The sequence below is a fragment of the Stegodyphus dumicola genome, chromosome 12 (genome assembly GCF_044657685.1).
Source record: "Stegodyphus dumicola isolate Sdum_Otavi_A_Nest chromosome 12, ASM4465768v1".
In the NCBI taxonomy this organism is placed as follows: Eukaryota; Metazoa; Arthropoda; class Arachnida; order Araneae; family Eresidae; genus Stegodyphus; species Stegodyphus dumicola.
Window position 1 is genome coordinate 67,530,051 of NC_140779.1, and position 72,089 is coordinate 67,602,139.

The window sequence follows — 72,089 nt, forward strand, 5'->3', positions numbered from 1 at the left end:
TATCGCCAAGAGAATTTCTGAAATTAGCAAAGACTAATTTGAGCTTCTTATTAGATTGAAAGCAAGTACAAAATTTACAATTCAGTTGGACGTAACAATTGATATTTCAAAAATATCAGTTATATCAGATATATTTCTGAGGAAAACTTCGATCAAAAGTTGTTATTTTGTCGTTATTTGGAAGAATATATAAGAGATGAATGCATATATAATGAAGTTAACGAATTTTTTAAAACTGAAGGTTTAGAATGGATAAAACATTACATTGGAGTGCGCACAGATAATGCAAAAGCGATGATGGTATGAAATCATTTGTTAAAATTGCTGGTAATTGTCATATAACTTTTGCACACTACCCTAATCTACCAAAGGCTCAGGTGCTGGGCACTTCAGCAGGCTCCTAGGCTGGGACAGTCACATCCTGTGCAGAATTCATTGTAAATAGGCATATCTTTCCTGGCATAGTATATTGGAGATTTTGAATTGAGGAAGAATGAATTTTTCCTCAAGAGAATTCAGTGGTCGTTGTATCATGGCATAGGTAAAGATAAGCAATTCCGAATGATAGTCAATTCATGAGCCTTGCGTATATGCAAATCGTACAGTCAGAACGTCCATCAAAAGAGATAAGCGTAACAGTTACTGCTTCGACATCCGGCTCTCAAATGAGTGAGAAACAGGTAGCAGGGCAGGTCCATGGCTGGATGGGAGGAGCTACTGGTCATGTGATCCAATGGGTGTCCTGGGAAGAGAGTGCATTTTCTTGCTCGACAGGCATTGGTGGGGGCAAATTTTAAAGTTTAAGCTTGGTTGAAATCCTGAGTACATTTATTTGATATAATAATAAGAAAGTTATCAAGTTACAATACAATAATGACAAGTAAAGGGATCCTGGACTGAAATAAGTTGGCCTAATTGTAATGCGTTCTGAAATAAGTATTAAAATAAGATATTTTGTAACATACAAGTTGTTGGTGTAACGAATTAGTGATTCATATTCTGAAAGACAGATGAGTGCGACACATGAGTGTGTGCTTTTAAGGGTTGCATATGAACGGTGAAGATTTGCAAACGTAAAACAAATATAGAGATACAGAAAAGCAGTACTTAAAACAGTTGATAATATTAAATTAAGTGCCGGAGAACTGCTCCGGGTCTTTTTTTTGTTTGCTTCACTGGTATAATCATAATTTAATCTTGGGATCGAGCTGTTGTTGATCTTTTCGATGTTGTTGAAGAATTTCCGTGCTATTTTTGCTATGTGTATACTAATGCTTTCAGTATTTAACTCGTTCTGAATAGCCTCGTTCCTGAAGAACCAAGGACTATTGGATATAATCTTCAGCATAACATTTTGGCTTTGCTGAATTTTCAGCATGTGAGTTTTACACACATAACCCCAGACTGGGCAGGCATAGGTGATAATAGGTCGCAGCATGGATCTATATACATGAAGTTTGTTTTGGATAGATAAAACGGAGTTTCGGGCAATTAGGGGGTTGAGTAAAGCTTTAGTACCCCGAAACTTGTTCAAAACAAATGTTATGTGTGGGGCCCAAGTGAGTTTTTAGTCTATAATGACACCGAGGTACTTGGCTTGCTTGGCCCAGGGAATGTTGACGTCGTACATTTTGAGGGTGGTACTTAAGTCGAAAATCCTTTTCTTCGTGAAGTAAACAGCTTCCGACTTCTCAACATTTATCTTTATTTTCCACTTGATCATCCAGGACTCTAATGCATGGATGTGTTCTTGTAGTGTCTGTACGACTGCGGCCATAGACGCAGCTTGGTAGAGGATCGCAGTGTCGTCTGCATAGAGTGCTAGTGTATTGAGAGGGTTGTGAGGGATGTCGTTCGTATAAATTTAAAATAATGTGGGCGAAAGTAAACTTCCTTGCGGTAAGCCCGCAAGGGTTACTTTCCGTGTAGAGTGAGTGTTGTTATAACGAACGACAAAGTGTCTATCGTATAGTTAGGAATTAATGATGTTAGTGATGTAATCTGGGAAACCCAGAGTGATTAGCTTGTATGTGAGGCCCTGTAACCATACACAATCAAAGGCTTTCGAAATATCGAGAAAGAGAGCTCCAGTGATGTGTCTTTTTTGGAATCCTTGAGCAATCATTTCTGTGACCCTGTACAATTGATGAGTTGTAGAGTGTTTGCTCCGGAATCCGTACTGCTATGGAATAAGAATTTGATTTTCTTCGAGGAACTCTTGGATCCTATTTAGAATAACTGCTTCGGCAATTGTGCTTAAGGTCGACAGTAAACTGATCGGCCTGTAGGAGGTAGCCAGCGTTGGGTCTTTTCCGGGTTTCAAGATCGGTGCGATGATTGCACTTTTCCAATTGGTTGGAAAGTGATGTAGGCGGAGCACAGCGTTCAATAGTTTGGTGAATTTGCATAGCATTTTTGCTCCCATTTCCTTGATCATCTTATTACTGATCTTGTCAATACCAGGGCTTTTCCGGTTCTTTCTCTTCTCGATATAACTAATAACCTCTGATGGCATAATTAAGGGTGTGTTGTTTGTGTGTGTTTTTGTTTGGAATTGTGTGATGAGTGCCGTAACTGAGAGTTCTGTATGGGGTTTAGAAATGTTGTGAGTGCGAAATTGAGATGCATAGTGATCTGCAATACACTCAGCTTTCTCAAAATCGGTGTATGCGATCCCGTTGGGGCCATTAATGGGCGGAATGTTAGTGTTGCGTCTTTTAAATTTAGATACAGCACTCCACAGTGAGCTATCATCTGTGGATAATGCTTCTAAATGTCTGGCCCAGTCAAGTTGTGCATGTTTTTTCTATAGAGTCCTGACTTGTTGGTTTAATTGATTAAGTAGAATTTTGTCCGTGGGACATCTGAAACGCTGCCATTGCTTACGTATACGGTTTCTGTTTCGGATCATCTCCCGGATGGCACTGTTCTTGAATCTTCTGTCAGCTCTCATTGCTTTGCTGTTTTTGAGTAAGGCATCTTGAAGCTCATCTGTAAATTCTTCAGTGTAAGCGTCTAACGCATCCCTTGAGTGTATCGTGGTGGTGGGGTACTGAGTGTTGTTTAGAGCTTTGGCATAACCTGCCCAGTTTGTAAAAAGGGCTCTTTTGTGTGGTGTACTGTAGGAGTCGGTAGATATTTTCATCATCACCGGGTTGTGGTCTGAAGACAATTCTGTCAGACTTTCGACATAACTCGGGGAGTTGATGTTTTTTAAAATGAAAAAATCCATGATTGATGGTCTACCTATCCCATAGTGTGTTAGTTTATCTGGTACTGCCAGGTGAATATTGGCCGCTAGGGCAATGTCGTGTATGACTCGTCCGTGTTGATTGATATCCCAGCAGTTCCACTCGCGGTGGTGAGCGTTGAAGTCTCCACCTATGATGACTCGATTGTTAGTATTTAATAGTGTTTGCAAATCTGTCCTGACAGAATTTGTAGGTGAGTGTGTAGGAAAACAGGTGGAGATAATAGTGATTGGTCGTGACGTGTTTGGCGTGAGTGTAATAGCTAAGGCTTCGACCGCTAAAAGCTGTGGTAGTGGAGTGACATGATGAGGGATGGAGCGCTTAACTAAGATTAGTAGACCTCCTCGTGCATTTCCTCTGGGTGCAAATCTACCTTCAGTAGGCCTGTTCCATCGATGAGTAATATAATTGGAAGCTCTGAAATAATTTTGGGTGCCAAGCATGTGTTCTTGTAGGAGTAAAATATCGGGGGAAACTTCATGTAAAAACTCCTTAAGCTCGTAGGCTTTTTGGAGCAATCCATTTGCGTTCCACGTGATAAGAGTGAGAGGCATATTAGGGTTGTTCTGATACATGATTGTTGATCTCACTAACAATTTCGTAAAACATAAATAGCTTATCTACAGGACCAGACAAGGTTTTCAATTTAGGTAAATAATTTTTAAAGATATTATTCATCAATCTAATATTATTGATTCCAAGAATGCTGTTAAATTCGGCTATGTTTTTCATAAAATTAAGGAATTCAGAGCCTTGTGGCTTCTCCTGGTTATCCATAACATTTTCTTTTCTTTTACTATTAAGGTTATCACTATGTGTCATATTTAAATTTTTTAAAGCATTGCTTAGATCACTAAGCTTAATATTTCCAGTTGCCTTTGAGTGCATATTTTGTGCAGCAGTAGCCGATTCTGAGGGATTAAAATTAGTATTTCCATTAAACATATTGTTATGTTTTTTGGCCATATCAGCGTAGGACATGCCTTTTCTGAGAACGCTGTCCTTTTTTTGTTGGTTAGGTCTATTTCGTGGGAATTTCTCACACCCACGGTATGAGGCTACATGGTTTTTGAGGCAGTTGACGCACTTGGGCTCTTCCATCCTTCCTTTGGTCGGGCAATCCATGGTTTTGTGTTCCAGTGAGCACTTAACGCAACGTGGTGTAAAGTGGCAGTTTTCAGAAGAATGGTGCCACTTTTGGCAGTTATAGCACTGTGGCACCTGATTCTTTGAAATATATTTCTAGACTGAAACAGCACAGAGAAGGAGGTCGGTGACTTGGTATATCTCGTCCTCTTTTTCATTTTTGATGATTTGGACAAAGAATAAAGGCATGGGGGCTTTGGTTCTTCGTCTTGTAAGTTGTGTAACTTTACTTATTCCGAAGCCCTTGTCCGATAAGGCAGTGGCTATATCCTTCGGTTTTGTGGTTATAGACAGTCCTCTGAGAACCACTTTGATTGGGCGAGCGTAATTTGCGTTGATGACGTAGTGCTCAACTTTTTTTTCCAGGACAAGAGATGTCAGGAGTCTATGGTAGTCTGCAGTGCGTGGTAGGACTTTCAGGAGTTCACCATTAACCTTTCCCAAAAATTTGGCTTCAGTTTGCAGAGCTAATTCCTTTAGAAAAGCCTCGTGGGTCAGTTTTCCGGGATTCACCATAATGGGGGGAATAGCCTGTGATTGGCTATTGGTCGGCTGCTGCTGCACGGCCTGTCCGTCTGGGTTATTACCAGCATTTACATTTTCATCATTACCAGAATTTTCATTTAACACAGAGTACCGGTTTACAGTTTCTAAATTTAATGGTACTTTATCTAATTTTTGTTGCTTAGCAGTTTTTACAGGTAACTTAAAACCATCATTATCAATAATTATGTTACCATAACTAATTTTTCTCTTAGCTTTAATTTCCTCATTTTTCCTTTTAACACTAGAAATAGCAGGGGGGACAATGCCTGAAGAGCAAGATAAATTGCACTTACCTCTTATTTCTGCTGCTTGAGCCTGGAGCATGCGTAAATTCTTCGTCATGATATCCGTGGTCGTATCCGGGTCAGAAACCGCGCGTAGCCGTTGACATGCTTTAATTGCAGTCTTCACTTGGTCAATTTCCTTTTCCAAATCCATTAGCTTTTCCGTATAATAATCCAGGTTTTCGTTAATATTCCGATTGAGGTTGCTGGGGAAGTCCAACACAACTCTCTGTGGTGGCAGGTGTCTCAGGCGGGACGCTAACGTTCATCCGTACAGTAACTTCGGCAGTAGATCCCATCTCCGTCGAAGCGCTCATGATGCGCACCTTCACGTTCAAGGATCAAGGACCGAATCGGTAAAAGGTGCCTAATCTACCAGAGTGACGGGTTTCTGAGCGACGCTGCTTCAGAATGCTGTCAAAATAACTTTATTAAAAGCCTTATCCTTAACAGTTGTTTATTTTCAAATCTCTGAGTAGCTACTCCGAATACAAGACATAATTAATAACTCAGAGTAAATAAAATCTCAAGAGGGCGAAGTTTAAGATTATCGTTATTAAAAGACGAAATCATTATATTTTTAACTGAACAAAAATATCAAATAATTTATGGTCATCAAAAGCTATTTTTTCAGATATTAAAAGATTTCAGTTTGTTTATTCAAGGAAAGAATATTTATTTCGAGAGATAAAATTTTAAATTTTATCAAAAAGAATAACATTTGGAAGAACAGAGTAAAAAGAGTTCAAAGAGTTTTCAACTATAGTCAATTTTGTAATTGAAAAAAATAAATAAATAAAGTAACTGTAAAACTTTAATTGCAAAAATTATTTGAGGTCACTTCAAAATCTTTGAAACATAGGTTCGCAAATACTTTATACCGAATTTTTATTTTAAAATGTTACCTTGATTTCAAAAGGCAATTTTTGATTCACGTTAGTCAGATTAATCATCTACTACATGAAGTCCAAGAGAAATTTATTGACTTACTAAAGCTTAAAACTTGAGTTTCCGCAAAAACCCTTAACTAAATTCTGGATCTCAGCTATTGAAATTTTCTTCTACCATTGAGCAGCACTTACTTACAGGAAACGACTTTTTCAGCTCTAATGCTTGTTAAATCCAAATATCGTTCAACAATGAACCTTCAAATATTGCACCAAGGTTTCATCTGTTACACAACAAAAACAAAAACAAAAACAAAAAAAAAAAAAAAAAAAAAAAAACATCTATTTCAATGAAACGTGATTTTCATTTATTAATTTTTGTATATCTTAAACAAATTCTAATATACTACTTCCCGTGTGTATAATATTTTCTAAAGAACTAAATTATTTATGCAAAAATCTTGATTCTTATATCTTTTATGTTTCATATTGCGAGTCGCGAAAAAATCTACATGATAAAAACGGGGTCATGAATGAAAAATATTTAAGCAACGCTGCTCTAGATCAAACTTTTTCGAAATATAGGAGGACTCCTACAACACGGTACCAAATGTTCGTTGAAAATACCGCGTTATGGGAAATTACGTTATAAGAGACTCCAACTTAATACAAAAAATGGGATTAGGTTCCGAAAAGAGAAAAAACTGCCTTTTATGATGTAATATTTTCATCATTTTATAAATTTATATACATAAAAACATTTCATAAAAAATTTAATAAAATTCAACATCACATGAAAACTAAAAAGATTATGATTTCAAGTCAAAATCAAAAATAAATATAATGTTATGTTTACCAATTCGTTCCTCATCATCATTTATTACAGTTGTTCGAGAATGCAAACTGGCCTTATTTCAAGATCTGAGCTTGTTTCATCGACAAGTTCCACTGCACTTCCGGTAGGTTTAGGCTTTAAAAAATCTATCATTAGAGATTGTTTGCTCTTGCTTTGCAAATCTTTATAAATTTCTTGATAGAGAGATAAGCAATTTTGAAGTTTTCTTTTAAATATTTCCGCTTTCTCTAGACAGAGGATCTTTCTCTAGAATATAAGATTCCATCTATTTCGCCATGTCCAAACACTTTCTATGCCTTTCAGAGTGAAGTTTTTGGCATTTTCAATGAAAAGATCTTCAGAATTATTACCAATCGGTAATGTTTCTGATATAACTGTCACCAGATCTGCTTCATTTATTTCATTTTCTGTGACTAATTCTAGAATATCATCAACAGTTATTTCAGTGAATCCATCGCCTCCTATTTTGTGTAGATATGCAGGCTGAATTGCCTCAATAAAATTTTCCTGGCTGGCTGACCGTTTCCGATAATAAAAACGTTGCCAGGAAGTATTTAGAGACGACTGGTGCATTTCTTTTAGGGACGAGCCGATAATTTCTACAAATTGAAAATTGTTTCCAACCTTCACTGACTATAATATCGATAGAATCTATATTCGCCCAAAACTAATGCAAATAATTTACGGACATAGTAAGATTTAAAAGTCACTATATTGATCCAAGGGTTGAAACAACGGAGTGGCGTTGCATGATAAAAACGCAAACTGAACATTGGGATGATTTAAATCAATTGGATAAGAGGGCGCATTACTTAAGATTAGTAGGACTTGGAATGCTAAGTTCTTCTTTTTTAAATAGTTTTCTACATCCGGTAATTTTTTTAAAATAATTTTCTACATTTATCTTAAAGTCTTCGTGAAGGACTAAAATTATACGGAAGGGCTTAAAATGGGAATTTTCTCATATTTATGTTAGAAAATTTGCTCATATTTATGTGAGAATCATATTCATGCCATACATACGTAAATATACGTTACATTAAACATGAAGTAAAATATATAACGTAGCTAGTCCGTTGTATGGGGTTTCATTACAAGTCCAATTATCAGTTTTCAGCTATCTGATCCATTCAGCCATTGTGAGGGGACGAATACTGAGATGCCGTACTGTGATACAAAACTGAATTGGAAAGAGAACAGCTTTTAAGCTTCGCAGAATATTCAAAGATATTACAACGAGATGTACTGGTTTCATTTTCTTGTTAAGCCTTCTTTACTCTATCGAAACTTTTGTACGAAAATGCGAATTACAATTAAATTTTAAATGGCATGAATTAGGAGCAGTTCCTCACTGAGAGAGATATGTTTTAGAATTTTATTTCTCTTAGTACATGGAAAGACGAAACCGATAGATAAAAGGACAGTCATATTGAGCTTTTACAATTTATTATAAAATACAATCTCCAAAATAAATTCAAAATATTGTAATTCTGCTTCGAATTTTCTCATACTTGCTGTAAGTATCACTTACTGAGAAAAGTAATTTTTTTTTTTTTTTTTTTTTCCATTGACTTTTTGAAAGCAAGATGAAGTTTTCGGGGTTTTTTTACTAATATAAAATTTTCTGTGTGCTACTCGCCCATGATATCCTGCAGATCGCATTACTCTTCTTACAGTTTCTGGATTTACACATACTCCATATAATTCACGAAGTTCCGCAACAAGTTTACTTAGGAGCACTCAGTCTTGGATTCTTTATAATATTTCTTAGAATAAAACGTTTCATTCCGTGAGGTAACTTAGACGGTCTTCCAGGTCTTCTTTTGTTTTAAATACAATTCTGTATGTTATAACGCTTAATTACACCAAAAACTGTTGAATCACTTAAATTAAGTAAATAGGCAATTTTCTTTCTTTCTTTTGATGCAAATCAATAACTAATCTGCGGGCTTTTTGTGGGTTTCTAACGATGTTTCCTTTCGTAACAGAACTATTGCAAGAAAACATTAAAATAGCAAAAAGAAAATTTGAATTATAAAAGCAAACAATTTTTAGAGTTTTGCCGAACTTCTTTATCCAAACTAGTTCCATGAAGTTTCGTTTTTCATTTATTGTAAATATTTTTAATTAGGAATTATGAAAATGTCCGATTAATTTTTTAGTATCTCTTTCTTCCATTACATTCTAAAACGCTATTTTTTAAATTTACCATTTCGTTTTTCCAAATTTATTCAGTACAAAGCAATAGCTAAGAAAATATGTATTCAAAGGGAAAATACTCTTTATTAGTTTACTGCAAAGCTTTTCTCTTATTAGTTAAAAAAGTAAAAATATTGTTGTGCCCGATCATTTTTATGAGACACTGTATATTTGTTTGAGTACATCATTTCTTCCTTTTATTGTTCTTTTAAAGCTTGGATAAGTATTATTAACATTTCAGCACTCATTTCATGCTTTATTCTCAAATTTTTGGGGCAACAGTTCGCGAGAATTCATAAACATCCGGTAATAGCGCTGATTCTAGAAAAAACTTGGTTGAACTGTCATAACCAGTATTATGGTGTTTGTATTACGTTTGTGTTGTGCAATCTTTCGATAAAACACGTGATTATGATACTTTAATAAACGAAATCTCGAGAGATTAGGTCTTTTTAGCAAGTTGCTGTGAATTGACGTTTAAGCAAGAAATAAATTATCTTTTTTAACCATCAGGTAGGTAAAAATTGTTAATCATGTAACAAAGTTCTAAATTTGATTTCTGGAATCGGGAACATTTATTTAAAGGTTTGTTGTAACTTTAATAATGAAAGTGCATTTCTAGTTTCTCTTGTTTAGGTATTACGTCTTGTCAACCGCAATACGTGAATGAAATTAAAGTTGTAGCCTAAAGTTATTTTCCATTTATGTACGACTGTAGTGTATACCTGTTTCTTATATCCAATTTTTGGCAAGTCTGTTTCTCTTTTGAAAATATTTAATTTCAAAGTATTGAAATCTTATTTTCAAAGCATTAAAAGTGTTATCGTGGTACTTTTCGCTCCTTTAAACATAAAATTGTGTTCGACAGTTTATTTATACGAGTTCTGGGCAGGATAATCCTGATGTTAAAAGTTTTCTTTTTATTATTTTTTAAATATTTAACTAACTTTAAAGTATTTAATAAATACATTTATAATCTGTTATGTATTTAATAAACATATTTTTGTCAATTAAAATGCTGTGCTTTATCTTGTTCATGTATACAAAAGAAATAGACTACAGATTTATATTTTTGTTAATTTAACTGCCATTCAAGTGTATAACTTTACACATCAATACTGTCTTAATTCCTACAAATTATTTTCTAGTGTGGTTTTTGAAGTAAAATAAAAATGTCTCTGTATCCATCATTGGAAGACATGAAGGTTGACCAGTTAGCTAGAGTAAGTTTCTCTTTGATTGTATAAGATATCAATTTTATTAAATTATTAATAATTATATTCTGCAATATTATTAATTTCTTAATCATTTTTAAGCACTTATCCGAAATGTGAGACATTCTTGTGTACATAACTTGTGAAAAAATATTTTAAATTCATTGGTTGATTTAAGGTCATTTTCATTTAATTTGTATCAGTTGATTAAAATGGATGTTTATCATCATTAATAGAATCATTTGGGTAAAATCCTAGTATGCATTATGGCCTTGGCAGGATTTTGAAAATTGAACCAATTTTATAATATATCAATGATATTTATTAAAATGAAACTAATTATTAAATTACTCTTTCATTATCTAGAATGCCCATTGTCATTAATATCTTTCATAGTGCCTATATGGGCCTGCTACAATTCATCTGATGCAAGGACTTCAAATAAATACTAAATACTAATATGAGTCTCAGTTAATCATTTAATACTAAAAATAAATCTGAGTGATGATTTCTGACTGCCTAATAGTTTTTATTATGTCAAATATTTTCTTTTGTCATTTGAAATTTGTTTGAATATTTCTGATTAATAATTATAAATTATTAAAATTTTTTATTATTTATCGACTTAATACACAAATGAAGTTAAGAAACTTATTATTTTCTGAATCCTGAATAGTAATTAATCAAGAATTCTGTAACTTGAAGAAAATTTGAGAAACCAGTATTTTGGACAGGTTATCAAATAATGAAATGTTTGAATGAAGAAACATTTGTTTTCTATTTATTATCTATTGCTATGGAATATGGTTTTTAGTTACTATCTTTGGTGTTAATGGGAATTAATATCAAATTTTAGAGTAGTTTTATCAGGTTTTAAGCCTTTTTGCATCATAAATATGAAGTAATCTTGCACCAAAATTGATGTAAAAGTAATTTGTATTAATTTATTAATGATGTATCTCCTACCTTCTCCCTAACAAATTTGTTTAATTTAGTGGATTCACTTGTATAAATCTATTTTTTTAACTTCATTTTACTAAAGATATAAGCACAACTACTCAAGCACAACCTATTATACTGAACACCTACTCATCACTATTATAATTATTATGAGAATAAATATAGCATAAGCAGTTGTATATCAAAAGTTTTATATATTTATGTAATATTTATCAAAAGTTCGGTGTTATGTAAGTGTAATAAATGGTTCTTGTATTCAATTTTTTTTAAAAGAAAAACCATAATTTATTTCTTGCATATCAGAGTATTTAATTAACTCCCTCTACCACCACCTTAAAATATTTTATGTAAATATATTAAATAAAGTCTAATTATAATATTTTAAGATAAGGGGGTTTGATTTCATAATTATTGATATATATATATATATATATATGCATATGAATAAACATGTATGTAAGTGGAACATTTGCTTTCTGATCTCTCATATTGGAGGCTGTGTTAATTTTTTGTTTAGCTATCATTACAACTCAGAGGTACTGTTCTGTTCATAAGTAATAGCAAAAAGAAGGTTTTTATAACAAAAAAAAAAAAGTGTATCTGGATGGCAATTATATTTTGACATCTGATGAGTGCTATTCAAGAAAATTATGTTTAAATAATAACTTTTCTAAATTCACGTGTGCTCTGCACACATAAGGTTATTGCATTTACATTCGAAAATATGGCAGTTTTGCCTTATGTTGAAACAAGGGCTATATAATAAAAAAATACTGAAAGATTTCTTAAGAGATTTTGTTTGTAAGCATCAAAGTTGTGAGTTTATGTGAATATAATGACATATGGCATGCTTTAAAAGAGGTACTTGCATATTAAGGCATGAAACCTTTGCACAGTTTGGTAGTTTTCATGCCTTTTTTTTTTTTTTTTTTTTTTTAAGAAAGATTCCCAAACTATCGATATTTATCATAATTCGGTAAATATTATCAACATATAAAACGAAAACATCTTCAGTAACTTAAAATGTAGATTTGAAGTATTAAATATGAAGTACACAGCAATTCATTTTCTTTTAAAAAAAAAGGGGGAAAGTGCAGAATAACCCTTTGCTTGGCACGTTTTTAAGAATTGCACATACTTGGTATCCATTTACACATCAACCTATTTTCACTTAAAAAAAATCCCAGAATTGCACAAAAGTGGCGTTGTGTACTCCCTTGACCTTATCCATGTACACATCAACCTATTTTCACTTTAAAAGTCCAAGAAAATTGACAAAAATCCATTCTTCTTACTCTTGTAAAAAGCGCTAAACAAATAAGTTTGCGAATCTGCACTCTACCCCCCCCCCAAAAAAAATCTGAGAATTGTGGAAACTTGGCTTTGGGTAAGCCTCGGCAACAGTGGCTATGAGCTTGGTTGCTGGAAGAATGATTAACATTAGATAACTGTTAAGTTCAACCCTAGTTTTGATGGAGAACACACTGTGGGCATCCAAGGGTCTGCCACACCTCTTTCCCTACCACCAAGCATTCGAGAGGACTTTTGGCTCAGCATGTATTTTACGTGTTCTCCTTGCTGTACCAACACTATACATTTATAGATATCCATGCTTCCTCTGAAATTCAAACCTGGGGGCATCAGTACAGCTGTTGCCTCACAGACTATACATTTATAAGCAAGCGTGCTTTCTCCGAGATTCTAACTTGGGCTGATTGGTATGGCATTCAGCATCACTAACTGCTATACTTGCTGGATGGCTCTTACCTTTGACAACAGCATATTAAGTTCAGCTAAAATGCAGAATCGCCCATTTATTTATTTGATGTGTGTTTGCCGCTTTTTACAAGAGTAAGAAGAATTGGATTTTTTTCAACTTTCTTTGGCTTTTTAAGTGAAAATAGGTCGATGTGTACGTGGATAAAGTCAAGGGTGTGCACAATGCCATTTTTGTGCAATTCTGGGATTTTTTTTAAGTGAAAATAGGTCGATATATACATGGATACCGAGTATGTGCAATTCTAAAAACGTACCAAGCAGTGGGCGATTCTGCACTTTTTCCTTAAGTTCTTCAGTTTGTGAGTTTATGCAAATGTAGAAAGCTTTCTGCAGAATTTTTTGCCTGGTATTCTGTAACTAAGCAAGTTCATGCATTTTATGGGATGACTGCAACCCATAACCTAATTTGCCCAGTATATGTTTGATTGGGGGAAAGATCTGGGATGGTAAGCTACTGAGGACTATTATACTATGCAGACAGACCCTAAAAGTGGTTGCAGTGTGTGTAGACATGATTTATCATGCTAAAATATGATGTCTGGCAAGGCACAACAAACTGAAGTTGCAAGATGTTGCAACATATTATTGGGCTTACAGTGTGTTCTGAAAGATTACTAAAGATAGCTGCATGTCATAAGCATTTTCTTCCAGAATAGTGTAATATTAGTTATGATGTTTTTTAAGGAAAAAGAACATAGTACATTCAAAGAAACCGCTAAATAGCTATTTTTTCATTGTTGGTTTCAGCTACTTGGTAAATTAATAAAAAAATTATGTTTTCCTGATTTAAAACAGTTCGTTACTGTTGTTTCTATCAAAAGTTAAGAAAATCTGAAAGGAAGATACTGGGTGTAATAATTTTTTGCATCTTTTGTTATATGACATATTTTTAAACATTACTGAAATGAGAGAGATTAATTTTTAAAGATAACAGCCCTATGGTTTAGAAAAATTGTAATATTATCTTTTGTAAAAACAATATCCTTCTAATATCAATAAACAAATGCTGAATTAGTGATACTATCAAAAATTAGTTGATAAAAATAAACATATGTGGAAGAATGTCTATAAAAGTACAAAAATACATTGTGTTATTTTGTTAATTTTTAATATATTGGAAGTAAATTATTTAGAACTATATTTTCTAATATTTAAATATAAATGTAGCATTGTAATATATTTATTAAGATTGTTATAAGATATTTATTAGCAGTTGTAACAAGAAATAACTTACTAATGTAGCATTGTAATATACTTATTAAGTTTGTTATAAGACATTTATTAGCAGTTGTAACAAGAAATAACTTACTGTTATGTAGGCTCAACTGGCTCAAACTCCACAAGTGGCTACTCCTGCATATCCAGCTGCGAATGCATATCCAGCCACTAATGCGTATCCAGCCACTAATGCATATCCAGCCTCTTCAGGTTATCCAGCTAGTGCACCTCCATATCCTACAAGTCCCACGTCTCATCCTGTAACTGGTGACAAATATTCCAAGCTGTATCCTGAATTGGATGATTACATGGGACTCCAGTTATCTGAGGCAACACAAGAAATACCATCAATGGTTGTTGCTAATGTTCATCCCAGTGTAAGTGTTGTAAATTTTTTTGTACGTTGAGTTTCTATTGTGCCTTTATTTTAAATATTGTACAGACTGTAAAAGGAGAAAAGAGAGAAATACAGGTAATAATGTAGTGTGTTATCTGCTGGTTTTAGTTAGCTATTTATTATTATCATAAATGATGACTGGCCTTCTTATGCTGATAGGTCTGATTAGAATATTAAGAAGCTTGTCTGATTAGGATATGATCATCAAACCATCAAAAGAACTTTATCAATCCTGTTGATGATGTTAATACTTAAACATCTGAATTGGGCTGAAGGATTTTAAAGCTGAATATTCTGCACAGCAGTTGGAGTATTACATCGCAGATACTTCCGTATTATCTTGCAGAAGCACAATGGATATTAGTTAATAAAACCTGTGACTATTTTTTTGGCCATGTCGTGTAGTATTTATAATGTGTATGGTTAAACAACTCGTGAAAACTACCTTTTGTAAGTGCCACTTCTGCTTTTGTTTAATGAAATTGGAAGAAATTAAAATTTAATGGAATTCATTTTAATAGGTTACTAAATTAATTAATGGAATCATTTTCATATATATATTTTTGACTATTTGTATATATTTTCATATTAAAAGGTAGCATTTTAGTGGTGCCATCTAAGAAAGAACAACTAAAAGTGGTAGATTGCATGCTACATCATTATCAAAATATCTCCTTCCATTCACTAGCACATTGCTACATTAATTTTGTGTGTATGTGTTGTTTCCAATGGTGTACACACCATGCCTTTAATAATTAAATTCAGTTTTAATGTTAATACTGAATTATATATATGTAATATGATGACTTCGAGTAAACTGCAACAGATTGATGATGGTTCTCTGCATTATATATATCATGAGGAGACTTGATAAAAAGATGACACTTGAAGGAAAAACTTAATATGCAGTTATCTAATACGGAGACTCACCAAGAGAAGGTTTGGGTTTAAGTTGGAAAAGTTTCAGTTTTCAAAATTGTGAGTTTAGGTCCTAAATTAGTTACGTCATCAGCGCTATGCAAGCCATGCAAGATGAATTGATCTAGAAGTGATGCAGTCCAGAAAAGTTATTACAGTCAAAAGTCGTTAATTCGGACACCCATAATCCGGAATGATCTATAATCCGGACCTCAAAGCTACAAACTTTCTGCGCATGCGTCCCGCGATGCATGCGCGTAAGACCTTTACGGCTGCAAATATGCGTGTGCGCGTGCCCAAAATACGTTTATGCATGCGCGTTTAATGTATAACGGACGGTATAAGCTAAGCTAAAATTATCTAATTCAGTTAATGTTGCAGATTGCTTTGTTCCTTAATTATTTTTTGCAGACTGTTAGACCAATTTTATAAAAGTAAGCTTGAACTTTTGATTATGTCAAATAGAATTTCTGATATATATTTACTAATATGTAAAGGATCTACAAAGCGAAAGTATGTTTCGAAGTCCATTAAACAAAAAGTGGAAATGCTGCAAAAAAGGGATAAAGGCATATCATTTGTTTATCTAACCATTCCGAAATCTGTTTATCAATTTCAAGCTGCTCTGCGGCGGGGGGACGCCGCAGCGTGCAATGATTTGGAAATTGATCTGTCAGCACTATCCTTATCTTCAAGGCAGATGTTTTTATTTTATTTGGCTTATAATTCCTTACTAAACATAGTATTTCATCTCGATGTACTCCGTCTTTGATATGATTTAAATCAAATTCCTCGTCATTATAATTCGCTTCCGATAGCGAAGAAAGTGAAGTAAACAAATAAATATTAAGCTTTTTTTTTTTTTTTTGGTAAATTTTGATACCCTTTAGATCATAATTTTTCTTTATTTCATAAATTACGGTTTCATATTTTTAATTTTATAATTTCTGTATGCCATCTTACCAGATTTAAACTGATGATCTATAATCCGGAAAAATCGATAATCCGGAATCGACGAGTCCGGATTAACGACTTTTGACTGTACCATTTTTAGAATATGGAGAGGGGAATTACTGGGTTATCATTAGTTTAAATTCTAATTTTGATTTACATATTTTTCTTATCTTACATATATATACAGTTTAAAAAATGATGTCTGTATAAGAAAAATATTTTGTGATATTGTTATGTCATGACTTTTGAGCCCTGTACCCTGAATGGTACATTCAATAGTTTGAAATATATTCCGAGTAGTCATAAATAATCAAGCCTGAATCATCATTAAATGTAACATCTGGATGTAATTGAAATTATTGCAATTATTAATGCACATCTTTTTCTTTCTTTCAAATATGAGTTATTTAAAAATATTTTTGTATGAGAGAATATGTGTATCATACTTGATCAGAAAAGGTGTTTAGTAGTAGGACTTGCGCTTATAAGTGTATGCTTGAATCCTCAATAAGTCATGGTATTTTTAATATTTTTATTAACTTAAAAATTCCCTTGATAAGTTGGTGCAAAGGAAAGAGAAAGATGAGGCTATTGGATTACATATCTAATAGTTTTCCTGATTAATATTTAGATAAAGTTGGGCCAATGTTATTGCATTAAGGTGTACACTTTGCAGTTCTGTTGATCTGCAATAAGCAATATACACTCTTTTGCAAAAAAATCGAAGCACTATGAAGGAAGCGGTTGTTTTTGATGAAATTGAAAATGTGTATAGCTAATATACAGATAATAAAATGATTAAAAAATCAAGCTTGTACCTGTTCACGGCTCACAATCATCCATTGAGTGTTCAAATTAGTAGTTGGTTGAACCGCCCCTGGTGGCAATGCATGCTTGAATTTGTCAAGCCAAGGAGTGGTAGAGGTTCCTAATGTCATCCTGTGACTGCCTGACATTCATCAGTTGTCACTCTAACTATGCCACAGACATGCTCAATTGGTGAAAGGTCTGGTGACTTTGCTAGCCAAGGAAGAGTATCAACCGCACAGAGACAGTCCAGAGCGCCAGAGTCATACGCGAGCGGTATGTGGCCTGGCATCATCTTGTTGGAAAATGGCCCCAGGACGACGTGCCATGAAGGGTAGTGCAACCAACCGCAGGATGGTATCAACATATCGTTGAGCTGTTAAATATGTACAGAGGATGGCTAAAGATGACTTGCTGTCATAAGAAATAGTGTCCCATACCATCACACTAGGGGTTATTGGCTGTATGCCTTTGTAAAACAAAGGCTAATTGGGACCACTGGTCCTCTCCAGATATGAACAATGTGTGTCATCTACTTCAAGAGTGAAGTAGGACTCATCGCTGAACATTATATGATGCCAATCTGATGGCAGCCATGATGGTCAGCTGTGACACCACTCCAGACGACTCTGCCAATGTTGTGAGCTTAAAGGCCTCTGTGAGCGTAACCCCGCCTCAGACAAGCGCCATGAAATGGTGGACGGTACCATGGGAGGTATAGATATGGCTGTAGTATGTTGAATAGTCGACAATGATACCGTTGGGGCGGTTCGGGCCTGGCGAACAATCATCCTATCTTACCTCGCATTTGTGCTCCTTGGCCTTCCAGATCCTTCATTTTGTCGGCAATTTCCTTGTAGCAACCATTGCTGCCAATATCTTTGCACAGCAGTGTCTAAACTCTGCAGGTGGTGGCCTATTTCTCTGTATGACCACCCAGCTTCCCGCAACCCTACAATGCGAGCACGTTCGAAGTTGTTTAATTGTCTGTAATGTCTTCAATATCATTGTTTTGGCATCTTTAGTTGCTTCTTTACAGAATTACAATAGCAGCAATAAAAAAAGGTAAATTTTCCACCTCTGTTATTGGTTTTATACTTTGCAAATTGCACACTAGAAATGCATGTTATGATCGCAATTCCTGTTCATTTGCCTTATAATTTTTATCATTTGCATCTTCGATCAAGATGTTTTTGTGTAACAAATTTCGTCATGATCACAAAAGTCCTTCTTGGTGCTTCAATTTTTTTTTTTGCAAAAGAGTGTATTTAGGCTTGCTGTTGTTCATAATTAAGTTGTGCTTGCTAATGATTAAAACTATGTCCATCATTGTGATGGTTAGCAGAGGCTAACTATTGTGTTGATAGGTTGTGGTTCAGATCTGAGATAACATACAGACTTTTGTGACTGTACAGTCTTTCAAAACAAGTGACACTTGAAACTTCTCAATCTAAAGGTCTTCTTCAGAAGTCAATGGTGCAGGAACTTCTTTCATTTCCTTGATATCTGTAATCATTGCAGTAAAGTTAGATGAAGTAGAATAGTCGCTATCTTAACATATCCATGGTCATTCGTAGGGCTGTCCATAGTTGGGCATAGAAATTAAACAATAAGAGAAATAAGCTATTTAAAATAAATCTGGTAATTCAGTCCCATCTGCTACTTCTTCATTATACTCTACAGCACATCATTAGTCTCCAGCAATTTCTAAATTATATGCTATAAATCAAATTTAAAAGAAATGTTGTAGAAATAATAATTGTCCAAAATGTTGGTCCATAATAAAGAGCAAACTTGGTAGGACAAATTAAACATTAATTTTTATTTAGGTAAATATTTTGCAGCTGCAAACTGACTGGCACACTACTCGTCCTTTTTCAAAAACATTTAGTCTTTGGACATGCTGTAAAATTTTGCTTGTTTCAGCTTTAGTTTTCCATTTACATCACCAGCATTATGTAAGAGTCGTATTATATGGATTAGTATCAGAATGACACAGTACAGAAACACATTACTGTTTTTAGAATAGAGAACGGAAACACCCAAATTAGCATTAAGGGCCTTTTGCAAATTTAAATTATAATTTTCTTTATAGTTTAAATTAATTTATCTCGTCTCTAAGCATAGGCAACTTAAGTAACCTCCTAGGTTGCCAGTTAAGTTATCATAAATGACAATTAAATAAAGGTTTGTTTTGCTTAAATTATTAATATGTTTAATTTATGTAGGACTTCAATTATACTTTCACCTGGAGTCTAAAAAATGCTGGAGTGGGGCCTGAGTATCTTGAAATAGGTCCAGATTGTTAAGGTAATATATCAGAAGGGAAAATATACAAGTACAAATTGGGAGAGCCATTTTTGAATTATAATCAGGGAATTTCCTGTTTATTATCATTTTGAGAATTTCACAGTTTTTGGATCAAACTCTTTGTAATTTTGAAGAGCCTGTAGATTCATTAGATGTTTTCCAAAGCAGGAGACATGAAAAATATGCACTGCCCTCGCCAGGACTCAAACCTTGGACCTCTTGAATATTGAGTATGTTTCTAGTTATACTAAGAAGGCATGTGGAAAGAAGAGAGAAAATGCCTTAAGATTACCCATAAATATATTTTGTTTCAGTTGATTGATGTAGTTTTAAGTTTTACAGAAGTCTTGCAAACAACTTTTTTTTTTTTTTATAGTGACTGCTGATTAAAATCTTAATTTTTAGAACTTTAATGCCTATAAACTCTGTTATCAACTAGCATCTTTCTATTTTTAATCCCATGTAAATAGAAGGGGGAAAACCATTACCTAGAATAGTATGTGATAGAAACATTTTCCTTTAGCCATTTAACCTTAGAAAGTGAGTGGTAATCATAATGTATTGTGGATTCAAAGTTTACACTGAAGCTTTAAACAATAATAAATATTAAAATATTGCACATTAGTTTCTAAAATAATATTAAGTTTATAAAACAATATATTTAAAAAAGTGTGAATTGGATGCTGCCTACATTCCCTGCATTTGCAAGTCAGCTTTGCTGTGCTCAAAGTGCTAATTTGTTATTTATTATGTGTATCAAAAATCAGCTAACATCAATGATACCTTTCTTTAGAGTGCTGTGTCTGTTCCTGCTGTGAAACCAACAACAATGGTTGCTCCACTAAGTGGAAATTCTCTTGGACTTGCAAGAGCTCAAGTAAGCCATGGCCTTAGAGAAGTTATATTATGCAAAGATGGTAATGGACGTGTTGGACTCCGTGTTCAGCCTATCAATAAGGTTTGAAGAAAGTTTTTATTTAATAAAATTTTACTTTACTGTTAAGCTGCTTATTACAAAAAAAATCACGCTATTCATTCTTCTAGGCATTAGGTTTTTTTTTTATTCATTTATGCCTGCCTTATGTTTAGCTTATTTTTATCTAGAAATGGATGTAATTTTATTTTGATCTTTAAAATTAGCAAAAGAAATACAGTTATGTTTTTACAATTTCATTTAATAATCCTTAGAAACAAATTTTCTTTTTTAAATAACTTCTTTTTAATTTAATACTGTTCCAAATTGTATCTGAATTTAAATTCATAAAAACGAGTATTTCTGCTCAAGAAGAAAATTGTAGGATTCATTTTTTTTTTTTTTTTTTATAAAGATATCACATGTCAGATATTTTGAAGTATTTCTGACTTCAAGGAAATGTACATTTTTTACCCTCTCTGAAATAACAACTGAGCTGCACTAGCTCAGTTGTGTAGGTTTTTTCACCTTTTTTTTAAACAAAATTGATAAAGATCATTGTGTCCAACATTGTAGGGACAACTACTGTCCTAAATTCCCAGTTGATACTAGAGCTTGTGTATATTTCAGTGAAATAATAGCGATTATTCCCAGTTCGGTTAATTTATAGCAAAGTCACATTTTTTTTTTTTTGAATCCTAAAATCTAACAGTCCAGTTATTCAGCATACTTTTTCATACTATGGGGTATGAAAAAGTATGCTGAATTTATTTTAAAATACAGTAATTTGCTCTACAGTTTTAAATTTTTTGCTGAATTATAGAAAGTTTTTGCTTTGAGTATTTGCACTCAAATGTACAGGGAAAAATGATGAGTTTTTATTACTAATATCGATGAAATTCATCTTGTTATTATTTAGTTTTAAGTTGTAATCTTTTATTCTTTACATTAGGGTGTTTTCATTGTGTGTGTCCAGAAAAACACTCCTGCAGCTCTGGCAGGTCTGAGATTTGGTGATCAAATTCTGATGATTAATGATGTAACAGTCGCAGGATTTTCTATGGATGATGTGCATAAAATCATCAAGAAAGCTGATCCAAATAGGATAACAATGGTTGTTAGAGATAGGTATAATTAATGTGTAATTTAATCAAAGTTTATAATTTATTATGTAAATTCATGTGGATGATAATTGGATTTTTTTTATTTCTTATATATGCAATACACACGAGCATTCACATTATGACCTAGACTATTAGATATTTTCACACCGTGATTCATACAGTATAGTAAAATAAACATGAATACTTCAATCATCATATTACCTTTAACCCCTTCCCAGAAACTTGGGCCCAAGTGTTATGGGTCAACGCATGGTAAACAAGCCAGACTGGTGCTTGAGAAGTCATAATATGAGTCGAAACATAGATGCCTGCATTATAGTCAGTTTTGTGTGATACTGCTGGCGTGGAAGTAAACTTTAATCCTTAATATTATAAATATACAGTACAAAGTCTTTAATCTGGACGTCCATAATCTGGAATGATCTATAATCCAGACCTCGAAGCTACAAACTTTCTGCGCATGCGCATAATATGTTTACGCATGCGCATTTAGTGTATAACGGATGATATAAGCTAGGCTAAAATTATCTATTTCAGTTAATATTGCAGATTGCATTGTTCCTTAATCTTCTAACTGGATCCAGCTTATTATTTTTTGCAGACTGTTAGAGCAATTTTATAAAAAGTAAGCTTGAATTTTCAATTATGTCAAAAAGAATTTCTGATTCTGGAGCTGCCTTAGGATCTACAAACCGAAAGCATGTTTCGATGTCCATCAAACATAAAGTGGAATTGCTGCAAAAAATGGATAAAGGCATATCCTTTGTTTCTCTAAAGATTAAGAAATCTGTTTATCAGTTTCATGCTGCTCTTCGGGGGAACGTCGTGGCGTGCAATGAACTGGAAGTTGATCTGACAGCACTATCCTCATCTTCAGGACAGATGTTTTTATTTTATTTTTCTTATAATTCCTTACTAAAGGTAGTATTTCATCTCAATGTACTCCGTCTTTGATATGATTTAAATCAAATTCCTTGTCATTATAAATATCATGAATACACATCAAATAGTTTTCTGGTTGCAATTTTCTAATTTCGACTATGCGTAATGTATGCTTTACGCATGCACGTGCTGAAAGAAATGTTTAATAAAGTAAGCAAATAAATATTAAGCTCTTTTTTTTTTTTTTTTTTTTTTTTTTTTGTAAATTTTGATACCCTTTTGATCATAATTGCTCTTTATTTCATAAATTACGGTTTCATATTTTTAATTTTATAATTTCTGCGTGCCATTTTACCAGATTTAAATTGATGATCTATAATCTGAAAAAATCCCTAATCCGGAATTGCCGAAGTCCCTACGAGTCCAGATTGTAGACTTTGTACTGTATTATATTTTGTAATAAATAACTGTTTCAAAATTATATTTCATAAATAAACAACACTTCAAGTAAGTAAACTTTAATCCTTATTAGAAGAAAACTTTAATCCTTCTGCCTTCTGAACTGTATTATCAAATTTTAAGAGAATATATTGCATTTTCTAAATTTCAGGTTCCCTATTTAAAACTGTTTGATGGATATAATTAAAGCTACAGGGTATGGGTACTTAAATAATTCTGTCATTGCAAGACAATATTCAATCCAAAATTTAAAGCAAAATTAATAAATATTTTGGTATTATGATATTTAGCTTAAATTTATCTGTGAAATGTTGTAAATCTTAATAAAATTTATTTTGGTTTCTTACTTTCAACAGAATTTTTGATTTTATATGAAATTCAGTTTTAGAATAACTAATTCATTTTATTATACATTAATGATATATATATTTCTACTCTGCTATAATATTGTTCAGTATACCTTGAGGATATATATGTACCTCACTATATCCATTTAGGATATTATGCCAGTGGTGAAATTGTAATCAAATATGTGCATAATTTTATCCATACAAATGCTATGTAAATATTTGATTCTTTTTAGTAGCAAATCTGCTTTCCATATGATATAAGTGGCCTTATAACAGATGTTTATTTTTAGCCCCTTCCGTGCATTGCAACAAAAAAGCATTTATTTATTTCTGTGTGCTACAGGACAACACCTAAATGTGAATTAAAATTCTTTTTTTATTTAATTAAAAAGGTGCTTCCTTACTAAAGCAGCCACAATGCTTATTCATTAAAATTGGCAAACTTAAATACCCTATTTTGTACAGTCAAAAGTCGTTAATCCGGACTCTTCGGGACTTCGGCGATTCCGGATTATCGATTTTTCCGGATTATAGATTATCAGTTTAAATCTGGTAAGATGGCATGCAGAAATTACAAAATTAAAAATATGAAACCGTAATTTATGAAATAAAGAACAATTATGATCTAAAGGGTATCAAAATTTACAAAAAGAAAAAGCTTAATATTTATTTGTTTACTTTATTAAACATTTCTTTCAATGTAAGTTGTTTAAGTTGCTTCATTTCATGTGATAATATTTTCTCTTTAACTCTATTAAACAGACATAATTTCTTGTTTAGTTACAAAGTTCCGCTGTTCAAGTCCTGTAATTGCTGTGTCGAGAATACCGACTAATTTGTCAATCGAAATTTTTTCGTTTTCAAAAACCTCTGTTACTTTCTTCACTATCGGAAGTGAATTATAATGACGAGGAACTTGTTCTAAATCATATCAAAGACGGAGTACATCGAGATGATACACTACATTTAGTAAGGAATTATAAGCCAAATAAAATAAAAACATCTGCCTTGAAGATAAGGATAGTGCTGACAGATCAACTTCCAATTCATTGCATTCCGCGGCGTCCCCCCCCCCCCGCCGAGCAGCGTGAAATTGATAAACAGATTTCAGATTTTGAAATATACTTTCGCTTTAGATTCTTTACATATTAGCAAATATATATCGGAAATTCTATTTGATATAATCGAAAGTTCAAGCTTACTTTTATAAAATTGCTCTAAGAGCCTGCAAAAAATAATAAGCCAGATCCAATTCGAAGATTAAGGAACAACGCAATCTGCAACATTAACTGAATTAGATAATTTTAGCTTAGCTTATACCATCCATTATACATTAAATGCGCATGCGTAAGACGCATATTCGCAGTCGGAAAGGTCTTACGCTCAAACGCGTCGACGCTATGCATGCGCAGAAAGTTTGTAGCTTTGAGGTCCGGATTATAGATCATTCCAGATTATGGGTGTCCGAATTAACGACTTTTGGCTGTATGCAGATTTGTAACAAAGTTGTATATGCAGTGGCTACAGTAACAAAAAAGTACCTTGCAAAGAAATCGAGTATTTTACTAGTCTGTAGTCGAGATTAAATCATTAAGGTTGAGCTGTTATGAATATACTAGAAACATTTACTATGGATATCATTATTAATTTTTAAAAAAGAACATTTAAAAGAATTATATTCAATGAAAGTTTTATAAAATATTATTTTGAAAAAATCTTCATTTTTGCTTCTTTATTATGTGCATTTGTCTGTGTTTTAGATATGTCATACATTTTAATTTCTTCAAGGCCATTTGAAAGAACAATTACTGTTCACAAGGATAGTACAGGCAATGTTGGTTTTGGATTTAAAAATGGCAAGATTATTAACATTGTGAAGGATTCATCTGCTGCACGTAATGGAATGCTTATTGATCACAACTTGCTTGAGGTAAGTAAAATCATCTTTTGTATTATATATATGTATATATATATGTAATGTTTTCAGTTATTCCAACACATCGTGGGCGAATGGTGAGGCTATTCCATTACACGTTCTGGCAGATGGTTTACGAAGCTGGGATGATTGAATCATGGAGAAAAATGACGACTCAGGACTTTTCACTTTTAACAGCAAGCATATCTTTATTTTAATTTAGAGCAGATGATTTTTTCCAGATGGAGTTAATCAAATAACTTATTCGGTAATTGAACTATTAGCTACGACTGACGTTAAACTTTAATACGTCATAACGTTTTAACAAAGAAAGAGCAGCATAGCGGAAGCGATAGCAAGACGAAGGCGAGAAGGCATCTGTGTAGGAGAACTTATGACGCAGCATTTATATGAAAGGTTATGTAACAGAGTAGCTTCTAGAAAAATGTAGAAAAACTTATGACGCAGCATTTATATGAGGAGCTTATGTAATAGGTGTGAATGTTCTAGAAGGTACTGGTTTAGGGGAATATCCTGAATTGCAGAAAATTAATTAAAGGTTGCTGGTTCGCAAAGAGCAAAGCCATCGTATTTTTTTATATCTTACATCCCCCCCCCCCGTCAAAAAGGAGAGGCCGGTGTGAGAAAAGCATTAGTACAGGAGTGAAGCAAAAGTATGAGAAAAGACATGAAAACATCCAGAACATAGCGTACAATGGCCTATCATAGTTCATGACTTTCTCATATAAAATTTTGATTTTATAGCATATGAAATTTTGAACATTAAAACTATGAGTTATAAATAAATATACAATATATGAATAATTTTAAAACTATAACATAATAAATATGGAATACTGATAAATAAATAAGTTATAATTACAAAAGTCCTGAATTTTGTTAAAAATGTCCATTTTGGTTTTTGAATGTCCTTTTCATAAAAAGAGTTCGAATAGAATGAAAATATCTGGTAAAATCTCTAAATGCCATATAGTGCACAAATATGATGCATGTTGATAGTGCACAAATATGATGCATTTTTTTTCGCTGAATATGTTTTCATAATAGTAAGCTTTGATTAGAAAATATTTTAAATTTTATTCCTTCAGATAAAACTTAGAAAAGAAATAGATTATACAATTTATGAATAATATATTATGTGCATTTTTTCCTCTCATCCTAGGCAATTAAATATTGACATATTTTACACTTCAATACAAAATATTATAATTATTTAAAAAACAATTCAATATAAATAATACAATTATACACTAGAACATGAACACTTTAAAACTATGGCATGTCCTCGCCAACAGATTGGCGTGATTACTTGCTGATGGTTGGGGGTGCTAGGTACAAATATTGAAACATCTCCGTTGCCTAATACAAGGTAACTGGTTTTTGGCATTGTACATTACCTCAACGTGGTTTTAGAAAAATAAAAGATCATATAAAATCAAAATTATAAGACAGATAACTTGTATAATCAAGTTAGTCTTTTTTATAATTTTGTAAATTAGAAACAAATATTATCCTACAATAAGAAGAAAATTTTTGCTACAAAATAATTCAAGTTATGTGAAAAATATAAAAGGTCAAGATCGGGAGAATAATTTGTCATAGTCGGGAAAATAACTTGTCATAATTAGGGTTTAAGTCTAAATCAGGTATTAAAAGTCATAATCAGGAAGATTTTTAATAGAGAATTTTGAAAAAATTGATTTTAATTTTGAACAAAGATAGGAATTCTACTATTTCTGACAGTTAACTTAAACTCACTTGCTGGATTAAAAGGTCTTAATCTAGTTGAATGAACAATTTCTGAATTCTTTTTAGTTAAAGGATTAGGTTTATCTATTTCATAAGTAACTTCAGAATATTGTTTTAAAGGGTCCTGAGAATGGAGGAGATAATTTACGTGTATTAGGGTATTGAAATTCTTCATGCATTACTAAATGATCAATTTTAAAATTACTAAGTTTAAAATGAGTATCATATCTTTCTTTTTTTACATTATGATAATCATCAGATCTCTTTTGAGCTATTTTTCTAGCTTCTTCTATTGACGGATACAATTCTTGATTTTGAATTAAGGAATCATAAGGTAATTTTCCATACATTAAATATGATGGAGGGAATTTTGTTACAGAATGAGGGGTATTATTATACTCTTCAGTTATTTGGGGTAATAATTTTGTCCATGCTATATTACCCTGATAAGAATTTAGTTTACATTTGAATCTAGTTATAATAGTTTGATTAACACGTTCAATTTTACTATTAGTTTGGGGTCTATTTGCAGTAGTTAGCAATTGTTTTACATTATGATTCCTTAAAAAGTGCTTAAATTTTGAAGATGTAAAAGCAGCGTTTCTATCACTTAAAATCTTTTTAGGGACCTGAATTTGGAAAGTTTGTTTTAAGCAATTTATATAAGTATCTGTGTTTTAAGCAATTTATATAAGTATCTGTAGTTACACTTTTGGAAGCAAAAGTCCAGATATATCTCGTTGCATGATCAATAATTATGTGAATATACTTTTTAGTAGAATTATAATAATTTAAACCACCTACAGTATCAATAGATAATATTCAAAATCACTAACTGATGGTAAATTTTGCATTAAACCAAATTTCTTTTGTTTACTTTTCTTATTAAACTGACATACTTCACAATGTTTACAATAATTTCTAACATCTTGAACAATTCCTGGCCAATAATATTGTGGAGATAACAAATTTAGCATAGATGATACACCAATATGACCAAATTGTATATGGGCCTTTTCAAGTAATTTCGTACGTAGAGACATGGGTATCACAATTTTGTAATTTTGTATTCTGTTTTTTGATAGTTAAGACATCATTCATTTTCCTATACTTAGTATTTGCAGTAGTTACATTATCTAAATAATGTAACTACTAAATTTTAGATAATGTAACATTATCAAAATTTAGATACAAACATTATCTAAATTTTGATATTCTTTTATTTCTTCTAATGATAATAAATTAACTTTCAATGTTAAATGTTGACTTATAGGATTTCTAGAGAGCATGTCAGCTTCAACATTAGTAGATCCTTTTTTATATTTTATATCAAAATCATACATAGATAATATTAAAGACCACCTAAATAAACGACCTGTAGGGTGTTTTATATTTTTAAGCCAAATTAAAGCAGCATGATCAGTATGTACAGTCAAATGGTTACCATGTAAATACACTCACGTTTGTGAAAATTGCAACACCATGAAGGACTTACGCGAGTGAGCTGAAATTTTCAGGAAATGCAAAGTAGCGCATGATATGCAAATGATTAGAATTGCAAATCCGTAGCGCATGCGTATGCTGAGCAGCGCCCTCTGAACGGCTGATGGATCCGAATAAATAGACGGCTGTAGCGAGGCGTGTATGGTTATCGGTGGTTATCTGCTAGTGGTAAACGTTAACTCAATCTGTACTTATGCCTCGTCGATGACAGAGAGCGAAATTTGAACAACTTACAGAGTTTGAACGAGGGAGAATCATCGGCCTTCGTGAAGCTGGATTGTCGTATCGTGCAGTAGCCTCTCGTGTGCAGCGTAACAGCAGCTCAGTGATGCGCGTTTGGAAGCAGTGGACGGACGAGTGTCGGACAACTTGGAAATCCGGGAGTGGACCCCGAAATGTGACGTCAGCTCGCAATGATAGACACCTGGTCCACATGGCGCGGACTGACCGTACAGCTTCCTCTAGACAATTGGCAGCACTGTGGTCAATAGCTACAGGTGTTTCATTGTGTGCTTCATCAATTCGTAGACGTCTGCTGCAGTGTGGACTGCGCGCACGGACTCCTTTATACAGGATCCCCCTAACGCACGACCATCGCCGCCTGCGGCTACAATGGGCCAATCAGCATAGAGACTGGCGTGCTGATTGGCAGCATGTTGTGTTTTCTGACGAATCCCGCTTTAATTTGTGGTACCATGATGGCCGCATTCGTGTCAGACGCTATGCCGGTGAACGCCACCTTCCGGAGTGCATTATCGAACGCCACAGTGGACGAACACCTGGAGTTATGGTCTGGGGCGCCATAGCATATCATAGACGATCTCAATTGCTACGAATTGTGGGCAATCTGAACAGCAACCGGTATATCTGTGAAGTTCTACAGCCCGAAGCTGTTCCCTTCCTTCAAAGCTTGCCAGGCGCTGTATTTCAACAGGACAATGCCCGCCCTCATACTGCTCGGATTGTTAAATCCTTCTTTGCAGCGCAGCAGGTACAGCTTCTTCCTTGGCCTGCGTGTTCCCCGGATATGTCGCCAATTGAACATGTGTGGGATGTCATTGGTTGGCGTCTTGCTCATGATCCTCGTCCTGTTGCGTCTGCAGACGAACTTTGGGTACGCGTACAAACGATATGGAATGCTCTTCCTCAGTCAGACATTCAAACTTTGTTTGACTCCATGCCACGTCGTGTAGCAGCACTTATTGCAGCGCGTGGTGGCCACACAAAATACTGATTCTGATCTCTTGTTCTTGTTTGTTTGCTTTGAACATTTAATCATTTATTTGTACCACTACCACTCAACTGTGTGTTAAATTGCATTCAATTATGACGATTCCTTCTTGGTGTTGCAATTTTCACAAACGTGAGTGTAATAATAAAATTTATCAATTGCATCAATAATAGATAAACATTCCAGCTCAGTAATGGCATAATTTTGTTCATAAGATCTTAATTTTCTAGAATGAAAAGCAATTGGTTGTAAACTACCATCAGGATGTTCTTGTTTTAAAACAGCACCAACAGCTTCTTTGGACGTATCAACAAATACATGACAGGGATATTTAGGATTAAACAAAGTTAAAATAGGTCTAGAAATCAATGCATCTTTTAATTTTTGAAAAGCTTTTTGACATTCATCAGTTCAATTATAAGGAGTATCTGTCTTAAGTAAATTTGTTAATGGGGCACTAATTTTAGCATAATTTTGAATAAATTTATGATAAACATTAATACTTCCTAAAACTCTTTGTAATTCTTTGATGTTTTTAGGGGGTTGCAATTTTTTAATAACCTCTATATTTGCATTACTGAGCTGGTATTTACCTGCTTGAATTTCATATCCTAGAAAATTTATTTTTTCTTTAGCAAAATTACATTTAGATTGTTTTAATTTTATATTCTCTTTCTCACATATATCAAATATTATTTTAAGATGATTTAAATGTTCCTCAAAATTTGGAGAGAATACTATATTATCATCAAAATAATTTAAAGCAAATTGAATCTGGTTATTAATTAGCCGGTAGGATTTATCCTCTATGTGGGAAAAAAGCTCCTGGATTTATTTCTAATGAGCTTCTAAATTCAACAGTGGGTCAAGGACAGTGTGTGATCGTCTGATGCTTTTGCTTACTTTTCCGGGGATTCTTAAGTGCTTTCCCTCGTCTCCAAAGTTATGCCTTTTATCAAGTGCTTCTAAAGTGATTGAGTTTAGTGTTCAAATTGATGTGTATGCGAATGTTCTAGAAGGTACTGGTTTAGGGGAATATCCTGAATTGCAGAAAATTAATTAAAGGTTGCTAGTTCGGAAAGAGCAAAGCCATCGTATTTTTTTTTTATATCTTACATATATATATATTTTAGAAGTAAGAGGAACATTTAAAAGCTTATGCTAAAAAATTCATTTGACTCTATAGTTCCTTAGCAAAAATGTAAAATCATTCAACATCTAGACACAATAATATAGTAGTAACATCAATCTCGTAAAAACTAAATGTTAAAATTACAAGTCAAAATGACTTCAGTATCAAAAAGAGGTAGAAAAAATTGATAAATTTTAACGCACGAAATATTATAAAATGACCGTTCTAAAAATTAAGGTCTCTCTAATTCATGTTGTCTTGGTACTTTTGTAGATATAAAATCAAAAGACAATAGACAAGGCTTTATTGAAAGATTCCTGTAACAAAGTTTATAAAATTTTCTAATCAAATGCATTACAGTACAAAGTCCGAAATCCAAACCCATCGGGACTTCGGCGATTTGGGATTTTTCCAGATATTACATCATCAATTTAAGTCCAGTAAGACGGCATATAGAAATTATAAAATAAAAAATATGAAATCATGATTGATGAAACAATTAAGTATTTTTTATCTAAAGGGTATCAAAATTTACAAAAAAAAAAAAAAAAAGCTTAATATTTATTTCTTTACCTTATTAAACATTTCTTTCAATGTAAGTTGTTTAAGTTGCTTCATTTTTTGTGCTAATACTCTCTCTTTAATTCTGTAGACACACATAATCTCTTGTTTAGTTATATTGTTGAAGTCCTGTAACTGCTGCTTCGAGAATTCCAACTAACTTATCAATCAGAATTTTCTCGTTTTCAGTAACTTCTCTATCACTTCCTTCACTATAGGTAGCGGTATTTTCTAGATCTAGAACCATACTACAGATTTCGCCATTCATTAATTGATTGATGGTTGAGAAGCATTGTCATCACAATGAAAAACTTCTTTTATAATATCATTTATTACCGCATTGCCACATTTCTTTACAAAATACGTTAATTGGAAAATTTTATCAGGTTTTTTAAATGCTGACCATTTTAGTATATTGCTAGTTTTTCAGGGTTCCCCCTTGTTGTAAATGATTGTAGTTAGTTTCCCCCCCCCAGCCTTTTTTGCATTTTGGTTTTTCAGGTTCATGCCAAAAACATTTTTTTAGCAGTTTTGATTTGAATCTTAATTTGTATTTTTTGTGTTTCTTCTTCAGTAATGTAACTTTTGCTGTCTGTTGCAAATGAAAGTTGGAAAAAGGTCTGAGCATTTGAGAGCCACTGAAAGTTATTTTAATTGAAAATTTATTTCGAAAATTATGGTCTTGAATCTCAAATATCTCGGAGGAGCAAAACTTGTATTCGCAATTTATTGATCAACTTGGTTTTGGGCTTCAAAACACTTTTCCCTTATAAGTTCTGTTTGAAGCATTGAAATGAGGAGATCAGTATTTCATATTTCATTTTTTTATTTTGTCATGCTTTCAATATTATTTCAGTATTTGTACTTTTTACTTGTACTACCTTTGAGTACAACTTTCTTCAAGATGCAGAATGGTTAGGAAAGAAAGAATAGGAAAGAAATTGTAAGCTTCCTTCATAAGAAAAAAATTTGTGAACTTGCATTTAAGCACCAACTAGTTCCATTTCATTAAAAAAATATTTATGTACATACATATAAAACTTTTTCTGTTCAAAATATTCATGAGAAAGCCATGTTTATCATTCATTTATTAGAAGCTTCATGTGTCACATCAAAAACTAGCTGAACTGAAAAATATATTTAAGAGGTAAGCCCAAAATTTAAAATTAGTGTTAAGACATAGCTAAACTTTATTTACATTTCAAAATAATAAATAAAATCAGTAAATGACAATTGTAACTTAATGGTACAGTAGTAATGATGAAAGTTCAAGTTATTTCCCATGTCCCCCAAATCAAGCAGTTGGTTAATATTTGGGAGGGTGACATTTAAAAAGTTATCGCATATTGCCTTAACAATCTCCCTTCTAATTTAGCTACTGCTTTAAATATTAAGTAGTCTATCATAATTTGCCAACTGTTAATTAATTGTTATTAATCTCTGTGTGATTTACCCTTATAAATTATGTTTCTTGGTTTTTAACTGCTCACTAGTTTTCTCCTCTTTTTTGGCTTCTGATCCTCTCCCCTATCTGTCAATACCTGCATTAAATCATTTTTTACTTTAGTTAATGTAGCCTTACAATCATTACTGCTTCCTTCTCCACCCCATGCTTGGCAGTTAGCTGTGCAGCTTTCCCATGCAATAACTCTTTCCCTTGCTTGGCAGCTCTCCCATGTAGCAGCTGTTTCCAAGAGATGTATCGATTTTTTAATGTTTTCTTCTTTATGCATTTAATGGAAGTCCTCCACTTTACCTAATTCCTGCATTCTCATATGTTTGCATAGCAATATTCTGTTCTGCTGTACAACATGGCTTGTGCCCAGACAGGGTGGGCTTCCTGCCAAGTGCCTGCTTCCATGACTTCATCACCTAACCCTGTCATATGGTACTTCATGATCAAATGTTAGGAAATAACACCCTTTGGCAGATGATGGATTAAGTTGCTTCTCACCAATCGCTAAATCTAAAGGAATTTCATCACCTGTGTAGCATTCTGGGGCTACATCAACAGTACTAAAAAATATTCAGGTGCTGACAGAGGAAAGAGTGATACTACCCTCATATTTCATAACAGTCTTGGGAAGTACAAAAAGTGTGCACTTCATGCATTTTTATAGGTATACCATTGAAATCATATAGCACCGATGTGTCTGTCCTTTGGCAGCATGCATGTACTTTCTAGCCATATCTGAATGAATTCCCAGTGTGCCCTTTAATATCTTGTGTTGCCCTATGGTAAATGCCATCATTTCAATGCATTGTGAGGTTCCTATCATATGAAGTTTCCATATGTAGGCTGCACTTCTGAGGTGCTATGTGTAAAACTTAGCCTGTTAATTTGCTTTAAATGTTGCGCTAGTTTTAGCTCAGATTTTGGAAATCTGGATTTTTATTGTTATAAGTATGCAACCTTTTTCTTAAACATTGTGAATATCTTACATATTAATTATTTTTGTACTTTCTAATTGTCTGCAACCCTCTGAAAAGTCACAAAAAATATTAATATAGCAAAGCAAATATGTTGCCAAAATAACTATGAGGCAACACATGCTATTGCCAGAAAGAATTCACTTGGAAACCCAGGTATGCTTGTAGCGCGTATCTGTTTTGACTGGTGTGTTATGCAGAAGTTATATGGAGCGCTAAATTTGTGTACTTCCATAAGGGAAAACTGACAGCTGGTGTACATGAGGAGAACAGCGCTGAGAGAAAAGAAGAACAGGGTTCGAACAGCGGTCCTTACAAGTGCTTATAAGTCCTTATATTTGAAAATACTTACTTTTTCGTTAAACCCCTTATTTTTTTGCTTTTAGTGCTTTTTTTTTTAATCCTTTGTTTATAATGAACGCACATTTTTTCCCTGTACCAAAGACGAAACTAAATAAACAACTTTTCTTCCTTATATGCAACGTCAGATGGTAAATCATACTCCTGGAAATTGCTTTCCTCCCCTTCCTCTGCATTAACGTAACCTATGGTGCGCGCGAGAGTACAGACAGGTGCACGTCGTTCTATTGGCCAAAGAATTGCGAAAACGGTAGAAAATTCCGGTACATTCCATATTCTTTCTCTCCCACCCAAATACTACACACGTTTGAATTTCTATCAAGATTTTTTAATAATTTGCATTCTCGTTTTGCGTGGTCAGTTCATATTCGTGTTTATTATGATCGTTATGCTTATATTATGAGCATATATGTATGAATATTTATAATAATATAGTTGCAGTAACTGCTGAAGTATAGATAAACTTCCAAAAATGGGTGTGTTTTTACACAGATTGACTTTCTAAGAAAAAATATTCGGAATGGCTTAAATAAAAGGAAAGTAATCGAATAGTCAAAATAATTTCATTTTCTTTGCCAATACATTATACAGTACGGATGTTGGAAGTTTCTCCGCAAAATCTCTAATATTGAAGCAGCGGACTTTTTTTTTGTCACTGTCCAGTCTAGAATGAATAGGACTAAAAGTTTTTGCTGTCTACCCAACCCAAGTGAAGATTGATTCTATTCCGGAAATTTAATACAGTCTGTTGAAAATTAGAATCATAAACACCTCAGATTAGTAAGTCTCTTTCTTTTTCCTTTATTTAGTTCTTTATTCTCCGAATACCGGCAGCTGTTGATTCTAATTGCATAATATCACGTGCGCAATAACGTTTGCGATATTTTGCATTGATAATTAATTTTGATGTTCAGTCTGAGATTTGTTTATGAACACTTAAAAGAGTTTTACTGTGCTTTCTAAGCAGAATATTTCGCAGTTCCGTTGGTTTTTATATGATGCACATATCGAAATGTCAAAATCATTTATTTAGCTTAAATTTAAATCTAAAGAACGGCTACAATCTCCCCCACTTCTCTTTTTCCAGTTACTATCCGGAATATTCGGGAATTTCCGAAAATGCGGGTTAGTTAAGCTTTTATTGTTAAAGGATGACTAAATGAAGCAATTTCCCATCTTCTGATTTCAGAAATGTGCCTCTTTTTTACTTAAATTACTTTGCTTGGGATATATGTTAAGGGAAAACTGTTATGCAATGAAAATTTAGAAATGTTCAGAATTTTGATTTAAGTTAAATCATTTAAATATTAATATGAGTGGAAAAATAAAGTGTATTTATTATTAGGTGCCAAACGAATACAATTAATATGGCTTATTATTATTTATTTTCTATATTTTCAACTGAAATATCATCATTTAATTTTGTAATATACATAGTTTAGTTCTGCATAGTTTTTTTTTTTTTTTTTTTTTTCTGTCATTGTAAACTAATTCTGTAAATTGAACTGTCATTTAAAGTTAAAAAAAAAAAAAAAAAAAAAAAAAATTCCATTGTTAAGGTAATGCTCATTCTCGTAATAAATATTGCATTGCTCATATTTTAAATTACAAGTCTAATTTTTCTTTTAAGGTTATGCAGTTGTGTATAATGTAATTAGACAGGTGCTTATTTTTTCCTTGAAAAGTGCTTATAAGTGCTTATTTTTTTAACTAAAATGTGGCTATGAACCCTGAAGAAGTTCTTGAAAAAGGTAAGTACAGTCAAAAGTCATTAATCCGGACTCGTCGGGACTTCGGCGATTCCGGATTATAGATCATCAGTTTAAATTTGGTAAGATGGCATGCAGAAATTATAAAATTAAAAATATGAAACCGTAATTTATGAAATAAAGAATAATTATGATCTAAAGGGTATCAAAATTTACAAAAAAAAAAAAAAAAAAAAAAAAAGCTTAATATTTATTTGTTTACTTTACTTTCTTCGCTATCGGAAGCGAATTATAATGACGTGGAATTTGATTTAAATTGTATCAAAGACGGAGTATATCGCAAAGAAATACTACATTTAGTAAGGAATTATATGCCAAATAAAATAAAAACATCTGCCCTGAAGATAAGGATAGTGCTGACAGATCAACTTCCAGTTCACAGCGCGCGCCGTGACGTTCCCCTCCCCCACAGAGCAGCGTGAAATTGATAAACAAATGGTTAGAGAAACAAAGGATATGCCTTTATACATTTTTTGCAGCAATTCCACTTTTTGTTTGATGGACATAGAAACATACTTACGCTTTGTAGATCCTTTACATATTTGTTAATATATATCGGAAATTCTATTTGACATAATCGAAAGTTCAAGCTTACTTTTATAAATTTGCTCTAACAGTCTGCAAAAAATAATAAGCCGGATCCAATTTGAAGATTAAGGAACAACGCAATCTGCAACATTAATTGAATTGAATAATTTTAGCTTAGCTTATACCGTCTGTTATACATTAAACTCGCATGCGTAAACGTATTTTGGGCATGCGCACATGCATATTCGCAGCCGTAAAGGTCTTTCTGCGCATGCGCAGAAAGTTTGTAGCTTTGAGGTCCGGATTATAGATCATTTCGGATTATGGGTGTCCGAATTAACGACTTTTGACTGTATTTGATTACTAGTGTGTCTTGCTTTTTAAATTTTATTGATTGATTGTTTTTGTATGAAATTCTTAATGTGCTGCAATTTTTTTAATTACTTTTGCTCTTTGTGCATTAGCTTGCTGAAAAATTAGTTGTCATTGAGTTCACAAAAAGTCGGCAGTGAGTTTGCGACTTTTGAGTAGGGGGTTTAAATAATCAAAAAGTATAATTATTTTTTACTTAAAGTTCTAAAAATGAAATGTATTGTGTGATTTTTTTAAAGCAAAAATGTTAAAATTTCTGTTTGGTAGGTTAATGGCCAAAATGTAGTTGGACTGAAAGACAAAGAAGTTTCAGCACTCATAAGAGAGAGCCAATCCCCAGTGACCGTAACTATCATGCCTTCTTTTATATATGATCATATGCTGAAACAGTAAGTGAAATTCTAAATTATGTAGTATTAAAATTGTGCAGCTGTAATATTTATCTTATTTCTTAAGAAATTTTCTGTAAAATTGACAAAATTTTAAAAAACAAGAACTAATTTTATATTTTAAATGTATGTGCATTTTAACTTACATCTTTGCAAACAAGAAAAAGAGTCTTACTTAATATAACTGTATATACATATGCCATGTAAATGCAGTTTCAGTCCACAGTTGTTTTTTCTTCAATCATCTGAACAAGTTATAATGTCATGACAGCTTATAAAGAACTATGCAACTTTGAAGACATTCATAGTCTGGATAAGAGATGAAACATCATCATTCTTTAAACGTATAGCATAAAGTTAGGCAAAATTAATACGCATCAAATTATATTATTTTAGTTCTAGTTGAAATTTTAATGAGTTTGGTTGCTTTTCAGTTTTTAAGATTATTTACTTATCTTGAACTTACTTTTGAACTTTTCTAGTAATGAATTATTCTTAGAAATGTAAAATTGGCATGCTTTCATTGTTGTTATTTAATGACTGAGCAGATAAATTATCTGGTCTCTGCCTTCTAAAATTGCTCATTTCTTATTGTTTTAGCTGATGATTTATGACTTGTTATATACAGTACTATTTTTTTTTTTTTTTTTTTTTTTTTTGCATTACAGAATTTGTAGTAAGTAGCTTATAACAGTGAAGTTGGAAGCAAGTTGTTGTTGATAAAGATGGGAATGTTTTAAATATATGAACCCAATCTTCTTATCTTAACTTTTTATTATGAAGTATATTACTTTTATTATATTGTTGCTTTCCCTTCTTGAAGCTTTATGTATCATCAGGATTGCAACCATCTAGTTAAGCTTCATGCCAACACTTACATTTGGCAATGAAGGATGCCCCATTAACAGAAAAGTACTAAACATTTTTGGCATTTCTTTTCAAATTGGGCATTATACTGAAAAAGTAGATGATTCATTTAAATCATCCACTTAAGTTTTAATCAATCACTTTAAAAAATAATTGAATAGAAAGACAGTGGACTAAAGTTGAACATTTAAAAAGAAAGCCCTTGAAAAAGAGAATTGCAATAAATTGTTCCATGGAATGTAGCATTTTGAAAGATGTGCAAGAACTGAAATATTAAACAACTGCACAAGTATGAAATTGAAATTGAAGCTAAATTAACTGAGAATTCTCCAATTTTCAGGGTAACCTTATTTCTTTAAACTGTGTAATTTAAGGAATTGAAGTGTGCTTATCAGCAGTGTATACAGCAGAAAAGGGAGTATTTCAATAATAAGCAATATTTGAGCTATTAAAAAAAAACCCAAAATGTTTAAATTCTAAGATCCACGATAATACAAAATGTAATGTTGAAGTGTGTAAAGCCTTCACTCAATGTTAAAAAATGGGAAATTTTTGAATAAAATACTCAGATTAGGTGTGAGTTGATTAGGTTTTTTTTTCAAAATGTAATGATTTTTAAATCCCTGATTATTAATTTTTTTTTCCTTTTCCCTGATTAAAGTTTTGATGGAGTAAGATTCGTTACATTAATTATTAGAAATATCGGCCTCAAAATATAATTTTTCCTTAAGGGAAGGGGTCACCAACAGTTCTTTTGTGTCATTAAATTTGTGAAAAACCTAGTCATGTTATCAATATGTAATGTAAATATGAGACATTTGTTAATAAGCTACTACAAATACTGTAATGCAAAAAAAAATAGCCAAGCATAAATCATCAGATATGCATTTAAGCAATTATTTCGGGTTTTTTTTTTTTTTTTTTTTTTTTTTTTTTTTTAATGCTCAAATATGCAGTGTAGTGCTGCTTCCACATACGCATCAGCTCATATTTCTTTAAGTTCTTTTAAAAAATTACTATTGTGCATTGAATGTAGATCAAACAAAAACAGACTGAGTATCCATTTATCCATTTTGCTAATATTCCCCGTGAAAAAGTATCCATCAAATGATTCCCTCAATTGCTGGAGGTGTATTATTATTTTTTCATTCTATATGATGATTAAGTGCTCGTTCTCGAATGTACTTAACTACATTCACGGTAGTATTTAGATATTTTTTCAAATTCTCTGACAAAAGTTGTTGATGCAACATGCAGTGTGTTACTGTAACTTGTGGTATTTCTCTCTTCATATATGAAATTAATCCAGGATTTTTACCCAACACTGTAGGGGCATAATCAGTAAAAACTGAGTCTATAATATGTATGGGTATTCAGTGGGGGGGGGGGTTCTAATTTTTTAAAATTTGATTAAAAATATCAGTGCCTTTTGTCATTGAATCAAGCAGTTCACAAAATAGAAAATCTTCTAGTATTTCATTGTCTTAATTGTATCCTGGAAATGCTAATAACTGACTGCAATTATCAGCATCAACTGGCTCGTTGAGTTGGGTGCTTATTTTTAGAGGCTTGGCTTTGATATCTTTTATTATTTGCAGTTAAATATCAGCACTGAGAGCTTCAATGTGCAATCGAATCGCACCAATCGATAGAGGAATTTGTTGAATTTTCTTTTGTGCTTCAAAACCAAACAATATTTTTGAAGTTTCAAGTGCACGTGTTTTTACTATCTTCTTCAGCTATTATATGGCTCTTCCCCCCCCCCTTAGCACAGAGGTATTCTACTTGATAAGAAGCTTCTAGCAAAGGCTTTTCAATTGCTGCAAAATAAGGTTTTGTAATAGTACCACCAGCATGAAATCGTGTTTTCATAGATTTCAGGCTCTTAAGACTATATCCTGCAGTATCACCATCATACTGATTATTAAAATGCTCTAACAATTTTGAAGGTTTAAGATTGGAGTTGGAAATATTTTGGAACATAAAATACATTGTGGTGGTTTCGTACCATCTTTTTCTGTTGTACAAATAAATCCATAAATGACCCAATTTTTTTAGTTGAAGCTTTTATGACATAATGGTAGTTACTCCAATTTAAAAAATTAATTAATTGATAAATTTTATCGATAGGTAAATTTACTTAATTTCAAGAAATATTGCACAACATTAATTAATTAAAATAAATATTTTTATAGACCTTATTTATGTCCTTATTCAAGGTATACAAATATGTCTCAATAACATTCTGCACTGCACATGACAACATGAGTATGTTAACTGCATGTACTGATGACTGATGATAAGCACAATATGCAATTCCAAGTGAACAGGATGGCTGCATGGGCATTTTTGTTGTTTTCTCCATGTGTAATGTATATACAAGGTAGTTTTCCATAGAAAGTCCTCCATGAAAGCCTCCCTCTCCTTAAGGCAGATATTCCTCGTGTGCTTTGCCATAATCAGCTAAAAACCAAACCAATGTCCTGGGCAATGTAAATAAAGACATGAAACATCAGGGCATGGCATCACGATTTACCATTGCTGCTGCCATAGGTTGGTTTTGTTTACATTTTAATCGATGCTGTTTTTAACATGCACGGTCACCTTGTTCTTTTTTATTATTATTATTATTAAATCTTTGTTGGATCCTGGAAATGCTCTCTCACACCTCCAGGGGTTCATGCAACCCAGGTTAAGAACCACTGCTGTAAATGATCACCCTAAATAAGCAAGAAGGATTTACAGTTTGTTATAAAAATTCATTATACACAGCGCAATAAATAACAACAACTACCTTAAGTAGACAGTGCATATTAAACATTTTCTCCTTGTTGCATGAAAAATGTCAATTGCTAGAATCACTTGCAGAGTAAATTCTAAATCACAATTTAGCTGACATTAAATCTCATAACTGAATATCAACAACAATAAGTTATCCAAGCTGTCTGAGCAGTATTTATAGTGTTACATGGGCTTTGGGAATTTTTTAGAAGAATCTGTATGCAAGGAAAATGAGGATTGTATTTGCTCATATCTTGTGTTCTACTTAAGCTATTTTTACAAATCAAACATTGCCAAACTCAGAGTCAAATACATATAAAAAACAAACACTTACACATATAAAAAAATATGGCCACAAATACAAAATAAATAAATGCACAATATTGCAGTAATGCATTAAAAAGCATTTAAAAACAATATTACAACAATATTGGTACTAATATATACAACAACAATAATAATATATATATATAACAATATTACATCTATAATTGACAACTGTATGTGTGTTACATGACTTCCGGAAGATAACTGTGTAGTTGGTGACAGAGAAATATGGAACTCCTTTTATGTTTTAATTAAAAACAAAGTTTTTCAATCAAGTTCTTGTTTTTCCTCAGTTAAAGTATCATCATACAAGGAATCATTAAATCCTTTGATATGAGGAACATTCAAAAAGTCTTAAACTATTCACTAATGAAAACAAATAAAAATGAATTATTTATTTCATCTTTTCAAAGAACACTTAGCATGTGTTTGCATTTACTGAACCTTTAAAAAAAAAAAAAAAAAAAAAAAAAAATTACAGTGTTAAGTTTTGTGTTCTTTAGAATTTATCCTCTACTACTGTGGTTTCATCTGTTGATGGCCAAGTTTATTTTCTTCTTTGCTAAAGAAAGTAAGCAATAAAAAAATTCTTTCTGAGTCCAAAAAAGGGGGAATGTATAGTGAGTATGATAGAATTACAAATTTGTTCTGTTGCAAAAATTTTACACTTCTTGCTTCTGTAAATGGGGATTCATTGCCATGCAAATACTATACTTGAAGGCCAGATTGGGGCTCTTTATGAACCATTTATTAAGTGTTGCAGATAAACAAAGATTTGCATACCATTCCACTGATCCACTGATTTTCTTTCCCAATTAGAAGTTAGCTAGAAACAAAAAATGCAATTATTATTTTTACCTGATGTGCATTTTTTGTTATTGTTGTTAGATTTGTCAGGAAAGCACCAAAGTGCAATTGCTAATCTTTGAAGTTTTTCAAGTTGAATCACTTTTTTTTTTTCTAATTATTTTCTTGCTTATAAGAAGAGACATTGATGATGTGTAAATACAGTCTGCTCACATTGCATAATTATGTGTTGTAGCATGATTTTTGTTCCAGTCTATTGCTAAGCATAATATGATGAAAAGTTCATGTTCATCATATTGTGCTCTTTTAATTTAAAAAAGGAAAAAAGGCGAATCAGACAACTTATAAAATTTATGCTATATGTGGACAGAGTGCTGTTTCAGATGACAGTATGAAAGTGGTTTGAAAAATTTAAGTTTGGGAATTTTAGCATTGAAGATTATGCCTAATCTGGACAATCATCCTCTGTAAACAAGGACCTGTTAAAAGGAAGCTGTCTCTCTGAGAATCCACATTACATAGTTCATGAACTAACAGACTAAATATCTAAAATAATATACACTATTTGCTCATTTAAAAAAAAGATATATAAGCTACTGTGATGTACCCTATACTTTAACAGAATAGAATATATTCTAATTTAAAGATGTAATGCTTAGATGAAATAAAAAAGCTTCCTTTTTTAATGGCTTATAACTGAAGATCAGAAGTGGATACTATGCAATAACAATTTGAGAAAAAGATAATGGCAGAAGTCAAATGAACCTCCTTCTTTGGTAATATAGAGAGGGGGCTGCATACCAAAAAAAGGTAATGCTTTGTGTATAGTAGGACTACAAAAGAATTGTGTATTATGAATTTTTGCCACAAAAACAAATAATAAATTCAGAAAAATACTGTTCCCAAATGGCAGTTTTAAAGGCAGAAATCAAAGCAAAGAACCCAGAACTTATTCCATCCTGACAACGATTGGCCCCACATTTCAGTGATTGTCAGACAGACTTAATAAGTATGGCTGTGATGTTTTGTGTCATCTTTCTTATTCATCAGTCCTTGGCCCATCAGATTTTTATCACTTCAGGTTCTTCAGAATTCTCTGAATGGCATGGAGTTCACTTCTTTGGAAACTCAAGCAGCAGCTCAATAACTTCTTTATGAAAAAACATAATGACTTTATTACAATTAAAAAAGGGAATTCTTAAACTGCCGAAGAGATGACAAAAAATTATAGAACAAAATAGAATTGAAAATGAAATTTTTGTATGTTCTTACACTTCTTCATTTATATTTAACAAGAAAAAAAAAAAAAAAAAAACAGATGACCAAAGAATTCTCTTTGATATACGTAGAGTATTTAGTCAAGTTTTTGTGCAGCAGGAACATTTTCTCATAGAAATTGGGTGGATATAGTGTCCTCATTCAGGAAGTTATAAAAATTGGTACACCATCTAAAAATAATGGCATAGAAAAAGGCCTTTTTCTCCCAAAATATAATATTAAACTTTTATGGTATTCCTTCTTATTTACAGCCTAAAAACTTCTTATTTACAGCATTAACATTTTAACAGCATAAAAATCTAATTATGCAGAAATCTTTCCAGCTGGGTCATGTAGCTACTTTGAAGTTGCTAGAATTCTTGACACCATTTATGGTGGTTAAAAAGTATTTTTGATCAAGTAATGCAAAGTTCTATGTGATCTACTTGAGTATAAATTCAAAGGCTAGGTATTATCACAAACCATGTTTATGATGGCAACATAATATAATAATTGTAATAAATATGGGTTGCCATTTCCATACAGAAATTATGCAGTAATGTCTCCACAGATGTTAAAAATTATCATGAAATATTTTGAAGTGTGAATTATTATTAAATGTATGTAAAATGTTTATGTCTCATATGTACTTTCTATTAACCTCTATGTTCTTTTTCTAGCACTGCTTCAAGTTTTATCAAGAAAACAATGGACCACTCTATTCCAGACATTTAAATTATCAAAATGACTTCTGATGTACTTACATTTATATATTTAAGAACTTTTTTATAATTAAATATGGTAATTGCTTTTCCTTTTTATAATTTTTATCTCTGTTTTACTGGCTAATTTGTAGGAAGCACAGTATGGATCAGCAGTTTTACATTAATCCTAGTAATAACATTTGGAAAATACAGGAAAATTATTTCATCATAAAATTAGTGTGAAAAAGAAGACATTTTCAAATTATTTAACAGTTTTTTCTAGATGAATTCAGCTGTAGTACTTAATATTGTATCATCAAACTTAGACATTCATTTTCGAGTTTTATTTACACTTATTGTAATATTTATATAAGCTAATAAAGTTATGCTTTTGTAGGTTTTTGTAAACACTGATTAAACATTTGAGAAATATTTTCTGTGTACCCCTTTATCAGTATTCTTATGTAAAGTCTATAATTGGTGCCTTTTTATTTTTATTTTTGCTGAATTAGCCATGATTGTGATCAGTGTGGTTTTTATTTCGTTTTTGCTGCAGTTGTAATATCTAGTTCATTTTTTTTTTTTATATTTACTTGTTGATAAATAAAATATATTAATATTTTGTGCAGTTTATCATCTGATGTTGTATTTTCCAAAATAGTACAAGCATCTTAGTGTAAAATGCAGCAAGCGAAGTTTTTTATTTCATTTTTATAAAATAATTTTGTATACATTGTACTTGTAAAAGGATTAAAAAAAGGAAGGCATTTATGGTAAAATAATTACCTGTTAGATAAAACTTTTAATTATTGGAAAGCATTAAATTAAAGGCAATACATTGAAGCATTGCTAACAAAGTAAGCAACCATAGGAATTTTTTTAACTCACCATTTTAATAAAAAATATAATTTATCATGTTTTTACAGTATTGCGCATATATTTTCTTTGTTGATTTCTTCTGAAGTGAATGTACAAAGCCATGTATTTGCTTATTTCAATCATCTTGAGCCCAGTGTGCATGACTCATAATACACTGAAAATCAATTTTTTCCTCGGAAACGGATTCTCCTGCTTCAAAAGTCAGTTACTTTCCTAATCACCTAGGTTCATGAGGAAGAGAAAAATTTTTATTCGTTGCAAGACGTATGCCATTTTTTTCCTGAAATTTCCAGATCTCGATTACATTCTGTCTTGAAATTTGCAATTTGTTATCTTCCTTCAAACAGAAGCACCCAAAATCTACAGAAAGCTACTAAAAATGGTAATGGAGAAAAGAAATATAAGTGAAATAATAAATAGCTATGGTAAATTTTTTAATTTAAAATTAGATACAAAAGTATGATTCATGAAAATAATCAGTTAATAATGAATGGAAGAATAAAAAATTTATGAAAATTTTGATGAAATAAAATGTGCATAAATTAACAACAACAATATGGTACTGAGAATTTAAAATAAAAGCATTTATAATGTTATTTTTCACAGTGCAATAGCTTTTTTATTTTTCACTTTTAGTTCATTTAAAGCCAGGTTAATTGGATAGGCATTACTGCAAACTGCAAAGAAGCAATTTATATGACTACACTGCCTTATTTGCAAGATGAATTAGTTGTAATTGTGTATTTGAAAAATACAAGAACTTTATGAAATAAGAGATGGAAACAAGTGGAGATTCAAAATTAATTCTGAGAAATGGTTTTATATGCTTTTCTACAACCATAGAAATCAGTTCTCAATTAACACAGTTATCTTTGGGGAAAATATCAAGTACCTTGGAGTCGCCATAGATCACAAGTTAAGTTTCCAAGAACATATAAACTTGGCTAAAGTTCACACAACGCATCATAAAAAGGTTTAAATCTCTCAAAATAGATAGTTATGTGTAATCATCAATGGACCTTGATTTTTGAGAAAATCTGTTCTCCACAGAGACTTAAAAGTCGAATATGTTGACTGATATCGTGGCTTATTCTCACAGTATCTTTCAAGATGAAGTGTTCTTATTTGAGAGATATTTTTAATTATGATGAATTTGTGGATCAATCTATAAAAAGTACGAAGACCATTTATCATAATTCTCATTGATAATATTCAGTATTGTTTGCCTTTAGCACCGTATAATTAACACTCACCTTTGTTTACCTACCTACTAAGTTGCATCATTGAACTATAAGGTTATCCCATTAGAGCATACATTAATATACAAAAAAAACTGTTACGAAATCTTTTGTTATATTTTGATCTCCGGGAGGAATTGATTGGTTATTAATCAGCTGTGAGGTTTAGCATCTAAATGCAGCTAGCTAAACTGTGATTTAGCATTCTGCGAAAGATTTTAATGAAGCTATTTCTCATGTGCTAAGGAGAAATTGCTTAATATCTGAATCCTCTTTCAACTATATACAGTTATTTATTGTGCTATGTTTCGGGAATTTATATAATAAATTATTTCTTTTTTCATGCATATCTGAAGTTTTTCAAAGGGATGTCGACGAATCCCTAGACCTTAGCAATATATATATATTACATTGATAACGATTGTGGCATTGTAATAGGAAAGGTTATATGTAGCATAAATAGGTGACAGTTACATTTTTGGGTTTATCTTAAAATGAAAATAATGCCTTAAAATGTTTTTTGATTTTTATTATGGGACATTTAACAGGAATTTATTTCCTTATGAAAAACTGCTTCTTAATTTGGTAAATTTTGAAAAATGTTTATACTTACCGAAGAGAAAAATCACAGAATAGGGAGGTGACTTCAAGTGTAACGCTCTGGCAATTTGTAAAATTTGGCCGCCTAGAGGCATTCGTACTTATTACCTGGTAAATCGAATCCAGCTGCAGTGCTTGGCAACTGATGACACCAAGATTGCAATTGAAAGCCAGCTAACGCTTGTGCCAGGAGAGGCTATCCAATGAACTACGTCAATTATCCAATGAGACTGCGGTTCAATGTAAGTAAAAATTATCCTTTCCTATATTTCCTCCGAGCTCGGGGAAGCTCACGTTTTTCTTTTAACAAATGCAACAATTGGTAATTTTTTTTTTTTTTTTTTTTTTTTTTTTTTGTGAATTGGAACTTCTAGTAACTTCTTTGGAAAGGTGTAAAGAATTAGTGATCATTGGGAAAATCATATGCCAGTGTCAATGAACAAAAAGAAATGTGGGACGAGATTGCTATAGTTTTGAATTTGGTAGCTTTGGGTGTTAAACAGAAGGGGCTTCGAGTCAGTATCTATCTCATACATTTTCAATGTGTGCAATCTGTTGAACCCACAACATACGGAAACTCGTAAGACTTTCTAAAATCCTTGTTGAATTCCAAACAGCTAATTTTCAGTGTTTGTATGTTTTATATAGTTATGTGCTAGCTGCATAAGACCAGAAAGCACATAGTAAAAAAATCTAAACATCGTAGACTGTGTTACTTCAGCATGTAATACATCAGTAAATATCTCAATGAAATATATGTAGCGTATTCGGAAACTAAGTACCGTTTCATTCTAGCGCTGTGGTAGGCATCCCGTGCATGCGCACTAGTCTTTCTTATTCACTGACTTTCAATTGTCGCCATTTTGGTTGCTCTATGTTGTGTTTTCAGTTTCCTGTGCACATTCAAAATGTTTAAGACAATTAGTTCTCCCGCTGACTGTGAGATTCGTGCCGTGATTAAATTTTTGAACACGAGGAATGTTAAACCGGCCGAAATTTATCAAGTGACTGAAGTTTACGGTGAATACGCGATAAGTGATGGAATGGTGAGAAAGTGGGTAAGAATGTTTAATGCAGGTCGAACTAATGTCCACGGCGAGGCTCGGAGTGGTCGGCCTTCTGTTGTCGCCGATGATTTGGTAAGGAAAGTTGATGAAGCAATTCATGAGAACAGACGCTTCACAATGACAACTTTTTCAGAGGCATTTCCACAAATTTCACGTACTGTTTTGTTCGAAATTGTGTCTGACCGCTTGAATTATCGCAAACTGTGTTCCCGATGGGTTCCAAAAATGCTCATTGATGTTCACAAAACAAAGCGACTTGGTAGTGCCCTGACATTTCTCACGCGGTACAGTGATGAGGAAGAAAACTTTTTAAACCAAATTGTGACAGGTGATGAAACTTGGTGTGTCATTTCACACCAGAATCGAAACAACAATCGATGGAGTGGAGACACTCATTTTCCGAAAAAACAAAAGTTCAAAGTGACAATGTCATCACAAAAAATCATGTGCCCTGTCTTCTGGGATAGGAAAGGCGTTTTGCTTACTGAATTTCTTCCCAGAGGTGAAACCATTAATGCGGCACGATATTGTGAGACTTTAACAAAACTAAGGCGGGCCATTCAAAATAAACGAAGAGAAATGCTCAGTAAAAGAATTGTGTTGCTCCATGACAATGCTCGGTCCCATACTGCTGATGTCACTCAATCGTTAATTCGACAGTTTCATTGGCAGCAGTTCGATCACCCGCCGTATAGTCGGACGGCGCCAAGTCCGGGCCAGCAGAAGGGGCTTCGAGTCAGTATCTATCTCATACATTTTCATACCATTTGAACTTTAATAGAAAATTTATTTTTATGATTAATGAAGACAAACTAGTTGAGCACTGCTATATTGTTAATAATAATATGTGTGCAATCTGTTGAACCCACAACATACGGAAACTCTTAAGACTTTCTAAAATCCTTGTTGAATTCCAAACAGCTAATTTTCAGTGTTTGTATGTTTTATATAGTTATGTGCTAGCTGCATAAGACCAGAAAGCACATAGTAAAAAAATCTAAACATTGCAGACTGTGTATAAAACTTGTTTCGTTTACGATCACGAATTCACGATTCTATTTTATTCACGAGTTGGGAGAGCATCAATTTAATCAAGAATATACTAGTATAATCAAGAGTCAATATACCATTTCCACGTAAAGACTCAACTTGAAAATAAGAACTTCCAGTTGAAACACAGAAATATTTAAAGAAGAGCTTATGTACATTATTTACATTATTCAAAACACAAAATTTGCATATAATATAAATTTCCCATCATAGGGCCAAGATTAGTTTATCAAGAACAATTATTGTAATTGTTGATTACTGCTATGCGGCCAAGAACTGATCATTTCAAGCGTCGCACTCAAGCTAAACTAAAAGAGTTATTACATTCTTTCTCTGCCGCCAGTCACGTGACCTAGTCGGCGACAGACGATAAATAATAAAAGAAAAACTGAATCCATCGGAGGGAAAAAGAAATAATTTCAACAAACTTCCCCCCCCCCTGATGAACAATAGGTTCATCATAAATTTAACTAACTATTACAATATTACTATAACTATAAGAAACAAATAAAAATCACTTACATATACAGGTCACATTATATCAATAATTTCTTAACACCAAGAAAATTTTTTTTGAAACTACAGAAAAAACAAAACATTTAAATTAACATTTCTCAAGATCACCACAAATCATTAAACCAAGGAAAATAATAAAATGAATAAATGAAAACATTATGAAAAAAAAAATTATCAGTTTATCAGTCATTCAGTCTATTTTTTGACCAGTCACTGATTATTGCAATTATTGATATCATCAATTTCTAAGTTGTACAATAGCTGCACTGGACGTTTGATTACCGAATTAGCAGTTTTCACATCACAAGATCTGATCATTCCATCTCTACCAATAAAAGTTTTGGTTATTCTTCCTAATTTCCACCAGCTTCTAGGTAAGTTTTCATCATGAACAAGCACTATATCATTTACTTTGAATGAAGATGGTTTCTTCTGACCGGTATAATGTGCAGATCTCAAGCACAGGAGATATTCTTTTTTCCATCTGTTCCAAAAGTGATTTATTAGATTTTCTCGTGTACGGAAACGTTTTAACATTATTTCTCTGGAACCTGGTAAATTCAAGTCATTCCTCCTTACGGCTGGCAAACTCAAGAGTCGTTTACCAATCAACAGGTGGGCTGGAGTAAGTGCGGAGGGCTCTTCAAGATCAGAAAAGACATATGTTAACGGACGCGAGTTTATCATCACTTCTATTTCAAGCAAAAGCGTTTCTAATTCACTTTGAGTCAAAGATGATTTCCCAATGTTCTTTCTTAAACTAGTTTTTACACTGCGAACTAAACGTTCATAAAAACCGCCTCACCAGGCAGCACGTTCCACAATGTATTTCCATGCGATTCCATGTGAAGCATAAAATTTTTTAACTTCAGGGTGGTTAATCACTTTCCACATTTGCTTTAATTCAAGTTCGGCTCTTTTAAATGTTCTAGCATTGTCCGAATACACAGTGGAACACAGATCTGTTCGGGATACGAACCTGCGGAACGCAAGTAAAAATTCCTCAGTGCTCATGCCTTTTATGAGCTCCAGATGAATAGCTCTTGTAGTGGCGCAAGTAAACAATAAAATGTAGTATTTGTTGTCATTTTCTTTTACATACAAGTGACCTGCAAAATCGAGTCCACAAATTGCGAAAGGCGGAGATTCATTAACTCTATCCGTAAAATTTCTATTTTCCCTTTCTACTTTTAAATTTGATATAAATCTGAAAATCCAAGCAATCGCACGATAAAGTTTTTTCAAGGAACTAAATTTTGTCAAATTCATGAGTGGAACCTTTTCAGTTTTGTCCATTTTGATCAAACACGCTAGGATAGCTTCCGATTTTCGAGATTCTTCTGATACATCGTGTAATTTTGACGTTGATGGTTTGAGTTTTGGCCATTGACTTTCAGGTAACGAAAGAAATGCAGGGCCATGCCACCATTTCGGAGAATTTATCAGTTCTTTTGCAGAACAACCTTTTGTTATTAGATCTGCAGGGTTGAGTTTTCCTTCGCAATGTCTCCATGAACAAGGATCTGAAATTTCATGTATTTCTGAAATTCTATTAGCAATGAAAAGTTTCCATCTTTTAGCTGTACTTTTAATCCAATGTAGAACTACCTCCGAATCTGACCATAGAATGACATTTGAAATATGTAGAATATTTTTCAGGTAGTTGGCAACCCTAGCACCCACCAGTGCTCCCATCAATTCAAGGCGGGGAAGCGTTAACTTCTTTAGTGGTGCAACACGTGATTTTGCCAAAACAAATGTAGTTTCAAATTTATCTTCATCAGTTCTGTATCTCATGTATGCAACTGAGCCATACGCATTCGGATTAGCGTCACTAAAAATGTGTAACTAAACAGTGTCCCTGTCTAAATTTGGTACATGAAAATAATATCTGGGAATTTTCAACATTTTAAGTTCTTTTATTTCAGAGAGCCATATTTTCCAGTCATTTTCAAGTTCTCCAGAAAAGACCTCATCCCAAGGTACCTCTTGAAACCATAGCTGTTACAATAAACATTTAATTCGAATTACAAAGGGTGCGATAAATCCAGATGGGTCAAAAATTTTGGCTGCTATTTTTAATACATTACATTTGGTACAGTCAGTGTTTATAGAGGACAGTAAGGGTGTTAATTCTAGTCCTAAGACATCTTCATCATTATTCCATATTAAACCTAGTACCTTTAAGGATGTACATGGAGTGTCACTATTGAGAGAGATTAACTTTTCCTCAAGCCATTTCTGCTTAAGCTCTAAGGAATTGGTTTCGAATTTTCTTAGATTTAGACCTCCTTCAGCAAGAATTTTAACATTCATTTGATAGATTAAGCGCTTCTTCAACAGTTGTCGCTCCAGAAAATAGGTCATCCACGTAAAGATTTGAGTTAAGCATTTCAAAAGTCTTATCAATTTAAATCTTAAGCATTTCAAAAGTCATCAAGTTAGAATTCTTGTACTTATCAATGTGATGTTTTATTGTGCAGGCAAGGATGAAAGGACTACAAGTTACACCAAAGGTTGCTCTTGTCATTTTGTAAGAAATTACACTCTCTTTTCTATCAAGGTTTTTAAAATAAAGAAATCTCAGATAATCTCTGTCTTCTTCTGCGAGTGATATTTGAAGGAATGCCTTTTCGATATCTGCCGAAAAGGCGATCCTATTTTCGCGGAATTTCAAAATAACGTCCAAAACATTTGGATTTAGATTTGGCCCTGGGTGAAGACAGTCATTGAGAGAAAGAGCATTATTTGATTTTGAAGAAGCATCATAAACGATGCGTACTTTTGTTTTGTTTTGTAATTACTCTAATTACAGGATGGTGAGGCATATAATAAGAATTAAGTGTCAAGCTGTTTTCAGGGCATACTTCTACAATTCCAAAATGTTCTTGTTCCCTGAGAATATTGTTGTATTCTTCAAATAACATTTCATTACACTTAAATTTTTTTCTAGACTAGCAAATCTTCTTTTCACGATTGTTTCTTCAAGACTTCAAGATTGTTTCTCAATAAATCGCGAGATTTACTCCATAGTAACTTTGCCTCATAACGACTATTTTTAAATTTCAAATTATTTTGTCAAGTCATTTATGATTTCTAAATCACTAGAATCCTTTTCATTATTCTCAACAATACCCATGACTTCTAAATCCCAAATTTCTTCACTTCATCATTTTCACTCTCAACTAATACACTACAACAATTTATTTTTATATTTTTTGATTCTATCTGCCCCTGAATAGTATGTCCGAAAATAGTTTCTGCAATGTATAAATGTTTTCCAATTTTTCCTACAATACCTAATTGAATTTGCCATAAAAAGTCTGACCCTAGTAAAATAGTTATTTCTCGTTCAAGCCCTGTATCAGCAGGATTAAATTCTCTCTTTTTCAAGCGTTGAATCAAACCTTTGTCTGGAATTCTGACTGTAGCGCCAGTTATTTTTTCAACTACCAAGGCTTCAATATTTATGGTATTGCTTGGTTGCGAAACATTTTGTAATTCAAGAGAAACTACGTCAAATGATGATTGTTGTGGTTTTCGTCCGCCAAATGAATATACTAATAAATTTTCTTTTCTAATAGGCTTTAAATTCAGTTTTCTCACTAAATTTTCTTTTATAAAGTATTTTTCTGAACCACTATCACACAAAACCCTTGCATGAATTCTGTTTTCACCACCAGAGACACATACAATACAAGTTTGGAGTAATGTAGAAATAGTTTTATTTTTCTGTTCAGAAACGCAAGATACTAAGGTTGTGGATTTATCTGCGTTAATAGTTTCAGGACTTTCATGTTTTTCTGATTTATTACAGAACAGCTCATTGTGAAATTTATTACCACATTTCGAACATGGAGTTAATTTACTTTTACAGTTAAAAGACAGGTGTGATTTTAAGAAACACTTGTAACAACGTCCTCCCTTCTTTAATTTAAAACGTTTCTCTTGGTCTGTATACCTTTTACAACCGAAGCTTGTATGATTTGAAGAGTCACAAAATACACAAAATATTTTTATATAAGTGTTCAAGGTAGCAGCCGAAGGAACACTTTTCTTAGAAGAAAAGTTCTGATTATATTTTTGTTTGGTGTAAGTGTCATGTATTTTATTACTAGAAGAATTATTTACTAATATTGTGGCCTCACGGGCACGTAAATCTTCTCTTATAAATTCCAATAGGTCATTGACCTTATACTCATTTTCTGTATTATTTTTCTTATGAAATTCTAGAACCATGTTTTCTGGTAACAATTTTAATAGTATAGGCAAAAGTAGATGCCCGTATGAACCTGTTGTTACCCCCATTGACTTGAGATTTCTGATATGTATTTCACATTTATCATACAGATTTCTAAGTCCCCTTATATTATTTGATGATTTTACTGGTTCTAAGCTCAAAATTTTATTTATATGACAATTTATGATTGTATCCCGCCTACCATATCTTTCGTTTAACAATTTTAGGCATTCATCATAATTTTCATCAGTGAGATCAAACCCTGATACAACATTATATGCAGTACCTGTCAAAAGAGATTTCAGGTATTGAAATTTACTTATTTTTGACAAAGAATCATTGTTATCCACAGAATTCTTGAAACAGTTAATAAATTCTAAATAAGTACTGGCATCACCAGAGAATTTTTCAATATTTAATTTCGGCAACTTAACTGCCGCAACAAATTTATTTTCGATTACAGGAGTTACAAGTACATTTTGAACTACGTTAACTTCAGTATCTGCTTTACATTTTCTTAACCTATTCTTAATTTTGGATTTCATACTCAAAATTTTATGAGAGTATTCTTCAACCGATTTTAATTCTTTTTCATATTCAGCTTTATCTTCAATCAATTTATCTATCTCATTATCAATTTCATTTAAAGAATTTTCCTTTTCTGACAAAATATCCTGACACTCTAACAAGGAATCTGTGTCAGTTCTTTCAATCACTGCTACCAGCAAATCTTCTGCTTTATTTATTTGTTTAGTGATTGCAGATCTGATAGCAGCTATTTTCGACTTTAATTTGTCTATGTTTTCCATATTTCAAGTAATGGAATATAACCTTATAAAATTCAACAAATAATTGTAATAAAAATTAAAGTACAGTATTTCAATATTTCAAGCACTTCCTTTAAAAACAATATATTTATAGTCCACAAATTTCCTTTGATTAAGACCAATTATTTTTTCAAGCATCAATGAAGTATTCTTTCAAGTAATATTTCAATAAATCAACATAAATATTCAATACTTTTATTTAATCATTATTTTTCAAGGTTGAATACTTCAAGAATGAAAGAAAATGGCTTACCTGATATTTTCAGGTAGCCTTCCATTATTCCAGCATAGAACTATATTCAACTATATTCAGTTTCGATTTCACAGTATCTAAAGGTCCGGGAATTTCGGCACCAAAAACATGTATAAAAACTTGTCACGATTATGCTCACGAATTCACGATTCTATTTTATTCACGAGTTGGGAGAGCATCAATTTAATCAAGAATATACTAGTATAATCAAGAGTCAATATACCATTTCCACGTAAAGACTCAACTTGAAAATAAGAACTTCCAGTTGAAACACAGAAATATTTAAAGAAGAGCTTATGTACATTATTTACATTATTCAAAACACAAAATTTGCATATAATATAAATTTCCCATCATAGGGCCAAGATTAGTTTATCAAGAACAATTATTGTAATTGTTGATTACTGCTATGCGGCCAAGAACTGATCATTTCAAGCGTCGCACTCAAGCTAAACTAAAAGAGTTATTACATTCTTTCTCTGCCGCCAGTCACGTGACCTAGTCGGCGACAGACGATAAATAATAAAAGAAAAACTGAATCCATCGGAGGGAAAAAGAAATAATTTCAACAGACTGTGTTACTTCAGCATGAAATACATCAGTAAATATCGCAATGAAATATACGTAGCGTATTCGGAAACTAAGTACCGTTTCATTCTAGCGCTGTGGTAGGCATCCCGTGCATGCGCACTAGTCTTTCTTATTCACTGACTTTCAATTGTCGCCATTTTGGTTGCTCTATGTTGTGTTTTTAGTTTGCTGTGCACATTCATAATGTTTAAGACAATTAGTTCTCCCGCTGACTGTGAGATTCGTGCCGTGATTAAATTTTTGAACGCGAGGAATTTTAAACTGTCCGAAATTTATCGTCAAGTGACAGAAGTTTACGGTGAATATGCGATAAGTGATGAAATGGTGAGAAAGTGAGTAAGAATGTTTAATGCAGGTCGAACGAATGTCCACGCCGAGGCTCGGAGTGGTCGGCATTCTGGTGAGTTCTTCTGGAGAGTGGTCGGTTGTCACCGATGATTTGGTAAGGAAAGTTGATGAAGCAATTCATGAGAACAGACGCTACAAGTCCGCCAGCCCAGACTTGGCGCCGTCCGACTATTACTTGTTCCTGCACATGGAGCGCGAGCTTGGTGGCAAGCGCTTTGGATCTGACTATGACACGAAAAATGCCGTGGAGTCGTGGTTATGGAAACTGGCGGGAAGTTTCTTTGACGATGGTATACAAAAACCTGGTCACCCGCTATGACAAGTGTTTGATCATTGGCGGAAACTATGTTGAAAAATAGTTTAAGACATGTATTTTCATGTAAAAATAAAATTGGATTCGAAAAAATTGTTTTACTATTTTTTTTTTTTTTTTTTTTTTTTCAAAACGGTACTTAGTTTCCGAATACGCCTCGTATCAGTAGATATCGAAAACTCCCAGTTAACAGAATCTGAAGTGTATTCAGAGCCCAAAAAATAACACAAATATTTTAGAAAAATTATTATACTTTTTTCGCAAATTTATTAAAATTTTAGTATGCAGTTTATTTAAATTTAGGAAATAAGAGTTATAACAATGCAGAACTACACAAAACACAGTTTTTCCTGTTATAAAAGTACAGCATTCCTGTGAAGCTTCTCGCAATCTGAACTCTTTTCACAAGGCACGTATTTTTTTAACTGAATCTTTGTGCATTTTTGTAAAAATTCTCATCATCAAAGTAACTGTACGATGATTAACATTTCTAAAAATCAGTAAATATATTTTGTGCAGAAAGGAGATGAATTATCCAGTTTGATGCTTAAATCAAAGATTACTGAAATGTGTCAAAAGCATATTAAAAAAACCCTATCTGCCTAAGGAAAGGGATACGTTCATGTTACATGTGGGGAAAGCAACCATGCATTTAATCCATTCTTTTTGAATCGAACTTAAGTTGAACTCCTAGTTTTGAGTGGTCTTGCCCATTTGGCCGTTGATGAGGAATTTCGCAAAAGTATTGTTATTTTCGCAGAAGGTGGACACCCCTGCTTTTGTTTTGGTTATGTATATGAATTGTGATACATTTGCCTGGTAATAAACCATCAAATGAATTTTGTTGATAGTTCCTTCTACCATGCTGATAGAATTTCTGTCGGGCAATCTTAAAAAAAGTAATTATACGAAGATGAAAGTTACAACACCTATAATGCTACCCCTGTTGCGAAACGCCTTTAGTAGGCGCTGTACCTTCCCTATGTCTCTGAGTTACTATCAGAATTTAATTGCAACCAGATCTATTAATTAAAGACCTGTAAGAGAGTCACCCCTAATAATTTACCATCGAGAGAGCATTTATGCTCTGTTTCAGTAACATAATGTAAATAAATTAAATGGTCTTGAGTTTTTGGAGTGGGACTTTTATTGTCTATTGTTTTAAATCTTGTTTTAATTGACTTTGAGGACAGTCATTTGTTGGATTTGTTTTCATGGTGAAATCGCAAAGAACTATTAGGTTATAACTTTTTTGGGTTACTAAGTCCCCAGCAAACACATAAAAGGTAGAATTTTATATTTATTGTTGATCCTTGGGTGTATTTCTATTTGTATAGTATTATAAAATAGCAGCGTTAGAACTTGCAAAAGCTAAAGTAAGCAGTTCGAAAATTAACAACTCAGTTAACTAATCAAATTGGCACTAAATTAACTTCTGGAGAGGAACTTGATGAACAGGATTTAAGAGATGATTACGAGCTCTTAATAGAAAGAAATAACGAATTGAAAGTTCTCGAAGGTGAAATCGAAACTTCCATTTCAGTTGATCAAATGGAAAAAGAGCTTCCATCGAACCAGGAATATAAAACAAAATGTTTTAAATACTCTTGAAGAATATTACTTTACCTTGAAAGCAAAACTAAGGTTGAGCCAGCTTTAAGTGATTCGCATAATCAAAGTATGAATGTCTCTTTAAAAGAAAATTTAAGAAATCAATGTTCAATTAAACTGTCAAAGTTAGTAACTGAGATCCGAAATACTGGCAAAATTTTTGGAATAGACTTGAAAGTTTGATTGAGAAAAATGAAAGCATTTCGAAAGTTGAAAAATTCGCTTATTTTAAAACCTTTTTAACTTATTGCCGGCTTTCACCCTGATAGATAAAACAGACCAAAAAGTTTTGACCTTTATCCTTAAAATGAGCTTACCTCCAAGATTCAGGGTGTCTCAAAATGGTTTTGCCCCCAGTAAAAAATTTCTTCCCTCATTCCTCTTCCATTTCTTAAGTATCGAAGATGAAAGAGTTGTAAAAGTGAAGTGTATTCAAAGCTGGGCTCTCGTAATGAAGGTATCCTTTTCTACTCATCAATTACAATATAAAGGAATGAATATTTCTATGAAACCTCATATTAATATTTTACACTGCTCGACATTGAAAATGCAACACCAAGGAGTGGTCAGAAAGTGATGAAATTTGGAAAAAAGACAGCAAGCAGCAATAAGTTATCTTTATTTCAAAATGACAGTCAGAATACAGAGCGAGAACGGCGTCGGCTCAGTAGGATAAGTGACGGTGGACGTGGGCACTGTCCCTTTGCCGTAAAGATTAATCAGTACAGCACCACGTCCACCCTTATCTAAAGTTGGCTAGAGATTACGTCTAGAACATAATAATTATTCCTGTAATTACGCAAGTGAGCTTGGAGGAGCTTTCATGCAGGGCTAGTACATATACACTACATGTGTGCAGAAGGCGGTTGCAACTAAATTACTTCAGTGCACATATAAATAGTGCTGTGCATATACATATTTACGTAATTATGACATTGCATGTCTTATATATACACTATGCAATACGGCATTGACATTATATATGAGATATGAGATTATAGTGGTATTACATTACCATTATTGACATTACATTTACGAATTACATTATGCAGATTCAACTCTGTAAATACATTGTCAGGAGCAACATTGCATATAGAACATATTTATAACACTATATTTGCTCTTGCTTTTATGTGATTGAGCTTTAGGATGGCGTACAGGCAGACCTGATATATAGACATTATAGGGGCTCAAGGCAGCTACATCTGAGGTCCTGCTGTACCTGTGAGATTTTTGTACAGATGTATAGATACTTATTTATGACAGTGTTTGCATATAATGCGGTACTGTAAGTATTTTCTATATTATGTGACGTAATTCGATACAACATTACATATGACTTTACATTATTATTCAGAAATGACGTTACACTTGCGTTACGTGGTATTACATTTACAGTTTGTGCAGTGTTCGGATTCAGCAGTGTTTTTATTATGTCCAATGTGACATTAGATTTTGATACATATTGAGCAATATAATTGCTCTGGCAGTTATGCAAATGAGCTTAGGATGTCTAACATGCCGGGGCATGCACGTATATATTTCTACTGTTCATAGGCGCATCTTGCTATGTCACTGCGGTATGCGCAGGATTGTACTGTACATATGCTTTTGCATACATATTCTAAGATATTTATTTTCCTTTGACTGTTCAGTACATCCGATGCGACATTTGCATTTAAATACACGTATTTAAAGCAGTTAGGTTGTGCAGCCACTTATGGTGATGGGCATTGGGTAGCATTACACTTACAATTCAGGTCTAGACAGAGCCTGAACTCAGCTGTGTACTTTCTTTGTCTGACACGTCATCCATATTAATATTCACTGTTAAATTAGTGGAGATGTTCGCGCATACTTGCTGATGTGCATGAAATATTTTATATAATGGTTCTTAAGTTATTTACATTGCTTGAATTTTGATTAGTACTGCTGAGATGTTGCGGTACGCTTCGGATATACAAGTACATGTACACATACGTGGTATACTTGGCATGTTGACTTACTGTTGGTAGAGTTTGCTTGTTCAGCGCTATATTTGCGTTATCTGAGGAGACATTTCTCAAAAGCCATGCAGGCCTTGCACTAATTATTCGACTGCGAAAAGGTCAGTGCCGTGTCTGGCAAATAAATTCATGATTTTAATGATCTGTCGACACAGGTGCTTCTGCTTAATCATGTAAGACCACCGCGGACAGCGATGCACGAAGAAACACGTCTAGGCATAGAGTCAATAAGAGTGCGGATGGTATCCTGAGGGATGGCTCTCAGTTCCCTTTCAACCATTTGCCACAGTTCGTCTTCTGAACGAGGCAGGGGCAGAGTCTGCAAACGGCGTCCAATCACATCCCACACATGCTCGATTGGTGACAGGTCAGGAGAGTACGGTGGCCAGGGAAGCTTCTGTATACCTTGCAGAGCATGATGGCAGATGCGAGCACTGTGTGGTCGGGCGTTATCCTGCTGAAAAATTGCATTAGGCAGCCCCTGAAGGTAGGAGATTGCCACCGGCCGCAGTACATTATCCAAGTATCGTTGGGCAGTCATAGTGCCCTGAATACGAACTAGAGGTGACCTGAAATCGTAGGCAATAGCGCCCCAAATCATTATGCCACATTGTCGCGCGGGTGGGGAGTTCCACAGTTACTGCCGGTTTAGATCTGTCTCCACGTCGACGCCACACACGTATGCGGCGACTGTCACTGGATAAACACAAGCGTGACTCATCTGAGAACACGACGTTTCGCCATTCTGTCATCCACATCGCTCCAGTCCGGTACCATTCTAAACGTTGATGTCTATGTTGTGGGGTCAATGGTAGTCTTCTTAACGGACGCCCTGAGTGCAGGCCACGTTCAACCAATCGACGGGAAATGGTTCTGGTCGACATGGGAACATCCAGGTTATCTTGCAAATGCTGCAGAATCGCGGTACAAGTGACTTGCGAGACCGCCACAGCTTGTCGGCGGATGCGTCGATCTACGCGTGCTGACGTCACTCTGGCTGCAACTGCACCCCTCCTTCTTCCCACATTTCCTTGTTCCGAACATGTTCTGCCTAGCCGATGCACCGTGGTCGCATCCATGTGGATATCAGCTGCGATTTGACGTGAGAACCAACCCGCCCCTCTCAGTCCGATCACTATACCCCTCGTAAAATCGTCTATCTGCTGGAAGTGCCTTTGTTGACGGCTGCCTGGCATTCTCTCCTATTACACGTATCTTTCGGGACAAAAACCAACTTTCTTCGATAATTCGTCTTTCAGAAATAACGACGCGAATATTGCGCGTTCTGCACATTCCTTCCCTTATATCTTACTTCACGTGCGACTGAGAGCTGCGCATTTCACATCATTCGCATAACTCAGTGACGTGCGTTTACTCTACAATTTGCATAAATTTCTGACCACTCCTTGGTGTCGTATTTTCAATATCGAGCAGTGTATTTTTTGTTTCATGCTTCATATACTCACATTTATGCATGCAGAAGTCTGTATAGTGCGATAATAGACTAAATGGAATATTTTAAATTAATTTCTTTAGTGATTTTTTAGGAAATTAAAATGCACTGTGTTGCAAAAAAATTATACGACAGAAGCAATAAAAAATATAGGATTTTCTAAAAAAATTCTTATAACAAAGATGAAAAGTATTTGTATGGTATTGAATAGAAATACGGAAAAACACACGAGCCTGAAAGGAAAAATCGTGTGGCGAGGATTTTCTAAAAAAAACTTGTTATAATAAAATATAATTGTATGTGGAAATGTAAAACTTAATGAAATGATCAAAATGTTATGAAATCACTTAGTCATTGCTTTGATTTGCATAATCATAATTTTGCCAACTTGAAAATGCAAATTTTGCTGGCAAAATTATGCTGAAGAAATTTAGTTGGATCAACAAGTTAAAGCTTAGCTTTAAAGAATGGATGTTCTAAGCAGAAGTTTGACAGAAGCGGTATTAGTATAATTCCTAGGCATTCGTGAAAATGTTTAGGAAAGCATTTTTACTGATAGTAATCAGAATTGTAAAAGAATGTGCAAAAGAACCTTTGTAAATTCTTCCTCCTCTGATAAATTTGTGATCATTCCTCCTCTGATAAACTTCAATATTTCGATTTCCTTTCCTGTACAGATCTGGTTTGCTTTAATTAGTGACAATTGTCCGTTTCCTTTTTTATGCTCGTGTAAATCTGATCCACTACCAGCATGGTATATTTATTTCACCGTACATAAACGGCTATCAGAAAAAGGAGCAAAATATAAGTACGTATTTACCGAAAACTAAAAATTCCAGCATGACATATTTATTATAATAATCATAAATATATAAATCCTTTGTCATCAAATAAGCAAAACAAAACAAAAAAGAGGGGAGGAAAAGGAAAAAACTTTTATCGATATTTACTTATTTGTGATATTTTGATAGAGAAATTGTTTTTGTAATAAAGATGCTATTATTTCCTTATGGCATTACCTTTTCTCTCTCCCAGCTAAGGCCACCACTGACTGAAAATTTATGATCTAATGATTTATAATCCAAACGTGCTTCGTTAATAAAAGCTATGAACTTAAATTCCACAATAAATAATTAAATACGTATAATATTTCCATTTGAAATTTGCATGAAATAAATTATGACTTAATTTCTAAAATTAGAAGAGTCGGAGCGCTCTGGAAGACCGTCAGGAATTATAAAAAATAAACAAGTAAGATGGGTAATAAAATAATTAATAATTAAAAAAATAAATAATTAATTGTTAATATAATTAAGTAATAAATGATGGCTTAAAATTAAATTTAATAAAACGTAAAGAAATAAACAACAATTTAATGAGTTATTAAATAAATGGTAAATAGCTAAATAATAAAATAAAGTACTGAACCTTAATTTATTTGGCGTTCTGGCTGAAATTTAAATTTCACACAACCAAGAATTTGAATTAAATTTCACAAAAACTAAGAAATAGCTCAACTGGTCTCCGGTTGACTTTAATCTCTGCATATAATGTACTAGCAGCTTCGCTGCCAGCCTTCGTCTGCCTTTTAAACGTACCGGAGAAATAGCTGAAGGAAACACCAAACGTTAAATTTAAAAACCAAGTAGAATTTTACTCTCCAGAGCAACTTCATAAAAAAAGGATTACGTATAACAAAATTACAATGAAATAAGGAATATCCCTTAATACAAATATTAATTATCCTAATAAATAAATTAACCAACTTCCCTTTGCAAAATCTTAAGAACTCAAATGGTATAAAGGAGGTTAAGAACTTTGTTTCCTAAAAAAAAATCACTCAAAACTTTTCAGTATCTTAAAAACAGTGAAATGAGCAATAAATAACATAAAAGAATACAAAAAACAAAAAATTCTGAAAAGCAAAGTATAATTAATGATATTTTATCTTATATTTTCAGGAGAAAAAAATTACAATGAAATAAGCTATATCCCTTAATACAAATATTAATTATCCTAATAGAAAATTAACCAACTTTCCGTTAAAGGAAAAAAAATCATGCAAAACTTTTCAGTATCTTACAAACAGTGAAATAAGCAAAAAATAGCATGAAAGCAACTCAAAAAACATAAAATTCCGCGCAGAATTTTACTCTACAGAACAACTTTATCAAAAAAAATCAATAAAAATGTATTATATATATATAAAAATGACAATGAAATATGCCAATCTCTTAAAAACAGTGACATAAGAAATACGATGAAAAATTGTTGCCAAACCCATATTTCTAAAAGAATGAAACTATTCAAAATGATGCGATTTCATCAAAAATCTATCAACAACAATAAGAAAGGAAAATTGTTGCCAAAATCACATTTTAAAAGATGTGAGATGTGAGAAGTATACTCGGAATCTTCATTTAAATTTTTTTTTTAAAATACAAAATATTATCATTTTTCCAAAATTCTTTTTGTAAAAGCAGTCGCAAGGATGAAAGTTTAACGTGTCTAAATATCAAAGAAAAATAAACTGCACATTTTTAAACATAAACTTTTTTAGAAAAAATCCCGTTGAAAAGGTGTTAAGCCCACTTTGTTAAATAAATTCGTATTTATTCGATTTATTTGAAACACGAAATTTATTTTAAGTTCATAAAATAGCTAAGTGCCTACGTTTCATGACGATTTGAAAGTAGAGTGCGTAGAGTAAAATCTCGCTTTCCTATAGCCCATTATGTCTCAAAATGACGCGATTTCGACACAAAATATAAAATAATTTTAAAAAAAATTCGAATTCGAATTTCGAAAAAATCGCTTCGAGGTGCACTGGCTCTTGTCTAGATGCACCTATGTACCAAATTTCGTAGCCGTGGGTCTATTAGCTTACGCGCAGCGCAAACGAAAGACACACACACAGACAGACTCTTTCTTTTATTATATGTAGAGATTACTTCAAGGGATGAGAGAAATAAAGACTATTTTCTTTTTCCAGCACACCAATGAAAAACATCAAAATGATTAAAGCGTCTCTAATGAGACTAGAGAGAGTGCTTTAAACAGTAATAGAATATAGAGAATATTATAATCGATTATGTGTAGGTATAAAAACAAAAAGAGAAGCATCTAACATTTTTTGATCACGATCTCCTGTCAATGTAATTCTAGCCGTGAAACAGAATGGGACAGAAGAACAAATTTTCTTCGAATTAGCTGAGAAAAATGCAACGAGTGACAATTTTCAGTCCCCGTTTTTGTTACAGCTTTCCAAAAGGTATGCGGGTGCTCTTTTCAGCGGGAAGGCATTAACGTTGGAACGAAAAATTTATCTGTTGTCATATGTTCATTTACTTTCTGGATAAAAAGCTTTTGACATGTAAGTGGACGCTTTTCTTTCCTTAAAAGTCTCAACCTCAGTCCAAGAGTTTGTTTCCCAAGGAAAGAGGCATGCGTTCAGAAGTTCGAATACATTTTTATGGAATGTTATTATTAAAATTAAAATTTCGATATCAAATTTCTGCTGAAGTTGTTGTTCAGTTACATAAAAGAAGTCTCGCAGCTTTCTTTTCTAGAGTTCCGGCGGGCTCCGGAGCAATTTAAGCTTTGAAATAAATTCATGCGTAAATAAGACATTTACAAAACAAAAATAATCCATCTTCTTGTGGTGTAAAAAGTATTTCTACATTATAATGCTAAATATTTTCATAGATGTATTTAAATTAATACCTTGTAGGATAGTCTTTAGCGTGAATAAATGCTTGCGAGTCTCCTTGGCATCGATTCAATCAAATTTGCTGGTTTTGAGCTAGAGGACGCCCATTGGACTGAAGTCGAGTGACTGAGGAGGAAATTGCCTAAATTTCGGAGTGTTATATAATATCCAGAGCCGTGTATTTAGGGCTGTATTCTTGGGGTTATTATCACGCAAGAAAACATATTCACTACCCAAACCAATTTTTGTCGCACTAGACCGTAAATTATTTTTCAAAATATCAATGCATAGCAGATGCATAAAAGCATTCATTCAAGAATTTTTTGCATAGGATAAGCGTAACTTCTGATTGCTCTCACTCACAGAGAATTGTCGTCTCCCAGCATGACCATGGAAACCTTGTTTTCTGCATGTATTTCGAAATGTACTTACGGATACTGCTCTTCCCAAGTTTCTCAATTCTGCTGTAAGCTTAGGAGCATTTTTTTTCGGATATTTCTTCAACAAATGTGCCAGAAATTGTCTGTCAACGAATGCAAGTAAATATGGTCGCCCTGAACGAACACTATTTTCCACTGTTCTAGAGACAATAAAATTTTGAATAATCGACTGCCCTGTTGAACGTAGTTTGCCTACTAAACTGAAATTTCATTGCACGATTCACGGCCTTTACGAAGCTTTAAGATTAATTCTCTTTGAGAAACGCCCACTAGCGGCCGAGCGGTAAAGTCGCTGAACACTGGTAGTTCGGTCCAAAGTTCGAATCCCGCGAACGGGCTGGCTGCGTGGGTGTTTTCGTGCCTTTCCCTCACGTGTAACGTGTATACGAGCCATGTGTATACGAGTTTCCCTTAGAAAGTCATCCACGAAGGCATCACTCCCCTTAGGCAGATAGCCCTAGTGTGCTTTGCCGTAATTAAATACACGACCACTTTATACACCATCTCTTTCAGAAATACTCGTTTCTTTACATTTACGACACATAAAATTTTGCGTTTTTTTATCACATCTAAAGTTACACCCAGTCATTTTATATAATTCGCAAGATAAATGACGTCAGTTGTCATCGAAAAACAGACTAAAACAATAAGGTTAATGATAACAAAATTTTGCATTTGTTTAAATGTACGAATAGTTTTTAAGCACCAATAAGTCCGCAGTTTTTAGATTCCCGTATATTTAAAAGACAATTGAATATCTTTTCCGAATTGAATTCGTATTTGGCAAACTTTTTTTTAGTTATTGCCTTTTGAAGAAATTTCACTAAAATTAGCACCTCAAAACAATTGCTTTTTGCAGTTTCTACACCCATTGTATGCCTTCTCCACTGTCCTATTTTTACGTCCTTCACATTACGCGTAAGTATATATACATATATAATAATAATAATAATAATAATAGTGTGTATATATATATATATATACACTATTATTATTAATAATTTTACGTGAATGAGAAATAATAAAGTATTGTTACGAACTGTCCAGCTGCGGTAAGATAGCTTCCCCGCAAAGCGGATTTAGGATCGCCAAATCTGGCACGAGATCGCCCATTTGGCGACATTTAGCGAAAAAATGGACGATATGCCATAGACAGGGGGAGAACATTCCGGAACGAATTCTTGCCGGGTTGACCCAGAATGTTCTCGAAGGCAGGCCAAAAGTTATAATAAACTTTGCCTATATGCGGAGTATCGTCAATCTAGTGTCAAATGTATCGCGAATTGGTGCATCGAGAGTGTGCATCGTTGAGGCTATTGAGTATATCGTCGAGTGCATCGCGAGTTGTAGCGTGATGAGTCTCGAGAGTACGTTGGGTTCCGAAAACGACCGAACCTAGTCAGAAGCTGTACTCTAGTGCTTTGCCGTAAAGCTGTCTTCACCGTTATAGCCCGAAGGCTGTGCTGCTGATTGTTTCAGCATGTTTGTCGTAGTTTTTCGACGACTGTAAACCTGCTTTTGGAGCTGTTCTGAGTAATGCTGGCTAATAAATTGTGTTTTCATTCTTTATCAAGTGCTGTTGTTACTCACTGCAAATCCACGAACCCGTAGAAATGCAAAAATATGTTTGATAATATAGAAATAAAACATGACTTACATATTTATGATCAATTTGTTCATGTTTGAGCAGCAGTTTCTTATATAGCAAGTTTATAAATTTCTGAGTAAACTTAAAATATTTTCCTTTTCTCTCGCTTTTTCGTAAATATTGCATATATATATATATATATATATAAAGAGAGAGAGAGAGAGAGGCTAAGCATAGTAAACGGGCTGACTGTATAGGGTTTTTTGTGGATTTCCTCCATGAGTAATGTGGATATGAGCCACGTTACACATGGGGTAAAGTCTTCCACAGAAGACTTTCTTAAGCCGATAGCCGTAGCGTTCTTTCCCATAATCAAGTAAACCAAACCCACACATTATTTTTATGATTGAAATCAAATACATGAGAAGAAATTGCATTTTGATTTCGGAAACTGAAACATATTTGCTCCCTTCTCTCTTTTGTCCGTCATTTTAGTGAGGGTTGGTGTAAACAATGATATTTTTTCGTATATTCAATAATCTTTAATGTAATGTAATTTATTGCCTAGGTCTAAAATAACGTGAAACTTAAGTTGTGCTTGCTAAGAAATCGTTCCATGAAAATATGTCTTTCAATAGTAATGTCAAGAATTCTTGAATATTGTAGTACATGTATCATGAAGGATATGCGTCTGCAGTAGAGTGTTAGTGGAAAAGGAATAGTTTCGAGAGATATGGTTTTTTTTTTTTTTTTTTTTTTTTTTTTTTTATCGTAGTTATTTTTATTTTGTTTTTAAGATAAAAATGTAACGTGAAATAATTTCCTGTTTTCCAGCTTCTTTGCTACTTCAGATATATGCACTACAATCAGAGTAAATCTCCTAATTATTGTCATATTTTTCCATTTTATTCATTAGAAATATGAAAAGGCTTACATTTATAAAGAATTTTGGGTTATATACATATACTAATAACCATAGTTGAAACGCTTAAATTTGACTTTCTTAATATTATAGCTAATCTCAATTACCTAAAAATTTAATTTTTTTAATAAAATATAAAGGAATTAACTTAATGTTAGTACTAAAATTAGTTTTAAAAGATTGAGAGTTTAGAATTATCCGTTGAATATAATTTTTAGTTATAATAATTATGAAATTCCTCCTTACGTACACTAATATGTAAGTGGTAGCAGTTGCCACTCCAACTAGCATTCAGATCTGTGGTTCGACTCCTGAAGACAGTTTTTCTAATTTTTAATATGATTCTGAAATAAACTTAATTTGTGTAACCGGAAATAAAATATGGCAGTCGATAGATCACGAGTCTCGTGCCTCTCCTCACTTGCCCTTTTATTGAAAGAAAGTGAAAGGAATTACAGTATTTCCCGTGGTTGCTTTCTTGGTATATATTGGATATCCATTACTTTAGCTTTTGAAAGATCCCGTGGTTTTAATCTTAACGAGGATATCGCTAAATTTTCATAGTCCTTGCTTCGGAAAAAACCTAATGTTATTGCATGGTAGCTTCCTTTTTGTGCAGCTTTTAAAACTTATTTCTGTTTCCGCATATTTTTCAATCTTACTTTTTCTGGTATTGCTTTTCCATTATTGTATGATAATAGGCTATCTACTTCCTTAAGCTTAGGAATTAGTAGAAAAAGAATTATCGCGTAATTATAAACAATATTAAATATTATATCACATTCACCCCTCCCAAAGATTATTAATAAGTTACATAGTCTGCCAGATAAGAATGCAATTATCATTACAATTCGTTGCATATCCAAAAAATTACAGTAATATCTTTATATATATAAGCGGCTAAAGTGTGTGTCGCCGATAGTTTATTGTTGCCACTCGGAAAAATGAGCTACGAAATCAACGTTTCGGCAGTTTTTAATTTAATACCTGAACCGATTAAAGTCGTACGAAGATGAGAACGGTATCGATGGATTCGGAGAATTTTTGGAATCCGAGGATACGCGTCTCGAATTTCAACTCGGCGCCGTTCCGTAGATATTCGAGAAAAAAGAATTTGGCACGTAGCCAAATCCTTCTAATAGGGAAAGCCCAAGAAAGAAAGTGGAAAATGTAGAGGGAAATTAGTTTTTAATTAATATCTCGGCTAATTAAAATCCCAAGAAGACGCGAATGGTCAAAATGGCGTGCCACGGACCTTCGGAATCCAACGGTGTTTTTCGCTAAGCCCGGGAGCCAGCCGTTTCGAAAGAGATGATGTTACTTCACCCCATGTATATATGCGGCTTAAGTGTCTGTTTGTCGCCAATAGTTTATTGGTTGCTTACGTAACTGTACTAGCCAATGGGGTGAAGTTGCCACAGCACAGGGCTGCCGTTTCAATTGAGACGTAGACAATTTCCTGTAAAACTTGCCTTTGCTATGACCATCAATAAGTCTCAGGGCCAAACACTTAAGCATATAAAGATAACAAAATTTTGAATTTGTTTGAATGTACGAATAGTTTTTAAGCACCAATAAATCCGCAGTTTAAGTCCGCATTTTTTTAACTGAGCCTGTATTTGGACACGGTCAAGTTTATGTTGCCTGTTCGAGAGTTCGTGAAAGAACGGACGTAAAATTAAAAATATTGGATGGTCCTCTGCAAGGCGAGCTTAAAAATGATGGAAAGATCTACACAAGAAATGTTGTGTACAAAGAGATCTTTGACATGTGAATTAACATTTCATTATTTAAATCACCTTTATTGATTGAGCTAGCGGTGGGCTCTCAAGAAATGTACCGCCAGTGGTTTCCTTCATTGTAATCTACTTTAAGCAATTAAGCAAGTAGAAGGGGGAAACCCCGTGGGGCAGTAAGCAAAGGGGCGTCCTCGCCGCCTGTCCTGGGTAATTCAGCTTAAATTAGCAGACACCTTTGCACAAATCATTTTAAGTACAATTTATAATATCTAGAACAGCGGTCATTTGGTAGGACCGCCGGGGCTTCTAGTTACTGTATAACAAACATTACTGTAATTTGGATATGCAACAAATATATTTGTATATAGTATATATTTTTGTATGTAGTATATATTTGTATATAGGATATATATTTGAATATAGGACAAATTAATTTACAATTCGTTGGGAATTTGTAAAGATGCTTATTTAATCTTTTATTCCTTTTAAATGATATAATAAATTAGTTTTCCCCTTTTTAATTCATTAATTATAAGTTATAAATAAAAGATTATTTCATAAAAATCTTTCTTTTTTAATTCCAGCTCTAAAATAGACATTTTTAACTCCATTTCTATGTACGTTCACTTTCTAAGTGGTGACAAATTTCTTGTTTCATTAGAACCAGTGTAAGAATCTTAGGTACTATTCGGTTTTGAGGGCCGTAAAAAATCGCCAAACCATTGTTGATGCCAGTGCTTCCAAAAATAATTGCGGCAACCCTAATGCAAGGAAGGAAGTATAATAGTAAATAACTATCTAAGATTGATGTTTTAATTTAGATGAAAGGTTAATTTCATATAATACTTTTTTATTATTATAATTTATATAAAAAAGACTAAACATGACTGAATGGAAGCATAAGAGTAAATAACTATTTCAGATCATTATTATAATTTATACAAAAATTGCTAAACATAACTGAATGGATGCCTGCATCGCTATTTCGCTACCGAGTTATCGCTAAAGCATAGTTTCATCTCGTTGGTTGTGTGGCGAAATGGTCCTGATAGAATAAAAATCCACTTCGCCGGGTTTAAAATACTACGGTGTTTATTTGTACGCAAAGAATACGAAAACTTAGTTAGAACAGACTCACATCTTTATTACCATTTTCAAAGTCAATTGACAGATAGAATATTCTAAGTAAACAATATAATTTCTGTTGCCATTCCAAAAAGGTAAATATAAAACGATATAACTGCATTCATTTCCAATATTCTCCCCACCTTGCAAAATGGGGGATTTTGCAACATCAATATAACTTAAAGTTCTAAACTTAAAATTTAAAAGAATTTTAAAAATCAATAAAGTTCATATAGTTCCAAATTCTCAATAAATTCATAAGTCCAGCTTTTGTGGAGGATGTACTTCTCTGCCAAGACGAGTTTTTCTAAAACATCTTGGATGACTTATTTTCTGTTTTTTGATAGGTGTATATTGAACCTTTTGATCGTTTTGTTTCATTTCATAAATTTGCTTGTCTCCTACATTATTCTCAGTGAAAGGGAGTTTATCTAAACTACTGTTTAGTTCGAAAGGGAAGAGGCGTTGAACTGGCCTAAGTACAACTCCAGAGGATGTTTTTAGCTTCACAAGACGCGTGATATTATCTTTTCCTGGGAACAATTCAAGTACTCGACCCAACATTCAGTCTTATCGTTTCTTCTTATCATTTCCGATGAGAACAATGTCATTCACTTTAATTATTCCTCTTTTACCCTTTGCAATATTCCGGAGAAAGCCTAGATATTCCTCCTTAAAACGATTTCTAAGTCCTTTTCTAACTCGTTGTAAATATTTCCATCTTTCTATAATGCTCATAGAATTAATTTCATCTAAATCATACACATTACTGCCAGTTAAGTTTTGTAGGAACATAGAAGGTTTTAACGGCGACAAATCATCGCCTTCCTCCGACAGGTAAGTCAAAGGTCTGTTGTTCATTAGGCTTTCACATTCGCAAAGGAGGGTTAGAAATTCTCCATATCCTAAACAAGCGTGTCTCAAATTTTTTTCGGAGGAGATCCTTTAAAATTATTATTAACCTCTCCCAAAATCCTCACCATCATGATGCTGTGGAAGGATTGAATTTCGATTTTATTTTCATTAATGCACACTTCCTTTCTATATCAGCCCAATCCAATTGATTCATAGCTTTATTTAAACCTACGAAATTCGAACCATTGTCCGAGTATATAACTTCAACTTGACCTCTTCGTGAAATAAAACGTGTAAATGCATCTATAAAGACGTTTGTGCTCAAAGAAGTAATTGATTCAAGATGAACAGCTCTAAAAACTGCACTCGTGAAAATTACTATCCAAGCCTTTAAATTTCCTTTTAAGAAAACTGGGCCGGCGAGGTCAATTCCTGTCACTTGAAAAGTTTTGAGCATTTTTGTCCTGTCTTCAGGTAAAGGAGGAAGAGGTACTTCTAAGCCTTTAACAGCATATCTCTGGCATGTGACACATCTTTTTACCACAGAACGTACAGTTTTCCT

General features: G+C 33.1%; 1 protein-coding gene across 1 annotated transcript; it reads left to right on the top strand.

The window, feature by feature from the left end:
- Positions 1 to 9,514: 9,514 nt before the first annotated feature.
- On the top strand, positions 9,515 to 44,790 carry LOC118197055 (syntenin-1-like). Its single transcript, XM_035368530.2, has 8 exons — positions 9,515 to 9,682; positions 10,318 to 10,392; positions 14,442 to 14,717; positions 20,520 to 20,684; positions 21,592 to 21,767; positions 25,243 to 25,384; positions 37,293 to 37,414; positions 44,134 to 44,790. The coding sequence occupies exons 2-8, from the start codon at positions 10,342 to 10,344 to the stop codon at positions 44,186 to 44,188; spliced, it is 987 nt and encodes a 328-aa protein (XP_035224421.1). The 5' UTR covers positions 9,515 to 9,682; positions 10,318 to 10,341; the 3' UTR covers positions 44,189 to 44,790.
- The last annotated feature ends 27,299 nt before the right edge of the window (positions 44,791 to 72,089 follow it).

Bases quoted from the DNA above. Each gene is read 5' to 3' on its own strand.
- LOC118197055 (XM_035368530.2), top strand. From the start codon at position 10,342: ATGTCTCTGTATCCATCATTGGAAGACATGAAGGTTGACCAGTTAGCT. The intron at 10,393-14,441 runs GTAAGTTTCTCT...ACTGTTATGTAG, and splicing joins AGGTTGACCAGTTAGCTAGA to GCTCAACTGGCTCAAACTCC. The intron at 21,768-25,242 runs GTATAATTAATG...AATTTCTTCAAG, and splicing joins ACAATGGTTGTTAGAGATAG to GCCATTTGAAAGAACAATTA.